Source organism: Stegostoma tigrinum, chromosome 11, assembly GCF_030684315.1.
Source record: "Stegostoma tigrinum isolate sSteTig4 chromosome 11, sSteTig4.hap1, whole genome shotgun sequence".
Taxonomy (NCBI): domain Eukaryota; kingdom Metazoa; phylum Chordata; class Chondrichthyes; order Orectolobiformes; family Stegostomatidae; genus Stegostoma; species Stegostoma tigrinum.
Window position 1 is genome coordinate 35,579,940 of NC_081364.1, and position 72,089 is coordinate 35,652,028.

The 72,089-nt window shown below is 40.7% G+C and overlaps 1 protein-coding gene across 2 annotated transcripts; it reads left to right on the top strand.

Moving 5' to 3' along the window:
• The first annotated feature begins 9,405 nt into the window (after positions 1 to 9,405).
• Positions 9,406 to 58,496, top strand: crbn (cereblon). Of its 2 annotated transcripts, XM_048547562.2 has the most exons (11): positions 9,406 to 9,494; positions 26,574 to 26,680; positions 28,868 to 29,070; positions 33,426 to 33,575; positions 37,575 to 37,737; positions 42,676 to 42,738; positions 45,107 to 45,191; positions 45,554 to 45,669; positions 48,228 to 48,292; positions 53,995 to 54,126; positions 55,763 to 58,496. In XM_048547562.2, the coding sequence occupies exons 1-11, from the start codon at positions 9,437 to 9,439 to the stop codon at positions 55,944 to 55,946; spliced, it is 1,326 nt and encodes a 441-aa protein (XP_048403519.2). In that variant the 5' UTR covers positions 9,406 to 9,436; the 3' UTR covers positions 55,947 to 58,496. The 2 variants fall into 2 exon arrangements, with proteins under 2 accessions (XP_048403519.2, XP_059505885.1); XM_059649902.1 differs by lacking the exon at positions 53,995 to 54,126.
• Positions 58,497 to 72,089: the final 13,593 nt, after the last annotated feature.

Here is a 72,089-nt window from a genome sequence, read left to right on the forward strand (position 1 = left end):
CAATAACAAACTGAAAAATCCCTTTCAATGTCTAACTATTCCCGAGTAAAGCAAGAGTTTAAAGTTATGCTGTTCCAATAAATAGAAGTCCCACATATAATTTTTTAAAAAATAGAATTTCGTCTCTTGAAATTATAGCTAGGTTATATCTTCCAGAATGTTCTGTGCCTTCTCTGTTGATTTTTCTATCGAGATTGTCTTCTTTGTTGATTATTCTATCAGAAATATTAACTGATTGTTCTGTTGGTACCATTGGTATTTAGATGGTGCTTTCTCTGAGACATAGAGAAGACTGTGACAGCCAGCATTTCTCTCTTGAGAGCTGAGGGCCATTAGCTCTAGCAGATGGCAGCTAACTCTGGGGCTTTGCCCAACTGTCCGCTTATTTTATGCACTTGATGATATATCAGTATTTCTTACAATTGGATTGTTCCTATATTGCCAAAACCCTCAGATTTAAATTTAATTGGTTGTTGGTATCTAACTGCCTAGTTCAAATTGATTGGCTGAAGTCAAAAGCCTGTTGTCTTGGTAAAAACTGCTGCTTGGCTTGCTAACTGATACAAATGTTTCAATTTTGGGTGCTTTCTGTGTACTTGTAAACTTTCAAGCTGCTGCTCACTGACATCCATTTTAAATCTCTACACCCAGAAGAAGAACATGATCTTTAAAAGGACCATGCAATGCTTTCCCCCTAGCATTTCCCAAACACTACATTCTAACTTCCTGCCTCCCAATCGGCAAGTACTGTAACCAACTTTGCAATAGTAATAGACATAAAAGAGCTGTTTGTGTGCTGAAATTGTTAAAGCGTTGAGACCAGAAGACTGTAAGCTAAGTAAACATAAGATGAGGCATTGCACGTTCCTGGAGCACTGCAACAGGCCCAAGATAGGAAGATTGATCAGGGAACACAGTGGTGTGTTGAAGTAGCAGGCAACTGGAAGCTTGGGGCCAAAATTTTTGGACAGGGTGTTGGCATTCTGCAAAGTTGTTCACAGTCTATATTTTGTCTCATCGATGCAGAGGGCCAATATAGTTGACCAAATTGGATGAAGGACAGATAAATCACTGCTTCATCTGGAAAGTGCGTCTGTGGCCTTGGTTCGTCAGGAGGGTGGAGACAAATGGGCAAGTATTGCATTTTCAGCAATTGAATAAGAAAGTGCTTTGAGGCTGTGGGAAGATGTTGGAGTTGATTAAGGTGTCCCAGAGGGAACGGTTCCCGCAGAAGGTTGATAAGGGAGGGAGGGGAATATGTGTCTGACGGTGGCATTCCAATGGAGGTGGCAGAAATATTGAGTTACAATCCTTTGGATGCAGAGGCTGGTGGATTGGGAAACGAGGACTGGGGGACCCCTTCGGTGTTGTGGGAGGGAAGCCAAGGGTGAAGGCAATAGTGTTAGAAATGGGTCAGACACGAATGACACAGAAATGTACTACAGAAATAATTGTGGGGAGGAACTTGAGCAAGATTGGAACAAGGAATGCTCCATTCACCCATGAAGAGACAGGCATAACTGAAGCTCATACAGGAGCCCATTGCCATTTTTGATCCAAAGAAATTTACAGTAATCAATGTTAGTGTCCAAAACAGGAATCTATGTTCAGGTGCATGCTGAACTGGCTCTGTATTGGTATAACGTGATGTACAGAGACTTACATTTGAAGACATTATGATATGCTTGCTTTATGGGTCAGTGTCTTGAGTCTAGGAGTTGGGAGGTCATGTTATGGCTGTACAGGACATTGGTTAGGCCACTATTAGAATATTGTATGCAATTCTGGTCTACCTGCAACAAGAAGGATGTTTTATAACTTGAAAGAGGTCAGAAAAAAAAACAAGGATGTTTCCAGGGTTGGAGCATTGGACCTATATGGAAAGGCTGAATATACTGGGATTATCTTCCATTGAGTGTGTCAGCCTGACTGGTGAACATATAGAGGTTTATACAATCATGACTGACATGGACAGGGTAAATTGACAAAGTCTTTTCCCCGGGGTGGAGAAGTCCAAAATTAGAGGGCACAGTTTCAGGCAAAAGGAGAGATTTTTTCACGCAGAGAGTGGTGCTTGTATGGAATGAGCTGCCAGAGGAAGTGGTGGAGGCTGGTACAATTACAACATTTAAAAGGCATCTGGATGGGTATATGAATAGGAAGGGTTTAGATGGATATGGGCCAAATGCTGGCAAGTGGGGCTAGATTTATTTAGGATATCTTGTCAGCATGGATGAGTTGGACCAGAGGGTCTGTTTCTGTGTTGTATATCTGTATGACTTCAAGACCTTGCCCTCATGTATTTGTCATAGATTTTCTCTGAACTGAAAGGCTCAGTTATATGTGCAGCATTTGAATTCATTGATGGACAAGTGGAGCTACACTATGCAACTAATTATTTACAGGATCTGAAAGTGGTGGTACAGTCCCCAGAGTTCAAAATGCACAAAATGTACAGTCATGCAAGCAGGAAAATGATCACAACCTGTAACAAAGTAACTAAGAGCAGATGAATTTGTAGCAAATTCCAAATCAGGTCACTGCCCACTAAGAACGGGTGACTGTATTCACACTTAACCATTTCATCTTGCTTCAGCAAGATACAAATGTACAGACAAATTATCTTCTCAAAAATCTTGCCTTTTTTCCCTAATGTTAGGTACAGTCTATACTTATGCTAGCTTCTCTTTTTCTCAATATTTACACAGAATTATTTCTATTTTTACGTGCAAAGTTATCTCAATTTGCAACCTATTGGATGCTTTCTTTTGAATGGGTGATTTTTCTTTTTAAAAACGCTCTGTTTCACCAACAAATGATCTCGGAATGATGTTGGAGTTTGTCCATTTAGATCTAACTGAAGAAACCAGAGTTTGAAGAAAAAATGGAAGCCTCTTTTAGTCTTGTGCCAAACTGTTGAATAAAATTGCTGACAGGTAATGTGTTTCTCCCAATTTTTGAGAACTGAGAGTCAAATTGTTGGCTGAACTGGTGATCTCCAGAAGACCTGATGATCCCAAGCACATTATCTGTTCTGTGCAGAAAAATAAGTATTGTTTCACAACATCTGACAAAGATCAAACAGAAATTCCTGCTCTTGTTTTTAAAATGTTGTTCACTGAAGAACAATCTTGAACTATGAAATTAAGGAAAACCGAAATATAAGTGACCAAGAGTAGAAAATCTATTCTAATAGGATTGGCATTGTGGATCAACCTACAGCACATGGACTACAGTAGTTCAAGAGGGCACTCACCACTATCTTCTGAAGGAGAACTAGAGACAGGCAATAAATTCTGTCCAGTCAGCCATGCCCATATCCCATACGGAATAGGAAAAAGAGATTTACAGCATTTTACAGGCCACTAGCTGTTGAACAAACCCAAGAGGAATGCATAGTTGTTCTTACAGATTTTGAATGTCTTTCAAGTGAATATGATCTCAAAGTAGATGAAAGCTTGAGACAAATTCAGCAAATAGTGAAGAGACAGCTAGAAAGACAAAATACAGATCCAGACAACTCCATCAACCCAGGAGGTCCTACCAAGTGGAGAAAGTGGATGAAACCCAATAAATCATTCATGAAGAATTCGCAATTAGTGGTATGCAATTGAAAACAGAAGAGACAGCATCCTCGACCAGCAGGATGAATAACGTGACAAGAAAAACAAATGGAACAAAAGAAAAAAGGTGATATTGAAGATGCCTGAAATGAAGTACATAGGTCATGTTTTGACAGCAAAAGGCCTTGACCCAAATCCCAACAAGGTGCGAGCTACAAGAGAAATGCAGCAACCAATAGATACAAAAGCAATACAATGATCTGCTGGGTTAGTGAAATTTTTATGAAGTTCCTCCTTCATGTTTCATCAGAATGTGAACTGTTTAAAAAAAAAGCTCACTTCTAGAAATGTGCAATGGTATTAGTACACAGGACAAGAAGCAGTTTTCCCAGGTGTTTTGATCTGATCAAGCACTCACCTCGGAAATGATATTTGCTAGAGAAGGAACATTATTCCAGGAAAGGGCACGCACCAAACAAACCGACAAAATTAACTTGTGCATCTCTAAAATACTCAAACTCTTGATAAAATGCATGCAAATGAGATGAAAGTGGGACAGAAGACTATAATCACGGTTTCGTTCATGTATGATAATTTATTCTTATTAACTATGTGTACTGTAACTTGGGTAAATTTTCACTGCAGGTTATAGTGCAAGGAATTTAATTTTTCATGAAAAGGGGATGTTTAGAGAAATGCATTGGCACAAAGTGTGCTGACTAGCTTGCTTTTGTCATGTGGCCCATTCCTCTGCTGTAAATGCTTTCACTTTACTCGGTGATAGCCATGAAACAAATTGCTTAAAACACAGAAAAAAAAGACAAAATGTTTTTGACAAGTTGCAAACTGAACTACTTGGACTGAGCGAACATAGTGTGAAAGCTGAATTTTGGACAACAAAATGCTGTCACGGAGTGATTTATTTTATATCAAATGGATTTTTTTCATCAATTCAGTAAATTACCTTGTTTCACACAATTTTTAAAAAAGAATTAATCACACAAATATGAAACAAAAAAAACAAAAAACTCACAAAAGATTAGACTCAAAACATTATTTGAGGAAATTTTTCTCAATCAAAATAATTAATTTACAGTATTTAATTTGCTGAGCTCTAATTTAATTTGATTCACAATATTTGTATACCTCTGAGCTACCACCAATATCTGATTCTGGGTTTCACGTGTAATTATGATGAGGAGAGGTGAAATCTTCTTTCTCGAGTCTTTCTTACTTGTATCATTGTTTCTTCTTGCATTCTGCCACAACCTGTCAACGACTTGCCTCTGGCTTTAGACTGTTCATCCTATTTTACTCTTACTGCTGCCTGTCACTTCCTGTTAACATTTTGCATTTACTCTCTATCCCATTCACTTTCTCTGGCTCTCCATGTAACTTATCACTTTCTCTTACTACTTAATAAATGTGCACATTGATGAAAATTATTTTAATTAAACAAATATAAGAGAAAGAAGCAAGTAAAATATGACAGCAAGTCAGAGATTTACTACACAACTTCATCATATTCTTTCTTGGAATGCTTGGTTTAGGTTGATTCAAGTACGTCTGAGTTACCATGACAGGAGAGTACGGTATACAGGGTTGTAGGCTCCATTGGTAGGAAAACAAATGCCTCCTGATCCTTCATGGGAGTAGTTAGATGTCAACACCACTACACCATCTACAGTATCATCCCACCAGGTTTGGTTGAGATTCGCCCAAGGATGTCTTGTCTGAAAAGGAACTCAAGGGACCTGGCCAACATCAAACGAACTGATAAACAGTAAAACCTTGCACTTTCATTATATTATTTGGTGATAGGCACTGTGGTTATTGGTCCATTTGTGACAGATCCTTCAACCAAGAGGCCCAGTACAAGCAATCTTTTTATTCCATTAGGTTTAACAAGAGATACATCTTATTTGCTGTATGCTGCTTTGAAAACTATGACTGCTACTTTTTATCCTTAATCAGAGTAACATTTCAAAAGTAGTTTATTGCTGCTGAAGCACTTTGAGATGTTCAGAAGATTCTGCTGGTGTTATTTGATAAAGCATTTGATACGGTGCCATATTAAAGATTATTCCAGAAAATAAAAGCTCATGGTGTAGAATTAACGTAGTGACATGGATCAAAGATTGGCTGTCTAACAGGAAGCAGAGGGTAGGATTATGTGCATTTTTTCAGGCTGAGAGAGTGTCATGTGTAGTGAGTCGTAGGCATTGGTACTGGACCCCCATTTTCTTTACTATTTAGATAAATGATTTAGATGAAATAATCAAAGGTATGGCAGCTAAATTTGCTGATGACACAAAAAGAAGTAGGAAAGTGAGTGTGAAGAATACATAAGGAAGCCTATGAAGTGAAACAGATAAATTTAATGAATGGGCAAAGATCAGCAAATGTAGTAATATGTGGAAAAGTGTGAAATGGTCCATTTTGGCAGAAAGAATAAAAGAAAAACATATTATCTAAATGGTGAGAGGTTGCAGAGCTCTGAGATGCAGAGAGATCTGAGTGTCCTAGTGTGTGAATCACAGAAGGTTAGTACGAAGGTACAGAAAGTAATCAGGAAAACTAATATTATGTTTTGAGGGCAATTGAATGTAAGAGTAGAGGGGGTCATGTTCCACAGGAAATTGATTAAACTACATTTGGAGTACTGGATACAGTACTGGTTATCATGCTTGCAGGAGTATGTTGAAACATTAGTAGCAGTTCAGAGAAGGTTCACTACACTGATGCCTGGAGTGAGCAGATTGCTTTTTGAGAAAGGCTAGGTTTGTGTCTTCTGGATTTTAGAAGAGTCAGGGGTGATTTAGAAGTAAAATATAAGATCCTGAGGGACCCGACTGAGTGGATGTTGAAAGCATGTTTCCAGTTGTGGAAGAATCTAGGGAATTTGAGACCATTGTTTAACAATAAAGGGGCTCCCATTTAAAACAGAGATAAGGGAAACATGTTGCATCTCTCAAAGGGTTGTGGTCTTTGGACTTTTCTTCCTTAAAAGACCATGGATGCGGAATATTTAAATGTTTTTAAAGGAAAGGTAGATAGATTCTTCAGTATCAAGAGGATGAAAGACTATTGGCGACATGCAAGAATGTAGAGGTGAGGTTAAAATCAGATCAGCCATGATTTTATTGAATGGCAGAGCAGCCTCAAAGGTCCAAGTGGCCTATTCTTGTTCCTACATAAATGCAAATTTCTTTTTACTGACAAAAATAAAACCAAATACCACATACATCATAAAACTTTCCAGCTTTTAAAAGTTAGACCTGAGGGTTGTGAATTCATGACTTATTCCAGCTTTAAATAAGGTCTATGTGTATGCCGTCTCTTCATTATTGTAATAAATCAAATGTTTGTTAATTTAAATTACACTATCTTCAATCAATTACTTTATTGTGACTGTTTTTATTTACCTGCAGCTCTTTTTTTTTAAATTAGAATCCAAACAAGATAAACCTGACATAACTTAAAGAAATGGTGATATTCTAAATATTGTTGCAGAGTGGTGGTGGATTAAATTCAACATAGTGACCACAAATTCAGATAATGAAGTTATGATCTTAACAAATGCATTAAAATGAACAACAAGCACAAACGAGTTATTTTCTCTTGTGAGTAAAAACTAGAAGGAGGAGAATTGTAAATATTATTTCCAAGCCTCTGTCTCTAGAACAGGACAAACAATGTGTACTCTTGGTTGTACTGCACAGGATGAAAAACCTTGAAAAGTCACAAAAGTAGGTAAGAAAATGGGGTAAAGAAGAAATATTTTCTTAAAGAACAAAATAATAATAATAATGAAGACTACATATAACGCAATTTTTCATTAATGCTAGATTACAACAATTGGTCATCCAAAAGAAATAATATCTTTTCGTACCAAGTGCAGGGATAATAGACCCATGCATGAGTATAAACCTGTTGGTGAGTTCTTTTAGATGACAGCAAATTCATCTGCTGGATATTTGAGTTCTACTGATCACAAGGTATTCTCACTTTATGACTGAGTGTCTTTTACTGTGATTAAAATACATTGACATAGAATCACCGAAAGATACATCACAGAAGGAGGTCATTTGGCCAGCAAGCCTGCTCTGCCTCTATCGTAGAACTAAGTAATTAATCCCACTCCTCTGCTCTTTTCCCTAACACCCTGTAATTCTGTCCCATTAAATAGCCATAAAATCTTTTTTTGAATATGACCACTGAATCTACTGCCATTACCCTTTCAGGCAGAGCTTTCCAGAACACAGCAATTCACTGACTAAAAGACATTTCTTCATGTTGCATCCAGTTCTTTTGACAATCACCTTAACTATATACCTACTGGTTACCGAATGTTCTGCTATTGGTAACAGTTTCTCCTCATTTGGCCTACCAAAATCATCTATAATTTTGAGTATGTCTATCAAATTTCCTCTTAGACTTCAATGCTCTCGGGTGAACTACGCCAGCTTCTGCAATGTCTAAATGTAACCAAAGTTCCTCATCCTTGGAACCATCCTAATATTGCTTTTCTTGAAGGTTTTGATATCCTTTATTAAGTGCAGTGCCTAAAATTGAATACAATGATCCATTTGATAGATAGCCATGTTTTAGAAAGTTTTAGCAAAAGTTCTATGATTTTATTCTCTATTTCTCAGATCATATAGCCAAAGATCCCACATTCGTTTTTTTAGGTAACTTTATCAACATATTGCCATAGTTCAATTATTTACCTATATCTACTCCTATATCCCTTCAGTCTTGTATCCCCTTAAAATTATGCCATTTAGTTTATGTTGCCCCTCTTCATTCATTCCATAGAAATGTTTGAATGCAATTTGTCTTCACTATTATTGTGACTGTGAACTAATGAACAGTGTCCATGACTGCCACCTACACAATTACTATGTTGTATCATACAGCAACCAGAATGAAAGTAGATGAACTAAATGAACTTGACGAATCTGCTTTATACATTTTTTTTTAACCTTGATGTTAGCCCAACAATATTTTTCTGCCAACATTGTGAGAGTGAAGACAAGTGTCTAAAATCTAATGTTTCAGTTTTCCACCACATACTGCAACTTTATCAAAGCTGAATGACCTGATTGTAGTGACTGTGTGATCACTTGGTTTGTTTAGTGGTTGCAATTTCATGACTAGAAATACCCAAAAATTTCAGTTACTAATTTAATCATTCTGTTAATGGGGGTTCAACTGTTCGTGAGAACTTGTCAAAAAAAATTGTTGCAGACATAAGCTCATTTTATTGGATGGAAAAAAATTGTTTCCAATAATATAATTGGACTGTTTCCCTGTAAGATTTCATATTCTACAAAAAATAATTTGGGGGTGCATACATAAAGATGATCAGCAAATAAACCAGAAGATGGTGATCAGAGATAATGGGAGCTGCAGATACTGGAGAATCCGAGATAACAAAGTGTGGAACTGGATGAACACAGCATGTCCTAAGATACTGCTTGGCCTGCTGTGTTCATCCAGCTCCACATTTACTATCAATGAACCAGAAGAAACTTATTGTTTTACACAGAAGAGTTGCTCTGCCCTGAAGGGAGCAAATCCAATATTAATTTTCATTATTTTTAATTCCAATATTAAAATCCAATTTTAATTGGAGAACTAGAATTCTTTCAAAGAGCATGCTGTATACTAATGGTGTCTGATATATCGAAAGAAAACCTAGATTCTGTAAACCACTGACTGCTGTAGCATTCCATCAGACTGCAGAGTTGCCCTTCTGGTCATTCCTGGAACAGACTTCAGGGGGCGCCGCCAACATCAGCCCCGCTGCGCACGCGCGCCATGCTTGGGGTGCGTATGTGCCCCAGAATGCACTGAGATAAACAACCAAGATGGCGGAGGAAGAAGACGGTGGAGGTGATGAGAACCGGCTGTTGGTGCCTGTGTCGGGTAGGTACCTCTGTCTCCGGAGGACGAGAGCACTGGGGGGAAGGGGGGAGGGCCGAGAAGGTTTGGATTAGAGTAAGGTTGTAGCTACTTATGGAAAAACCACAAGATCTAAGTGCGTGAGGGAACTGGGTGGAGGGGAATCTGAGGAGGAACGGGGATGAGGAAGAGGGGAGGGGACTGAGGGAAAGGAGGATAGAGGGGGATCTGGGCGGGGGGAGAGGGAAGGAGAAAGGGGGGCACTGGGGGGAGGGGTGGCAGACGGGGATCTGGGTGGGGGGAGAGGGAAGGAGAAAGGGGGGCACTGGGGGGGAGGGTTGGCAGACGGGGATCTGGGTGGGGGGAGAGGGAAGGAGAAAGGGGGGCACTGGGGGGGAGGGGTGGCAGACGGGGATCTGGGTGGGGGGAGAGGGAAGGAGAAAGGGGGGCACTGGGGGGGAGGGGTGGCAGACGGGGATCTGGGTGGGGGGAGAGGGAAGGAGAAAGGGGGGCACTGGGGGGGAGGGGTGGCAGACAGGGATCTGGGTGGGGGGAGAGGGAAGGAGAAAGGGGGGCACTGGGGGGGAGGGGTGGCAGACGGGGATCTGGGTGGGGGGAGAGGGAAGGAGAAAGGGGGGCACTGGGGGGGGAGGGGTGGCAGACGGGGATCTGGGTGGGGGGAGAGGGAAGGAGAAAGGGGGGCACTGGGGGGGAGGGGTGGCAGACGGGGATCTGGGTGGGGGGAGAGGGAAGGAGAAAGGGGGCACTGGGGGGGGAGGGGTGGCAGACGGGGATCTGGGTGGGGGGAGAGGGAAGGAGAAAGGGGGGCACTGGGGGGGGAGGGGGGGCACTGGGGGGGGAGGGGTGGCAGACGGGGATCTGGGTGGGGGGAGAGGGAAGGAGAAAGGGGGGCACTGGGGGGGGAGGGGGGGCACTGGGGGGGGAGGGGTGGCAGACGGGGATCTGGGTGGGGGGAGAGGGAAGGAGAAAGGGGGGCACTGGGGGGGGAGGGGTGGCAGACGGGGATCTGGGTGGGGGAGAGGGAAGGAGAAAGGGGGGCACTGGGGGGGGAGGGGTGGCAGACGGGGATCTGGGTGGGGGGAGAGGGAAGGAGAAAGGGGGGCACTGGGGGGGAGGGTTGGCAGACGGGGATCTGGGTGGGGGGAGAGGGAAGGAGAAAGGGGGGCACTGGGGGGGAGGGGTGGCAGACGGGGATCTGGGTGGGGGGAGAGGGAAGGAGAAAGGGGGGCACTGGGGGGGAGGGTTGGCAGACGGGGATCTGGGTGGGGGGAGAGGGAAGGAGAAAGGGGGGCACTGGGGGGGAGGGGTGGCAGACGGGGATCTGGGTGGGGGGAGAGGGAAGGAGAAAGGGGGGCACTGGGGGGGAGGGGTGGCAGACGGGGATCTGGGTGGGGGGAGAGGGAAGGAGAAAGGGGGGCACTGGGGGGGAGGGTTGGCAGACGGGGATCTGGGTGGGGGGAGAGGGAAGGAGAAAGGGGGGCACTGGGGGGGAGGGTTGGCAGACGGGGATCTGGGTGGGGGGAGAGGGAAGGAGAAAGGGGGGCACTGGGGGGGAGGGTTGGCAGACGGGGATCTGGGTGGGGGGAGAGGGAAGGAGAAAGGGGGGCACTGGGGGGGAGGGGTGGCAGACGGGGATCTGGGTGGGGGGAGAGGGAAGGAGAAAGGGGGGCACTGGGGGGGAGGGGTGGCAGACGGGGATCTGGGTGGGGGGAGAGGGAAGGAGAAAGGGGGGCACTGGGGGGGAGGGGTGGCAGACGGGGATCTGGGTGGGGGGAGAGGGAAGGAGAAAGGGGGGCACTGGGGGGGAGGGGTGGCAGACGGGGATCTGGGTGGGGGGAGAGGGAAGGAGAAAGGGGGGCACTGGGGGGGAGGGGTGGCAGACGGGGATCTGGGTGGGGGGAGAGGGAAGGAGAAAGGGGGGCACTGGGGGGGAGGGGTGGCAGACGGGGATCTGGGTGGGGGGAGAGGGAAGGAGAAAGGGGGGCACTGGGGGGGAGGGGTGGCAGACGGGGATCTGGGTGGGGGGAGAGGGAAGGAGAAAGGGGGGCACTGGGGGGGAGGGGTGGCAGACGGGGATCTGGGTGGGGGGAGAGGGAAGGAGAAAGGGGGGCACTGGGGGGGAGGGGTGGCAGACGGGGATCTGGGTGGGGGGAGAGGGAAGGAGAAAGGGGGGCACTGGGGGGGAGGGGTGGCAGACGGGGATCTGGGTGGGGGGAGAGGGAAGGAGAAAGGGGGGCACTGGGGGGGAGGGGTGGCAGACGGGGATCTGGGTGGGGGGAGAGGGAAGGAGAAAGGGGGGCACTGGGGGGGAGGGGTGGCAGACGGGGATCTGGGTGGGGGGAGAGGGAAGGAGAAAGGGGGGGAGGGGTGGCAGACGGGGATCTGGGTGGGGGGAGAGGGAAGGAGAAAGGGGGGAGGGGTGGCAGACGGGGATCTGGGTGGGGGGAGAGGGAAGGAGAAAGGGGGGGAGGGGTGGCAGACGGGGATCTGGGTGGGGGGAGAGGGAAGGAGAAAGGGGGGGAGGGGTGGCAGACGGGGATCTGGGTGGGGGGAGAGGGAAGGAGAAAGGGGGGGAGGGGTGGCAGACGGGGATCTGGGTGGGGGGAGAGGGAAGGAGAAAGGGGGGGAGGGGTGGCAGACGGGGATCTGGGTGGGGGGAGAGGGAAGGAGAAAGGGGGGGAGGGGTGGCAGACGGGGATCTGGGTGGGGGGAGAGGGAAGGAGAAAGGGGGGGAGGGGTGGCAGACGGGGATCTGGGTGGGGGGAGAGGGAAGGAGAAAGGGGGGGAGGGGTGGCAGACGGGGATCTGGGTGGGGGGAGAGGGAAGGAGAAAGGGGGGGAGCGGTGGCAGACGGGGATCTGGGTGGGGGGAGAGGGAAGGAGAAAGGGGGGGAGGGGTGGCAGACGGGGATCTGGGTGGGGGGAGAGGGAAGGAGAAAGGGGGGGAGGGGTGGCAGACGGGGATCTGGGTGGGGGGAGAGGGAAGGAGAAAGGGGGGGAGGGGTGGCAGACGGGGATCTGGGTGGGGGGAGAGGGAAGGAGAAAGGGGGGGAGGGGTGGCAGACGGGGATCTGGGTGGGGGGAGAGGGAAGGAGAAAGGGGGGGAGGGGTGGCAGACGGGGATCTGGGTGGGGGGAGAGGGAAGGAGAAAGGGGGGGAGGGGTGGCAGACGGGGATCTGGGTGGGGGGAGAGGGAAGGAGAAAGGGGGGGAGGGGTGGCAGACGGGGATCTGGGTGGGGGGAGAGGGAAGGAGAAAGGGGGGGAGGGGTGGCAGACGGGGATCTGGGTGGGGGGAGAGGGAAGGAGAAAGGGGGGGAGGGGTGGCAGACGGGGATCTGGGTGGGGGGAGAGGGAAGGAGAAAGGGGGGGAGGGGTGGCAGACGGGGATCTGGGTGGGGGGAGAGGGAAGGAGAAAGGGGGGGAGGGGTGGCAGACGGGGATCTGGGTGGGGGGAGAGGGAAGGAGAAAGGGGGGGAGGGGTGGCAGACGGGGATCTGGGTGGGGGGAGAGGGAAGGAGAAAGGGGGGGAGGGGTGGCAGACGGGGATCTGGGTGGGGGGAGAGGGAAGGAGAAAGGGGGGCACTGGGGAGGGGCAGGGAGCTGTGGGCTGAAACAGGTGGATGTTGGGGGAGTCATATGGAAGCTGGGGTGGAGTGGGAGGATGAGGAGGGGTGATGGAGGGAGGTGGGGAAGGAGAGCTGAAAGAGTTGTATAGGGGATGAAGGAGTTTGGGGAGGGAGCAGTGATCAGAAGGAAGCTAAGGATGGGAGTGAGGTAGAGGTGGGAATGTTGCTCAGGAGAGAGCATGGGGCGAAGTTGAAGAATGAATCAAGGGAACGATGTGAGTGACATTCTTTCCTGAATATGATTCCAGCTCAAGGCACCTTTGCAATCTACGGTTGTTAGTTAGTAGCCTTTGAAATATTTCAATATTGATGTATATGCCTCATTATTCCCTAATATTTGTTAATGAATATTTCTCAAATCCTCAGTTGATTTAAGATTTTCAGTTTTTTTTTATACCTGGTAACAGTGAATAATTTTGTATTCTAGTTCATTTTGATTTGGAAAAAACCTCCTTTAATATTTCTGAATGTAGGAATATATTGTGCTAATAATGCAATGTGTTGATAACAGTTTATATAATGTTAGTTAAGGTCAGCAATAGCAGTGAGAAACCAGAGTTAACGATTAACTCTTCTTTCTGAGGAAGGGTCATTGGGCTTGAATTGTTAACTTTGATTTTGCTTCGCAGCCAGCCTGCTGAGCTTTTCCAGCAATTTCTGTCTTTGTGTATAACTCGTGGTAGTGCCTTTTGCTGTGGCTAGGAAGTATAGAAACACCAGGAGATGTGGGAATCCAGATTAACATTATTTAAAAGTCACAAACAAGGGCAGAAAATAATCAAAAGGCGAGATGAATCAGAGTGCAAGAGGTCCAACATGATGTTTCAGCTATTGAGAGCTCTTGTTAGACGACCTTGGAAGCCTTAAGAATACATTTGGACACCAGCTTCTGAAGCAAACTTTGATCTTGAGTGCAGTTTGCATTTTACGAGACTTTGCTATAGTTTCTAAATGCCACCTTTCACGGAGCATGTTAAAATTGAAGTATCTCCAGTGCTCTCAGTTTAACAGAGAATGCCATATGATCCACAGGCTTTGTTTCCCTCAGTTGTTTGGAGGGTTGGCTTACAATCCAAAGTAATGCCAACAGCGTTGGTTCAATTTCTAAATGCCGTCTTTCAGAGGTAAAGGTAAAGTTGAGATACCTCCAGCTCTCTGTTTAACAAAGAAAGCCATATAATCCTGTGTTAGTTTTGTTCAGTTGACTGGAACATTACTTGATGCAAAGTAATATCAGTTGCATGGTAATAAAATGTGAGGCTGGATGAACACAGCAGGCCAAGCAGCATCTCAGGAGCACAAAAGCAGACGTTTCGGGCCTAGACCCTTCATCAGAGAGGGGGATGGGAGAGGGAACTGGAATAAATAGGGAGAGAGGGGGAGGTGGACCGAAGATGGAGAGTAAAGAAGATAGGTGGAGAGAGTGTAGGTGGGGAGGTAGGGAGGGGATAGGTCAGTCCAGGGAAGACAGACAGGTCAAGGAGGTGGGATGAGGTTAGTAGGTAGCTGGGGGTGCGGCTTGGGGTGGGAGGAAGGGATGGGTGAGAGGAAGAACCGGTTAGGGAGGCAGAGACAGGTTGGACTGGTTTTGGGATGCAGTGGGTGGGGGGGAAGAGCTGGGCTGGTTGTGTGGTGCAGTGGGGGGAGGGGACGAACTGGGCTGGTTTAGGGATGCAGTAGGGGAAGGGGAGATTTTGAAACTGGTGAAGTCCACATTGATACCATATGGCTGCAGGGTTCCCAGGCGGAATATGAGTTGCTGTTCCTGCAACCTTCGGGTGGCATCATTGTGGCAGTGCAGGAGGCCCAGATGGACATGCGTGGTTTCAGTTTCTGAACTAGCTGTGCTGACCATGAAGGACAGTCCCTTTCAACCTCTCCCCTTGCTTGAAGCCTTGGATTAAATAACCACCAGTCATCTCTCTGAGAAGACAGAGCAGCCCTGTGGTGCGTTAGGACTATGGTAACTTTATCTTTAAGATCCACATTTTCTCTTTTTTTTTCTGTTCGTTTAAGTGTGCAGGTCTGTTTCTGTCTTATCAGGTGACTGACTTGTACTCAACCTGCATGAGAATGCTTGGATTTCTGTGTGGTTTAGAGGCACTTTTATCCACAATGCTGAAGTTATCTTCTGTCTTGGCCACTTGTTTCCCAACGAACTTTGCTAAGAAATGGTTTGTTATTACGTTGCAGTAGGTGTTTGTGTGGCAATTATATCTGCACTTCAAAAATAGTTTATTATTGTGCTGTGCAGCAAATCAATAGCTTCAACTGTGCTTCATTTCTAAATTACATGAAATTTGGATCTTTCTACTCTCCATTTTCATCTCCACTTTCCTGACTCATTTTGCCATGTTTTGTTTTACGGTCTGAATTTATCTCCTCTTACAAAGTGGCTGTATAGCTCTTTTATAACTGTAAAGATTTGTCAGTTTTTATCAGGAACTCTGTGTCATTCCCAGAACTAATCTTGGCTGCTCAGATTTCAGGTTAGGGTAAAATTTTATAACTGGTCACAGTTTTCAGTCCTTTGCATGATAAGATTTAATTAAAGATGTAAAAAAAGAAATTCAGTTTTTATTTTCTGTTGCTTGAAGAAGTACCACATCAGACAGATATGATAACAGAACATTCAAAAGTGTTAATAGGATTGGACAAAATCACCATTCCTTTATTGAATGAAATCATGCTTAATATAAACTGAAAACTTTTGACATTGTACCTAGTAGAATAGATGAGGGAAAACTGGTGTATTTGGATTTTCAGAAAGCTTTTGATAAGGTCCTTCACAAAAGGTTAGTGGGTAAAGTTAAAGCACATGGGAATAATAGATAATATGTTGGCATTGAGAATTGGTTGACAGGAAGAGACATTGGAGTAAGTAGCTCTTTTTATCCAAGTGGCAGGCAGTGACAAGTGGGGTATCACACGTATCAGTGCTTGGGCCTCAACTAATCATGATATATAAATGATCTGGAATCAAATGTGACATTTCCAAGTTCGCTGACAACACAACCTGAGCTTTTGTGCTCCTGAGATGCTGCTTGGCCTGCTGTGTTCATCCAGCCTCACATTTTATTATCTTGGAATTCTCCAGCATCTGCAGTTCCCATTATCTCCAACATTGAGTGAGGTTGTGCAGAGGACAGAATGAGACTTCAAGGTGATTTAAATAATTTGAGTGCACAAACATGGCAGATGTTTTACAAGTATAACAAAATGTAAAGTTAACCTTTCATTTTGGAAAAAGAAGGTATTATTTAAATGATATATTGGAAATTGTGAATGTGCAAAGGGATTTTGGTTTTCTTGTACACCAGTCAGTGAAAGCAGACAGGCAAGTACAATAAGCGATTTAAGAAGGCAAATTTATATTGACCTTCATTACAGGAGGATTTGAGTTCAGGAATTGGGATGTACTATTGCATTTATAAAGGGTTTTGGTGAGACCCCACCTGGAGTCTTGAATGAAGTTTTGGGTCTCTTTACCGGAGAAAAGACAGATATTTCAGTTTGGGCACTATGGCATCCTCCTGATGCTAGGGGGACTTGAATTGTCTTCTGGTCCAGATGTAGGGACACTACTGCTCCTCCTACAAAATGACATACTTGCCATTTGGGAACTTCCATGGAGTTTAAGTACAGTTCCGTAGGAAAGCAAGAGAAAAATAGAAATTATAGTCTGGACATAGAGTAAAATAATATTTTGAGGGGAAGGAATCTGATATGTAAGCTAGCACTTAGGAGAACATTAAGGAGTTTGATCATGACATATAAAGCCAAACTTAATGTCAAGCATTGAATATTAAACTTCCCTTATTGTGCTTGCTGTGTTGAAGTTGAGGGGCATGGCTGTGGGATCTTTTGTATTAAATCCTTCCAAGAATTCATTAGGTATAGTTTGTTTCAATCTATTAAGTAGTACTGTGTGCTTATGACTATGCCCATGTCCCATTCTGAGCATGGCCTTCAAAGTGTCATGGATTGTTTTTGAAAAGTGACTGATAGCCATTGGCTAAGTGTTGACCTGAGGAAGACAAAACCACCAAACCAGAAACAAATTCTGACTATAACCCACCTCCTATAAATAAATGACACAACCCAGAAGACCACAGATAACTTTCCTCTGAAGTAGAATTTTCAGAGATGTCTGACTTGACAGCAAGGTGGCAAATCAAATTATTAGGATCAGATCAGTATTTTCCTGTTTGTACAGAAATCTGTGGAGGAAATGAGTATCAAACAGAAACCAAGACCTGCCGTGTACAAAACTTAACTGCCTATTTTGTCCATATGAGCTGCTTGCTTCAGACATGTTAAGCCTTTGATAGAATCTCCAAGAGATGTCTTTGCTTTCTCATTTGATGCTCACAATAATCTTAAGTGCCCAACACATAGGTACTGCAGAGAGCAGCAATATCCGGAATTGAAGCTCTGAGCAGACCCCAGTTTTTGTGAAGTGAATGTGTGGTACGTATTACAAAAAACAAAAATCCCTAAGGTGGTCATGTATTCAGTTTACTTTCAACCTACCTCATAATTGTCCAAGCTTAGGTTCAAGGACTCTTGAGTTCTCTGAAAATGTAGCATGTCCACAACTGGGAGAAACATGCACAAGAAGGAATCATCTGGGGACCAATTTCAAATAGTGATGTTAAAAGGAAACAACAGCAAGAACAAAGACAAGCTAGAAAAACTGGATAGTCCCAGCAGAATCAGCGTATTCATCTTGCTTATGCTGTTGAGAGCTCACCAGGTCTTCAGGCAGGTTTCATGGACATTGGTGAATGTATTAGAGATGATTTTATGCATGCAAGATACATCCTCCAGTCATTTTCCACTTGAATGCTGCTGCTTGTGCCCTCTCTTAAAGTTCCAAAAAGCTGAGCATTTGTTCAGCAGCAGAACGGAAAGGCTTGCCAAAATCATTTAACAGGTTATCAATTGATTTTATCGGCTTACTTACTGGCTGCTTTTCATTGCCTTCTGCTGCATTGGTAAAAATGTTTCAAGATTTGTTTTCCAGTTGAATTGCTTATGCCTGCATTGAGTGGTATGGTGCACAGTGGAGTTGTTGATAAATATTTCAAAGAGTTCAGTTTCTGTCAGACAAGAGTGCTGTAGTTTGTATTCCCCTTGGCTCACAGCATTTAAGGGTGAGTGAGCAAATGCAACCCTTCTGGATGAGCTGAAATCTATATCGACCAAAAGCCTTCAGGAAGAAATTCACTTACCTCACCATTCATGGGTTGGATACCTGGCAAATGTATCCTCTTGGAGGAGGCTATGACTAGGGGATACAGTTTAACACTATCTGAATTTTAAGAAAGATATGAGGAGAATTTACTCTGAGGATCATTAGCCTGTTGAATTTTCTTCCCCAGAAATCACAAGAAATTGGACAATTGAATTCATTCAAGGCTTATCTCATTTTGATAGACACAGGTGTTGAAGATCCAGGGAGGTGAGGCAGGGAAGTGGAATTAAGATCACAGATCAACCATGAAAAATTGAAAGGTAAAACAGGCTCAAAGGGTCAGTGACTGCCACCTCTTGCTCCCAAATTCTATGTTTCCGTAAGCTATGATAGGATCAGTATATATCAATATTTCTGCTTCATTAGGGAGATGTCTTATAAAAACTGCCATCTGTTGTTCAGACCAGCTTCAGAGCAGTGTGAAGGATTCAGCGTTGGTGGTTATGAAGGTGACCTTGGCTTTGAATTTATGTACATTTCATCCTTCCTAGCTGAAGCTAGTGATTCTTCGAACACTTATTCAGTGTGTGATACAACTTTAGATTTCTGGAAATCTGTACAGAGGTTCTGCTATAATGCGATAGTTGTGTCATTGTGAGAAGAGGCAATATGAAAAATCTCAACATAGAAATAATGGAGCCTATGAGAAAAGGGGGGTTAGGGGCAGACCAGCAAAAACAAACTCAATCATTCAAATTATTTCTGAAGCATAACACAAAGGATAGCACAGTTTGAATGTTTAATTCACATATAATAATGAAATAACAGTAAACTCATCACCTTGTCTTGAGAAATTATCAAGGTAACTTGATGGGGAGGAGGTTCTGAGGTAGCTGTGTTGTTGATGCAGTGACAGAGGGTTGTCATTATCAACACCTTCAGGTGCAGTTTTGTTTGCAGAGTTAGGGCAAAAAATAGTTAATCCACATGTTGATGGCTGTGGTTCATTGACTTTTGACTGTTTCTTGGGAGTTGGCTTAAAAAAGACATCCAGGTTTTGCTGCTTTTCCCTCTTTCTTCGTTCATGAAGAAGCAGTTCATAGCATGCCAAAGAAGATCTTTCTTCAGAAACTTCTACCCTGCTGTATCCTGCATTGTAATCATTGTCCTCTAATCGTTGCAAATGCGTCTCAATTTCCCCCAGGATAGAAAATAAAGCAGAAGTAGAAAGCTCTCGTGGTGCTGCATCCTGGACTACTACTGCTACTACTACTACATCTCCAGCTTCCACTTTCTCCTCAGCAACAAGTTATTGCAGATCAGCCGTGGAGAGGTCTTCACAGTGAGATTGAATCAGCTCTTTAACTTCTCGCTCTCGGCTTCTTCAAATCCAACTTGCTTTGCACAATCAGCACCATGTTCTTTGATCCGTCAGAAGAGCTCCCAAGAATCAAAGCTTTTTGAATCTTGGAAAAAATCTGGGAGAAGTTTCCACCAAACTGCATGCAAGCAGTCCTCACTGACATCACCCCAGACCTCCGATAATATCAATTGCATTCTTGGTATTAAAGCTCTTCCAAAATTGAGGAGCAGTGTCCTTATGCCCCTCAGTGGCTGCAGTCAGCTTCTTAAATGTGCATCTTAAATAATAAGCTTTGAAAGCTGCTGTGGCACCTTGGCCCATGGGTTGAAGGAGAGAGATTGTATTTGGGGTTAGAAATTGCTCTTTGATATTTTCAGAAAACTCACCAATCGTCTGAGGATGGTTTGGCATATTATCCAGGATGTGGAGAATCTTGAATTCTACATATTTTTTCTTGCATTGCTTAATAGTAACACTTTCAAAAACAACAAGATCAGAAACATTTTCTCCAGTCATCAGACTTCTTTTGCCTGACCTAAAGTAGATGCCTAGAATAAACTTAATCTAACCTTTCAAGGCTCGCGGGTTGGCAGTGGTACACCACCACAGGCTTAAGCTTTAATTCTCCACTGGCATTGGTACCCACTTAAATCTGGAACATGTGTTTCATTCATAGAAATGTAGGTTCTTGATGACATTCACTTCCAGTATAAACCTGTCTCATCCAAATTGAAAATTTGGTCTTAAGTTTTAACCTTCTTTAATAAGTAATTGTTTTACTATGTGAGGAAATGCAATTGCATGCGCCTAGTCTGTGCTGGCAGCTTCGCCACATAACCTTAGGTTATGAAAAGCATAGCCATTCTTAAAACCAGCAAACCAGCCTTTGCTAAAGGCAGGCACATCTGCAGGATTTTCAGCTTTTGTTGTTAAATCTTCATAAATTGCTAAGGCTTTCTCTTTTATGGTGGGAAGTGTGGTCCCAGAGCACTTCTTCATTTGATCTTCTTTCCACACATTTAGAAGCTGCTCCATCTCTTCCAGTTCCTTCATCTGTGGCCTCCCAAATTTGCTAGCACTCAGACTTGTTTCAGCAATACAGCTGGCTTTAATCTTTTCTGCATTGTCTCAAATGGCGCTTAAGGTAGACACCTTCATTGCAGTTGCACAAGCAATGTCACTTGTTCTCTCATTACGCTCAAAACGCTTTATCCATCTAGCTGCTTCTAAAGTTGTAGCCTTTCTTATAAGTACACTACCTGCAAATTTATCACCAGGACACTACTTGTTATCACTCTTGCCGTTTTGTCCTTGTATTTTTTGGGTGACATGGCAGGATCGCACAGTACTCTCATAGCACGAGGATCCTTGATGCCAGCGTGGGGACTGTATCGGCGCATGCTCAGGGCAAACCAATCATGTGATGTCGACAATAGAATCATGGTATAGCCAACACAAACTTCACATTTGACAAATACTGTTCCCCTATTTGTTAATCACCTTATAGCCAGTTTGTGTTGCCAGAACACGTGACAGGAGAACCCCTTGTGTAATGTCCACAAAATATTAGTCTTGCTTTACTAATACTTTGGATAACGTCTTAGAGATCTAATGTAGTTTGTAACAGTCTTGGGAAGCAGTTGCACCAAGGTCCTTCCATTCCAGATTTAGTTGGATGAAATATGTTTTTAAAAGTAAAGCAACTTTTGTGATTATTTCTAATAGGAATTATTACTTGTTATGAAAATTCAGAGAATCTGGAGTTTTTAACCAGGAATTTAAAGTAGTTTTGAATGTTTTATGGTCAGTAGAGGTGTAATTTTTAAATGCAAATCATTCATTTCCTTTTTTTTGCTAATTCATCGTGTCTGCATAGATGTAGCCCCAGAATGATGATTTTCCTGATCTGTCATCTGAATTACATCTGCGTTGAATGCTGTTTTCAAAGACGGATGGTTAGGCTGTTGAGAGAAGATATTTATTGTACGATTGGACAACAATTAAATAATATGAAGAGCTGGAAGTAAAATGTAGGTGGATGGAAAGACTTAGGGCATAATGTTGCAATTTAATCTAATAAGAGTTAGCTGTTTGTAACTCTGTTTGCATTATGGTTCTTCTTACATAAAATTAACCTGTCAGCTAGAATTAACATGCATTTTTGATTAGATGCAGTGATAACATCACTGGTCATAAATGTTTACCAAGTTTATGCGAGACATGGAGGATGTACAAATTTAAATATCACTGATAGTCTGAGACTATATCCATAGCCATTTGATGACATCAGTCATTTAAATGAAGATTTTATCATAATTAAACCATTTTGTACATATATGTAATTGAACAGTTTATAATGTGAAACAAGATGCCCTTTGCAAAGTTTTCATACATTTGTCATTTTTATATCATACCTGCTTTCTTCACTTGGATTAGTGTGGGTATCTTTCTTTCAAAAATAAGGCTATGTGTGATGCTCAGACTGGCACAATTGGAAAATATTTTTTCATTTAAAAAAAACTACAGTGCAGCTAGTTTATGCTGAAACTTGCTAGCTTCCTTCATACTTAATGCTTGGAGATAGTGAAAATCTTGTTGTTCCAAGACATGTAAAGAAAAATGGAAAATCAGCCTTTATTTCCCTTCGATGTAGTTACAACTTCTGGAAAGTATGTTTTGTTGGAAGGCAAAATTTAGGTTTTATTGCCATGACTGAATTCAACAGAGTAACCATTTGAGATTCTAACGCGTAAGACTGGTCTGTAACTCTTCTATGAATTATTGTAAAATTTATGTTCTGAGACTATATATAATGTTAAAATTTGAGATTTTACTTAGAGTCATACACAGTGGAAGCAGACCCTTTGGTCCAAGTAGTTCACGCTGATCAGGTTGCCCAAAATAAATTAGCCCCACTTGCCTGTGTTTGGCCCATATCCCTGTAACCCTTGCCTCATCGTGCACCTGTCCAAATGAATTCTAAATTTCGTAACTGTTCCTGCATCTGCCACTTCCATTGGCAGATCATTTCACATATGAACCAGTGTCTGTGAAAAACTGCCCCTCAGATCCCTTTTAAATCTTTATCCTCTCACCTTAAGAAATATGTTCTCTATGTTTGAAATCCTCCACCCTAGGGAAAAGACCTTCGCTATTCGCCTTATCCGTGTCCCTCATGATTTATAAACCTCTGTAAGATCACCCATCAACCTCTCATGCACCCTGTCCTTATAACTCAAACTCCCTCGTCCCAGTAAGTCCTGGTCAATCTTTCCTCCGCCTTCTCCAATTTAATAATATCCTTCCTAGAGAAGAGCTACCAGAGCTGTAGACTCTCCAAAAACTTAGAGAGATTTTAATTCATGACTGACAACTTTGTATACTAGCTATCCTATTGAGGTGATCCATTAATATATCAGAGTTAAGAAATATTGGATAACTGGGCCCATTAACAGGAAAAATTGTGTGTGTGCTGTAGTTTAAATAGCTGTGGAAAATTATCGTTGCAAATAAAAGTACTGATTGGATTTCTATTCAATTGAATGTGAATGGCCATCTTGTCTAAGGAAGGATTTTCTTGTCATTTAGCAACAAAGATTCATCAGACTGTGATGGTGGGATTGACTTATGAGTAGGAGTTGAGCGACTCATCGGAGAACAAATGTGACATAATCAAAATGTACAAAAGGAACGTTGCTGAATCTGGAACCAGGGGACAGTCTCAGGATAAGGGGTGGATTATCCAGTACTGAGGCAAGCAGAAATTTCTTTACCCAGGAATTGGTGAATCTTTGCGGTTCTCACTTCGAGGTCTGTGGCAGATCAGTCATTGACTATGTTCAGGACTCAAATTGATATTTTTCAAAGTAGTAAATATATCAAAGAAAATGGGATGATTTTGGGAAATGTTTTGGAATGGACAAATCAGCTGTTACCTAATTAAATGACTGAATCATGAGGGGCCAAATGGCCTACTCCTATTTTCTGTATTTTCTTGCTGCCTGGGAAATGGGCATTTATGAGGAGGGTTTCTCTTTCTTTTATTGGGCTACAGAATTTTTTAATCATCCTTCTAAATAACTGAAGGGCTCCTGATCCTGTTCAAAAGATGGCATTCATGACAATGTAGCATTCTTTGATTTCTGCATTGAAATGTCAGCCTAGATTGTGTTCAAGTTGTGGAGCTGGAATTCATCCTTCTGAAACAGAAGCCTATTTGTTCAGTTAATACTGGAATGTGACAATGTTTCTACTTAAGAAAATATTAAAAAGATTACACATTGCTTCACAACTATTATTGTGCTTTCACTTAAGAAGTATTAATTCCACTTGGAGTCCTCTGTAACAAGATATCCTTCTTTTGCACCAGTTGTCAGTCAAAGACAATTGCAGTGAAATACAAATAATTTGTATTTGGAATATTTCAATGCGGATTTGAGAATTCAGTTTTGAATAGGTGTGAATACATTTGAACGTGTGAAATATTTTTAATTGTGTTTTTGTTTGCTATGAGATATTTTGTACTTTCTATAAGATATTCCAAAATTCAAATTGTTGCTCGTTTTCCTATTTCTTAGGATCATAACAGATTTTCATTTTCTTGCTGTTGCAGAATAAGTAGAGAAAGGAGTCATCTGCCTTAATGTCTCGGAGGGTGATAATTTAGCTGAGGAAATCTGAAATCAGACTAGACTGTACATACTGTAGTGGGTATCATTTTTGCAAGCCACATGCAAATTGCCACATTAAACATTCACAAGGTCAATTGATTAAAACCAGAAAAGTTATTTGAAAATTTGCTGGAAAAGCTCAGCAGGCCTGGCAGCATGTGTGGAGAAGAGAGTTAACGTTTCGGGTCCAGTTAGGTTCTGAGGAAGGATCACTGGACCCGAAACGTTAACTCTGTTTTCTACTCCACACATGCTGCCAGACCTGCTGAGCTTTTCCAGCAACTTTCTTTTTGTTCCTGATTTACAGCAACCGCAGTTCTTTTGGTTTTTATTTTAAAATTTGCCTTAAATTCTTCAAACAGTGGGACTATTTTTGAGAATTGTATTTCTGTAGTGAATCAGTGCAATTGTATCTGTTTGATCATACTATCAGTACATAGAACATTACAGCACAGTACAGGCCCTTCGGCCCTCGATGTTGTGCCGACCTGCCATACCAATCTGAAGCCCATCTAACCTACACTATTCCATGTACTTCCATATGCTTGTCCAGTGATGACTTAAATGTACTTAAAGTTGGTACTTAACCTGCAGTTCGTCAAACATTTCCTTTCCTCCTTTGGTTTTACTTATATTACCGTGCACCATCGGAAGCTGCAAGAAGACATGTTTTACCTGAGAAGTTCTGCATTAAAATTGACCAATGTGTATTTATTATACATGCTTCACCTACCAGAAAAATTTAAGGTGAGTTCATTCCAGTGAGATACGTTCTAAATGCATGACCACTACAGCTTAGAAGGTCAAGAACAGCAAATGGTTGAAAAAGAATCATCACTTGGATGTTACTCCCTGAGCCACAATCAATCCTGATTTGGAATTGTCATTGTTCCTTTACTGTTCTGAATCAAAAGATTGAGTCTCCATCCTCAGCATTTGGGTCTACTTACACCAAATGAATTGCAGTGGTTTAAGAAGGCAGCTCACCATGACCTCACAGACAACTAGAGATGGACGATAAATTCTGTTGCATTCTATGAATAAAAATACATTTTTTGTCTCTTATCTCTATCTTTTCATCCCTCTTTCTTTCTATTTACTTTCCTTGTGTAAGTTGACATTAAATTGTGACATTTGCTGGTTCAGACTGTGCATGTTGCCCTAAAGTTTCTGATTGATTGAAGAGATACTTGAGGTTCTTGGCCTGTTTAGAGAGGTCCTATTTCTGATCTAAAGGGTGTCGAGCCTAAATGGTTTGCTGAGCAATATAATTTTGATTACACTTGTCCAGACTGTGCAATATTGCATTCCCTGGCAGCAAAACTCAAACTGTGGGGAAACTCAGTGTAATGCTGACTATGCTATCGGTGTATAATCTTTGATTTATTCAGCAATTTGTCAACACACCATGATAATGAAAACAAAAACTAATTTGAGGCTTTCTTTTCTTTTTAAGAGGACTGTGCGATATTAAGTTTCTTAAATGTTCTTGCATTTACTATCAATTTTCTGCTCCTGATATCTTTGCTGATACTGTTTCTGAATATCTACAATTAGTTTAGATATTGCTTGTTTTTGTTTGCATATTATTTCTATGTGACAAAATTAATCTATTTTAACCTTGTCCAAAGGTTGTCTATTAGACTGTGTTGAAATCCATCTCAATGCACTTCAGTTCTTGAAAGCTATCCCAGCATAGTGGGAACAAAGAACGAATCTGGTCAGTCAAGTTCCTGCAAAATCCAGTTCTGCTCTTCTGTCCTTTCTTTCTTACCCCACCGATTTATTATCACTTGGTGTTTATTCAATTTGTATTAAAAAAGCAACATTTGAATTTACCTTCACCCCTCTCTCCGAGGCTGTGATCCTAATCAGTCACATAAAATATCAAATTGCCTTTAGTTTGATGCTTGATCCTTTCCTAAAGGCATCAGTTTCTCCCTCTCTATTTGGTCTGGGCTCTTCATGATTTTGAACTTGTCTGACAATTTTCTCGTTCTCTTTATCCAAGCATAAAAGCTCTGGCTTTTCCAACCAACCCTTATAATGAAGAACCCCCTCTTCTTGGAATCATTTTCTAAAATATTTTCTGCGCCCTCTCTAAAACTTTCACATCCTTCATCAAGGACACTGTTCAGTTCTTCAGTTGAGGCTGCATTAATGTTCTATAAGGTTATGATATGACATTTTAAAGCGATACAAAGATGTTTTCTCTTCTGTTAATAGATGATGAAGATGACTTTGCTGAGATGGAAGTCGAAGACCATGACAGTGAAGACACTGAAAAACCTAATGCCATCAATTTTGACCCAAGTTTACCAACTGCGCATTCTGTATGTACAAATTTCAGAATATTAGAACTATAAGAATGGCAGGATTTGTTTCTAGAAACTTCTGCTTTTAAGCTTGCTTCTTGTGTTGAAACATTTGAAGAACAAAGTGATCTGAAGAATCAGACGAGGCATTAATGTGCACATAAATTTCTTGTACTAAGTAGGAAAAGAAAAAATATGCGGTTATATAATATCTGAACATATCTCAGCATGACTTCAAATTAGTTGTTACTGGCTATGGGGCGGTGATGGCCTCGTGATATTATTGCTAGACTGTTAACGCAGAGACCCAGATAACATTCTGGGGATTCGGGTTTGAATGGCAGATGGTGGAATTTCAATTCAATAAAAAAAATCTGGAGTTAAGAATCTAATGGTGACCATGAATCCATTGTCAATTGTCAGAAAAGCCCAACTGGTTCACTAATTTTCTTCAGGGAAGGAAACTGTCATCCTTATCTGATCTGGCCTACATGTGACTCCAGACCCATGGCAATGTGGTTGACACTCAGCTGCCCTCTGGGCAAAAAATTCTGCATAGCAAGTACATCTTCATCCCATTAACGAATTTTTTTAAAGTTAACTTTCGTGAAATGCAGATAAAATAAGGTATTATCTAAATAAATTTATTATCTAAAGTTATTATCTAAATAAATTTTTAAGCTATAAGCTTGATGCCTGAAATCTGTTTTTAATGAAGTCTGGTGAGGAACTATTGGGGAGTTTGGAAGGTCATTGGGTGTTTTAATTTACAGTGATAGTGAGGCTGATTTGGTTTGGTTTGCTCATCCCTCTGTTATAATACCACTGCATTGATGATTGACTACAGTACAGAGCTCTGATTTGATCTGTTCATTGTAGGATTCCATAGTCCACTATATTGCAAGCTGCTTCTATGTATAAAGTGTGGAACACAGCAGGCCAAGCAGCATCTTAGGAGCACAAAAGCTGATGTTTCGGGCCTTGACCCTTCGTCACAAAAGGGGGATGCTGCTTGACCTGCTGTGTTCATCCAGCTCCACACTTTGCTATCTCGGATTCTCCAGCATCTGCAGTTCCCATTATCTCTACTTCTATTGTATAACCTGTAAGTGGTGGTGTTTTACAGCTTCACCAGCTTGATACCTCTTTTAGGTTTGCATGCTGCTCCTGGCTATTCCCACCTTCATTCTCCTTAAAGCAAAGTTGATTCCTTAGTTTGGTCATGGTAGATTAGGGAATTTGCTGGGTTATGAGGTTACATATTGTGGTTGATTTTGCTATTGATGGGTGTACTGATTAATGAGTTAAGGGAGCTCAAGAGGCAGTACTCAGCTGGAGGTTTCCTTGCCCATGTGACCTGATGCCATGTGGTAGTCACTAGGACATTGATTATAAGGTGTGATTCAGTGAATAAAGCTTTGTTAGTCTGTTAGTTAGCTTGTCAATAAGACAGATGTTGTAATTTTGGTGCATTGTCCCCAGTGGTTAAAGAGGATTTTGCAAGGTTGACAGGGCTGGGTATGCTGTTAGCATTTCAGTGCCCAGTAGGTGCCAGGTCTTCTGTCTGGCTGTATTCTTTTTTATTATCTGTTTAAGGCAAGTGAGTGGCTAGCTAGGCCGTTTGAGACGAAATGTAACAGTCACCCGTGTTGTTGTGTGCATGCAAGTCGGAGCCAAAGTAGATGGTAGATTTCTTTCTCTAAAGTGCAGAAGTGAACTGTATGGATATTTACAAATCTGAATTTCATTTCACAGACTTGCTTTCAATTTTAAATAGGCTTTTTGTATTAATCAACGGAATTAACTTAATTCCACCAGCTGCTGTGGTGCTATTTAAAGACATGTCCCCAAATATTAGTCTTAGCGTCTGGGTTACTGGTCCTGAGACATTGCCACTATCACCATCTGCCCATTGACAATAATCTCAGCAGGAAATAAGCCTTATTTCCTGTGACTAATTTCTGATTAAAGAGCTATGTAAGTGGGAAAATACAGTGTTGATTCTGTCTAAATGCAACAGACATAAGACAATCAGAGTTCTATTGCAAAATATTTACTTCCTCATGTGTAAGTGTTTGCCAGCATGTTCGTGAGCAAGTACATCTTCACTCTTAAGTATTGTGAAGTGTATGTTGTGAAATACTGTGTTCTTCCAATAAAAATGTAATTTTAATGTAAAATATGCTTTTGTTTCTGCTCCTTTAGTACCTGGGGACTGAAATGGAAGAGTTTCACGGCCGGACCGTGCATGATGAAGACAGTTGTCCGACTTTCCCAGTTCTTCCTCAAATTGCGGTTATTCTGATTCCTGGGCAAACCTTACCATTGCAGCTGTTTCGTCCTCAGGAAGTATCCATGATGCGAAACCTGATTCAAAAAGACAGGACATTTGGTGTTCTTGCCTACAGGTTAATCTCTTCCATATTTAGAAAGATTTAATAACTAATCATTTCTTAATTATTTAAAAGCACTGCACAAATTACAGAATGTACGCTTTAATATTAGGGAAAATTCTGATATATATAATAACTAGCAGCAAATCACACAGTTTACTGACACCTAAAATTGTTTCATAAGTTATTGGAAAGCAGGTTATGTGATTCTTCAAAAAAAAAGCAAAAAAATATAGCGCTGATGAGCAAGTTTTGGTTACTGTGCTTCATGTTTCCAGACTGAACCGATGTGTTTTTGCAAGAAATAGTCTTCTAAAACAGATAGGTCAGGACAACCTCTTAGTACAGAATAATTCTCTGCTGCATCCTGTTCGCTTTGACAGTTGGCTGGTTTTTCATTTTCCTTAAGGTCAAAAGGCAGAAAATTATAAAACTAGAACAACTGCTGTTCACGAAAGAATAAAAGTATGCACAATGCTCAACCTGATTTACCTAACCCATTTACAAATCAGTAATGTTTCAAAGTGCTTTGGTTACAATTAATTACTTTGAAAAGCAATAGTTATGTAGGTATGCAGAAAGTTATTAAAGCAGCAGCAGTATAAAGAATGAACAGAGTTATGAGGCTTTTTTTCCTGTGGGTATTGATTGAAACCAGGACACCAAGAGAATTCTGGATGTGAGTTTGCTCACTGAGCTGGAAGGTTCGTTTTCAGACGTTTGGTCACCATCATCAGCGAGCCTCCGACGAAGCGCTGGTGTTATGTCCCGCTTTCTATTTATCTGGTTAGGTTTCCTTGGGTTGGTGATGTCATCCCCTCTTCTTTTTCTCAGGGCATGGTAGATTGATTTGGAGCCAATGTGTTTGTTGGAGTTCCGGTTGGAATGCCATGCTTCTAGGAATTCTCGTGCGTGTCTCTGTTTGGCTTGTCCTAGGATGGATGTGTTGTCCCAAAAAATGAAACCAGATGGATCCAACACACCACGCTTCTACGGACTACCAAAAATTCACAAACCAGGAGCCCCCCTCAGACCTATAGTGTCGCTACCTGGAACACCAACCTACAGATTAGCCAAGGAACTACACCAAAGACTAAAACACCGAGTAGAAGACTCTCACCACTCCATTCGCTCCACCCAAGAATTCCTGAACACCATCAAAGACACCAAGGTAGAAGAGGATGAAATAATGGTCTCCTTTAACGTAACAGCCCTGTTCACATCCAGCAACATCAACCTGGCCAAAGAAACACTGATGACACTATTAGAAGAACAGAAGACACATACACCAGACACCACCAACCTCATCAGCAAGGACAACATCATCAAGCTAGTGGACCTATGCCTCACCACCCACTTCACTTTCAATAACAAAACCTACAGACAAACCAACGGTACACCCATGGGATCTCCGATATCAGGGTTCTTGGCAGCGGCAGTAATGCAGAGACTCGAACAAACAGCTCTGCCAATCATCCAACCCAAACTTTGGGTCCACTATGTGGATGACACCTTTGTCATCCCTAAACAAAACAAATTAGAGGAAACCTTCAAGACCATCAATAATACCCTTACTGGCATGACATTCACAAAAGAGGAGGAAAACAACATCCTAGATGTCACAGTAGAGCGAACAGCCAATGGGGAACTTCAAACCAGCGTCGACAGGAAAACAACACATACGGACCAAATACTGAACTACAGGAGAACCATCCCAACACCCACAAATGAAGCTGCATTAGAACATTATTCCAATGAGCTACCACACACTGCAGCACAGAGGAACTACGCAGAGCAGAAGAAAATCACCTATACAGCGTATTCAAAAAGAATGGGTACCCTATGAACACAGTCCGCCAATTCCTCAGCAATAAACCCAAACAAACAGACAAAACGGGCTCAGAAACCATAACCACTCTCCCCTACATCAAAGACATTTCCGAAATGACTGCCAGACTACTCGGACCTCTTGGCATCAGGGTAGCCCATAAACCCACCAACACACTAAAACAGCAGCTAATGAACTTAAAAGACCCGATACAGACAACAAATAAAACGAACGTCATCTACAAAATACTTTGCAAGAACTGTGACAAACACTACATTGGACAAACTGGCAGAAAGCTAGCCACCGGACTACATGAACATCAATTAGCCACAAAACGACATGACCCACTATCACTCGTATCCTTGCATACAGATAAGGAAAGACACCACTTTGATTGGGACAACACATCCATCCTAGGACAAGCCAAACAGAGACACGCATGAGAATTCCGAGAAGCATGGCATTCCAACCGGAACTCCATCAACAAACACATTGATTTGGAGCCAATCTGCCATGCCCTGAGAAAAAGAACAGGAAATGACATCACCAACCCAAGGAAACCTAACCAGATAAATAGAAAGCGGGACATAACACCAGCGCTTTGTCGGAGGCTCACTGATGTTACCTAGCATGGTGATGAAACGTCTGAAAACGAACCTTCCAGCTCAGCGAGCAAACTCACATCCAGAACCTCAACGTGAGCTACAAATCTTCTCAAAACTCGCTACCAAGAGAATTCCTTTCTCGTCTTCACATTGTGTCAGTGATTCTACACGAGTAGTTCTTAGATCTGCACTAGCTTGGACCCAAGCGCCCATTGCCTGCCTCAACTTTAACTGCTTGTTGATTCTGCTATTGCTGTGCCAGAATCTACTTTCCTACCTCAGGATCCTGCTCTTGTTGCAGGTGAGTGTTATGACAAGAATAAGTAGAAGTTGTTTGTTTCTTGTCATATTCAAAGAATAGTAAGACTCTGCCAGGACTCCTTTTATGAGTTGGCCTAATTAATACTCCTAAATGCTAAAATAGGTTTTGAATTGACACCTTTTACATGACAGAAAAGTGTGGCCAACAAGGCCAAGCTGATTGCAAAACCAATTCACTTGATAATAGAAGCTAACATGTTACAGGCAAGGTCACTAATTTTGTATTACCAGTGAAATAAAACAAATTGTGAAATCTGTTTGCCACTATACAGGTAAATTTCTAGAAGCCCTTGTAATTAGAAGAGCATTTGACTTCTTTCTTCACCTCTGTTCTACTTGGGCTTTTCAAGTTATAAGCTGGCAGCTGTGAATTCTCGTGTTAAATTTCACACACACACACACAAGTGTGCTGTAAATTTTGTATCAAAGTTTCTATAAATTGGTGTGGAATTATCATTTCTCATTTTCAGCCTTCTCTAAATTGATGTAATTGATTTACCTGACTATATTTGGCCAGAAATGTTTACATTTAGGGGTAATCATGCAATGTTTTGTATGAAATTTGCAGTAGACAAACCATTTTAGTGTGTTCCCAGCATGATATCATTACTTTTATGTCATGCCAGTTGCATCATGCATTAAGTGAATGGATATTATAAACAGATGCGACTCAAAGTACAATATTTTTAGCACCATTTGCAGGTGATTGGGGTAGAGTTTGAAATAAAAAATTAAGAAATTTCAGAGTTGCCCACATCTAGATTAAACAGGCCGGAGATGGGAATGGGAACCAAATGATACCCATGAGTGAATCAACAAATGGAACTAAATTTGAAAACTTAAAAGTCCACAGCATGTGGGCAATTGCAAGCTTTTAAATTTCTCCTTTGAAGCTCTGCCCCCTTCACCTGTACTTCTGTAATTCTTCCATGTTAATATTCACCCTCAAACATAACGCACATGCACAAATGCCTGTTTACTAATTCATTTGCTTCCCCACTCCAACAGTTGACCCTGACACACTTAATCTTCCTCAAGAACTGCCACAGTACTTTTAGGACCTGTAAATTATTCAACTCCTAATATTTGGCATTCTTAGCATGCAACAATGCTCCTGCACCAAGTGGATTACTCCCCTGTTTCTCCAGTGGTTGCACTAAATAAGGCCAGTGTTAAAATGTAGCTGGAAAAATCTTGAAGTGGAAGACCACTAGTTGTACCTGTTCCAAAACTAATCTGAAAATCTGGCCCAATATTTTATCTGCTCCACCCGGTAGGTTCAGGCAGCCTTGGCTTATTTTTTTTGGGACCTCAAATAGATCTACATTCCATTGAAACAGGCAGGCTTTGAATAAAGATCTCAATGTGGAAAAACCACTGTGATGGCGGTTTCTGCTTCATTATTTTCCATGACTGGTCAAACAACATTGAAATGCACTATACATAAAATTCTTGTAATGGAATATTAATATATGAACATTTTAATGTTCTGAGGAATTGATGCATCTATCCTATTGCCCAACCTAGGACTAATTTGGAATTTCTGCTGTGTCTAACTGAGTGGAAACAAGTTATCCATTCTGCTGTCTTGGTGTGTATTATTTTTGTCTTCTTAGTGATCCTTCTGACAGAGCTCCAGAGTTTGGGACAACAGCAGAGATTTATGAATATAGGGAAGAACAAGAATATGGCATTGAAACTGTAAAAGTGAAAGCTGTTGGGCGTCAGAGATTTAAAGTTCTTGAAACGAGAACTCAAACTGATGGGTAAGGCAATAATTGTCCCTTGCCACTGTTTGGATCTTTGTTTTCAATGTGATGTTTGTTCAAAGTTAGAATCTTTAAACACGAACAATAATTGCACGCCATGAGCTAGCATTGATGTTGTAAAATTTTCTGATTTGACTGCTACTGCTTTTCTAAAATTTGGGATATACATTTAAAATGCATTAACTACCTTCAGCATAATAAAATAAAAGGTGTCCATGCAAAATTTACCATTTTACCATGTTTAATTTTAAGATAGCTTAAGAGCTTTTCTGATGACTCACTTGATTTGGGTAATCCGGTTAGGGTTGTGCGAATTTAGCTGGTCATGAGTGGGGTAGATGTGATTTTGTTATTGTGAACAACTAAGGTTATGAAATGTAACGCAACTCCATGGACCGTATGACTTACCAAGGCCCAATTGCTGCTAGCAGAAGTGAATCTTGAGAGAAGAATGATTTTTCTTGATTTTGTAATCCTCACTGGTGATTTGGTCAATTGTCTCATCAGCTGCCTCTGGTTGACATGGAAATTGACTATTTGAATGTATTGTCAGGTTGCAATCTATATCCCACTAACTGGTTAATTTCCTTTGTTGGAAGAGTCGGGTAATGTGCTAAGGAGGAAATGGGCAATGCAGAAGGAAGAGAAAAACAATATTTTGTGGCCCATTGTAAATATATGGCATGTAATAACATCCTGCTCAAGCTTCAGTGCAAGTCACTTGTGATACAGCACTTGCTTATTGGGACTGGTTTTGCACTTAAAATGACATGTGGTTTCCTAGCATTGAAACGCAAGATATAGACATGCAAGTCTATGAAACCTACCTTTCCCTCTAATTCTCATGGGTGACTGTACGTTTCTTAAATTACTATGTTCTCGCACTGGTTTAAAATTCACTTTGGAAGTACAGCATGTTAAAGCACAACATACTACTCCGGTAACAGCTGACTGGACTGAGGTTGAGGCTGTTCTTCTCACTCACCAGGTTCCTGCTTCTTGTGCTGATATTGTCTCCAGAGCATTAGCCTCTCTGATGCGGGTGGCCCCTGTTAGATACATTTTCTCCTGGTCATTCCAACCATATTGGCTTACTTTTCTTCATTATGTCGGCTTGGTAATCATACAGATTCCTCCTATGTAGTGACAGCAGTTGAATACAAATTACGATTAACGTAATTTTGTTACTCCATGTGAAGAAGTTTCTGTCCCAGAAAGGGATTGTAGTAAAGGCAGTATTGATTATTGTAATTGCCTGATTCATTGAGCCAACCCTAGGAGTCAAGCTCTCTTAGAAACTCCAATCTATTGTTCCATCAGAAAGCTTGCAGAATTGTCTCATCAACACCTATGCAATATAGTCAACCATTGTAATGGCTTGCATATCTGTCTGGCCTGATCTAATTTGACAATGAATTCTGCAAGTTTCCTAGCTTACTACCTCAGTTTCCCTTTCAACATGTTGTTAATTTGATAACACAGTGTGAAGTTGGATGAACACATCAGGCCAAGCAGCATCAGAGGAGCAGGAAAGTTTGATGTTTCGGGTCGGGACCCTTCTTCAAAAATGGGGGAGGGGAAGGGGATTCTGAAATAGGGAGGCGGGGGAGGCGGATAGAAGATGGATAAAGGAGAAGGTAGGGTGAGAGGAGACAGACAGATCAAAGAGGTGGGGTTAGAACCAGTGAAGGTGAATGTAGGTGGACAGTTAGGGAGGGGATAGGTCAGTCCAGGGAGGACGGATAGGTCTGGGGGGAGGGATGAGTTTAGTGGGTAGGGGATGGGGGTGGAGCTTAAGGTGGGAGGAATGGATAGGGAGGCGGGGACTGTCTCGGCTGGTTTTGGCATGTGGTCAGGGGCGGGGAGATTTTGGAGCTTGTGAAGCCCACATTGATACCCTTGGGCTGCAGGCTTCCAGCTAATCCCTGCCTCCCTAACCGTTCCTCCCACATCAAGCCCGACCCCCATCTCCTACCTACTAACCTCATTCCCCCCGGCCCCGGGTGAAAACCCCTCGACCTGTCCATCCTCCCTGGATTGACCTATCCCCTCCCTAACTCTCCACCTACATTCACCTTCACTGGCTCTAACCCTGCCTCTTAGACCTGTCTCTGTCCTTTCACCCTATCTTCTCCTTTATCCATCTTCTATCCGCCTCCCCCTCTCCCCCGATTTATTTCCAAATCCCCTTCCCCTCCCCCATTTTAGAAGAAGGGTCCCGACCCAAAACATCAAGCTTTCCTGCTCCTCTGATGCTGCTTGGCCTGCTGTGTTCATCCACCTTCACACCATGTTACCTCAGACACTCCAGCATCGGCAATTCCTACTGTCTGTTGATTTGGTGAATTTTGATTCCAAAACTTCCCAAAAGTTTAGTGTCTAGTTCAGTGTTTAGATTTTAGTGCCCGAAAAGTGCTCTTATTTATTCAAAGGGGACATTCCACTCCCTACCTGGGCAGCAAAGAGCAGAAGTTGCATGTTAGTTTTATTCTTTAGTGGTGCTATATAGATGTTAAATGTCCCAAGTCAATTCAAAGGCATCAAACAAACTTTACTGAGTTCCAACATGATGTGTTAGGCTCGTGATCAGAGTTTGATCAAAGATGTAGAATTTACGGAGTGTTTTAAAGGAAGAAAGAAAAATGATGTTTGGGGATGGATTGTCAAAGCTTAGAGCCTTGGCATTTAAAGTCATGACCACTAAGTATGAAGGAATTAAATTCCGGGTTACTGAAGAATCACAGTTGCGAGTCCATACATATATTGAAAGGCTCCAGAGTTAAAGGTGATATCTTGAAAACAACAATGAGAATTTTGAGCATGAAATGTTGTTCATTTGGAACGAACAGAGCTCAACGTGGATATGACTAATGGATGAATGGGGCTTGCCTCACTTTAAGGCATAGCAGTCGAGTTTGAAATGAGATTCATTTTATGCAGGATGGAAAATGGGGAACAAGCTGAGAGCACTTTAGATAAGTCTACAGGAAACAAAGGCTTGGACGAACGTATCAGCAACAGATGAGCTTGGTCAAAGTTGCAGAATATTCTCGGAATGAAACTAGATTGCTGCAAACATTCTGCAGCTACATAATCAGAGGTACATCTTGGGATCAAATATATGACCAAAAGTGTGATCAGACTGGTGCAGCTTGGGCCGGTTACCAGGAAAAGGTTAGAGTTGGTGACTGTGGAATGATCTCTCAGTGGATTTGGTTTTCCAAATGTTTAGAGAACATTTTTTTTTCCAGTATTAGCTGCCTTACAAGCAGCATCAGGAAAGGTTGCACTGAGGTCATGTTAGATGTCATCAGTCTATATAATTAACCAAATTTTTTGCTTAATATATCCCAGAGGTAATCGACAGGAAAAAAAAGAACAGTGAAGTTCTGGACTAAATACCCCAAAGATAACTGCAAGAACAGAAATAAAAGCCATTGCAAGTGTTTTTTTGTCTTCACGTAGATGGATAAAATTCAAACATAGTGAATCTAGTCCCATTCTCCTAGTCAGTGGCAAAGAGATGTATGGAAAGCTATGTCAAAGCCCGCATATATGTTTTAGAAGACCTAAGCAAAAACAGGTTGTTAATGTTTTCGTCATCTTTAAGCTACTTTTTAAAATGTAGTAACAAGAATGAACTTCTATTGCATTTGAGAATTCTGGTACACAGTAAAAATTGTGTAAAACTTGTCACTATTTAGCATCTTGTATGCCAAGAAAAGACATAGCGTCTAACTTGGAACTGCTTCATTTTATTTCACAACAAATATTTAAATTTGTAGCAATTAAAATTTTGCTGCTACATTCTGATATCTCCAGCATTTAAAACATGATACTATTGTACTTGTTTGTCTTCTTAAAATCCTTTAGATGTGATATTACATGCATTTAGTTCTTCCTCTTTAATTTCCGTGCATTGTCTCTTCAATATTTGAATTATCATCACAATGACAATTTATTTTATGCTAACAAATGCTGCTTTATTTGTTCTAGAATTCGTATGGCCAAAGTTCAGATTCTGCCAGAATGGGTTCTTCCTTCAAGTATATCAGGAGTGCAGCTTAATTCACTTAACAAACTTCACATGTTTGTTTCAAATAAGCCTCCTGCATGCCGGTTAAAACAAAATCAGGGATGGTGGCAGAAATATATGAAGGTTGGTTCTGTATCCTAAAATTGTCAATATAAAGTTATCTCCACTAACAACAAAGTATGTGTTATGCTGTTCACAAATGATTTCAATTCTATTAATGAATGTATCTCCAAGACATTGGACTACTTTTGAAATTGGAGGAATTTCTGTTTCTGAGCAGGCAAGCTGACAGAAAATTTAACTTGTGGCATACTTTGCATAGTTCTTTGCAATATATGTCACGTACAGGTCAATTGTACAAACAAGTGTCTAATAAAAGCAAAATGCAGGAAGTACACAGTACTTATGTGGCTAGTCCAGTTCAGTTTCTGGTTAAGGGATACCCCCAACAATGTTGAAAGTGAGGGATTCAGTAATGGCCATGCCATTGAATATCACGTAGCGATAGTTAGCTTGTCTCTTGCTGATGCTCATTGCTTTGTACCTGTGTGGCACAAATGTTAATTCCCACTTGTCAGCCCAATGTCTGGGTCTTGCTATATTAGGACATGTACTGTTTCAACATGTGAGGACTCATAAAACATGTGCAATCATTAGTAACCACTGCCATGTCCGATCTTATCCTGGAGGGAAAGTCATTGATAAAGTAGCTGAAGGTTTTTGGCACTAGGGTGCCACCTTGGGGAACTCCTGCTGACATGACTGACTTTCAGCGACCACAAAATTTCCTTTGTGCCAGGTATGACTCAAACCAATAGTGAATTTTCCCATGATTCCTATTGACTCCAGTTTTGCTGTGGCTCCCTGATACAACACTGTCAAGTTCGGCCTTGACGTCGAAGACAGGCACTCTTTCCTCATCTCTGGAATTCAGTTTATTTTCTTTGTTTGAACCAAGGCTGTAATGACGTCAGGAACTGAATGGCGTTGGCAGAATTCAAACTGAGCCTCAGTGAACAAGTCATTGCTAAGCAAGTGTTGCCTGACAGCACTGTTGATGAAACCTTCTATCATTTTACTAGTGATCAAGAGTAGACTGATGGTAAAATAATTGGAGATAATGGGAACTGCAGATGCTGGAGATTCCAAGATAATGAAATGTGAGGCTGGATGAACACAGCAGGCCAAGCAGCATCTCAGGAGCACAAAAGCTGACGTTTCGGGCCTAGACCCTTCATCAGAGAGGGGGATGGGGGGAGGGAACTGGAATAAATAGGGAGAGAGGGGGAGGTGGACCGAAGATGGAGAGTAAAGAAGATAGGTGGAGAGAGTGTAGGTGGGGAGGTAGGGAGGGGATAGGTCAGTCCAGGGAAGATGGACAGGTCAAGGAGGTGGGATGAGGTTAGTAGGTAGCTGGGGGTGCGGCTTGGGGTGGGAGGAAGGGATGGGTGAGAGGAAGAACCGGTTAGGGAGGCAGAGACAGGTTGGACTGGTTTTGGGATGCAGTGGGTTGGGGGGGAAGAGCTGGGCTGGTTGTGTGGTGCAGTGGGGGGAGGGGATGAACTGGGCTGGTTTAGGGATGCAGTAGGGGAAGGGGAGATTTTGAAACGGGTGAAGTTCACATTGATACCATATGGCTTGAAACTGGTGAAGTTCACATCCACTGTACCTGGTGCGGCTACCTCTACATTGGGGAAACCAAGCGGAGGCTTGGGGACCGCTTTGCAGAACACCTCCGCTCAGTTCGCAACAAACAACTGCACCTCCCAGTCGCAAACCATTTCCACTCCCCCTCCCATTCTCTTGATGACATGTCCATCATGGGCCTCCTGCACTGCCACAATGATGCCACCCGAAGGTTGCAGGAACAGCAACTCATATTCTGCCTGGGAACCCTGCAGCCATATGGTATCAATATGAACTTCACCTGTTTCAAAATCTCCCCTTCCCCTCCTGCATCCCTAAACCAGCCCAGTTCATCCCCTCCCCCCACTGCACCACACAACCAGCCCAGCTCTTCCCTCCCCCACCCACTGCATCCCAAAACCAGTCCAACCTGTCTCTGCCTCCCTAACCGGTTCTTCCTCTCACCCATCCCTTCCTCCCACCCCAAGCCGCACCCCCAGCTACCTACTAACCTCATCCCACCTCCTTGACTTGTCCGTCTTCCCTGGACTGACCTATCCCCTCCCTACCTCCCCACCTACACTCTCTCCACCTATCTTCTTTACTCTCCATCTTCGGTCCGCCTCCCCCTCTCTCCCTATTTATTCCAGTTCCCTCTCCCCATCCCCCTCTCTGATGAAGGGTCTAGGCCCGAAACGTCAGCTTTTGTGCTCCTGAGATGCTGCTTGGCCTGCTGTGTTCATCCAGCCTCACATTTCATTATGGTGTAATAATTGGTTGTGTTGGATTTGTCCTGCATTTTGTGTACAGGACATACCTGGGCAATTTTCCACATTGTAGGGTAGTTGCAATTATTGTAGCTGTACAGGAACAGCTTGGCTAGGGATGCGCCATTTCAGGGGAACAAGTACAAAGCTGCTTGAAAAGCTTAGGAGGTCTGGCAACATCTGTGAAGGAAGAAAGAGTTAATGTTTTGGCCCAGTGAACTTACCTCAGAATTGAATTCTGAGGAAGGGTCACCAGACCCAAAACATTAACTCTTTTGTTTTTCCCCTTCACAGATGCTGCCAGACCCGCTGAACTTTTCTACAAACTTTGTTTTTGTTCCTGGTTTACAGCTTCTGCACTTGTTTCGGTTTCTATTCAGGAGTACAAATCTTCAATATCATTCCTGAAATGTTGTCAGGTCCATAGCCTTTGCAATATCCAATGCCTCCAACTATTTATAGATCTCACATGGAGTGGATCAAATTGACTTCAAAGCTCATTTGTGATACTGAGGAGATCTGAATGATGCCAAAGTGGATCATCCACTCGACAATTTCCATTGTTGTTTTGGCTGTCCCCATTACTGAGAGTGGGGACTGTCTAAAGCATTGCATACATCTCTGGTTTACCAAGTCAGTGACAATACCACTAGGCCGTCACTACACTAAAACTAAAAAAAGCCGCCTGTCTCTGTTATAGACAGCCAGTCCCGCTCGTAACATCCCAAGAGTTAGGGTGTCTTAATATTGGAGACCCAATGATTTCAAATTGCTATCTGGAAATTAATAGTTCCAGTTCCTGAGTCCGTGTTGGTTATATAAGTAATGAATCAGAGTGGTCGGAGTACTGTTTTTCTTTGAACTCCATTTCTAACTTTTGGACAGCGTTGAAACCTTATTGTCTTCTCTTTGCCCCCTTGCTTTATCATTCTGCTGCTCGTTCTCTGATTCCATATGTTCTCAAATTTTATAAATCGGGATTAAAAAGCATATGAATTAAGAGTATTAATTTAAATTTACAGTAGTTGCTTTACAGAGTACTTTTGGTTAATTCAAATGTAATGTTTACAAATGAACTTGTTTCATTCTTATTCTTTACGCGGAATATCCAGCACAGTAACATGCAGTTAGAGGTTGATCCTAGAATGATGAACTAAGCCAAGATTTGAAAGGAAAATTCATTTTAAGTAGAAGTGGCAATTTAAAATATATGATATCCAAGTGTTGCTTTTTCTGAATTGAGCGATCAATGCAGTATGCTCATTATTATCCTATGGGATGGAAGTGATCAGAAGTTGTTGGTTTACGTGAAGATGTCCAGCAGGACTTGTTGCTTTTTTGATTGAGGATTCATCTTAAGCTCCCCTTTAGATATGTACCAAGATACATTGAAAGTTTTGTTTTTGCATGCTCTATGGGTGGATCATACCATGCAACGTACGCCAGGGTAGCAAAACACAGTGTAGAATAGTGTTACAACCACAGAGAAGGTGCAAGAGAGAGAGATCAGAATTAACATTTGAGAGGTCTGTTCAAAAGCCTGATAACGCAGAGAACAAGCTGCTCTTGAATCTGTTCATACATGTTTTCAAGCTCTAATATTTTCTGCCTGAAGGAAGAGGGCAGAATAGACTATAACGAGGGTGGGAGGAGCCTCTGATTATGTTAGTTGGTTTCCTTTGGCAGTGGAAAGCAAAGATGGAGTCATTGGATGTAAGGCTGGTTTTCGTGACATGTTCCTGTTAGCAATTTTGCCCACCTTTCTAAACTGGAAAACTGAATTATTTTAAAAAGTACCTCAGTCTTAAGATTGCTGTTAAAGAATCATATTGTAAGTTGCACAAATACAATTTGGTGCTGTTTCACCCGAATATACTTAATGCATTTTGGCTAATTTGCAAAGGACGTTAATTTGAAATTTAAGTTTCTGGAGGCTTAAAGTAATAAATACCAGTGGACTAGTAATCCAAAGACCTAATCAAATATTTTGGAATACTTTCAAATCCCATCATGGCAACTGAGGAATTAATTCATTGAATTTATTATTTAATTTTAATCAGTCAAAGTCTGATGAAGCTGGTCTGTGTAATAGTAATTATCGTTAAAAACCCATTTGGTTCACCAATGACTTCGAAAATCTGCCATCCTTGCCTGGTGTGGCTGCAATTGACTTGAGACCCATAGCAGTGTGTTTGATTTTTAACTGCCCTTGAATGGCAATTAGGGATGTGCAGCAAATGCTGACATCCTTAGCAAGATTTTTCAAAAATGGTGAAACCAATTAGGATTGACAAAGCCTTTGGTTTTCATGCTTCTCACTTTGCAAAAATTGGCTTAATGTAAAATCGATGTACTCTTTTAGACGTGGTTGTTTATGATTTTTCAAATTTCCCCAACAAATTACTGACTGAAATATTAACTGGCTTCCCCAACTTCTTTTAAACCAGATTGGGCCAGTTTCCGGTTTCAATATCGCTTTATCTTGAGCGTCTTCAGACACGAAGTCTGCCTCAAGCATGTCTCCGTAGAAAGGTGGCTGAAGTCAACAACTTAGTAGCATGATCTGCAGAGCACCAAAGCTTGATGTTGCCTTTTCTAATTTTATGAAATGTGTATGTACATTTTGTGTACTTGGTCTTCACACATTTTAATTTTCCTCTCTTTTTAGAGAAAGTTCCATTGTGCAAATCTAACTTGGTGGCCTCCATGGGTGTATTCTTTGTATGATGCAGTGAGTACAAATCTGTTTCTTTCGTGGACTTCTGTAATAATCAATATGGTAAATGTCAGTGTTGCAAAATGGAGTGTATTTTCAGCTTAGTTACAGATGAGTTGCGTGAAAAATCCCAAGATCAAGTCAGGTTTCTGTATTGTTGGCCTCTGCATGTTCGTATAGTTCTATACCTTAATGCCCTTTGGCAGTTTTGTGTTTCTTCTCATGCTGAATATCTGTGTGTGGCTGCTGTGAGGTTATCCTTGCTCCAGATTAAATGGAGATATGTTAAACTAATTTCACATGCTAAAACCATCTAAGTGAGGAATGTCTAACCATTCTTGACAGGGCACAGGCATTTCCTGAAGTTGAAGAAACTGTTCCTAAGACATTGACATCCAATCTCATGTCTCCTAACCAATCTGATATCTCTTAGCAAGCTGACTAAATGGAACAGGCTGAATGGATCAAATTATCTTTTTTCCTGTTGTTTGTTTTCATCTGTTCATGTTGAAACCCTAGAAGAAATTGAACTAAGTTGCTAGAAAATTTCAAAAAAGAAACTATCCTAGTACTGGGTTTAGAGCAGAAAAAAACTCATCTTTGAGTACCTGATTAGTCTTCAATGCGAAGTCTGAGTTTATCAGCATCTGGATCTTCAGATCTCTTGCGAAGATCATTTTGCACTCTATCCTCTATACATGGTTGAATCAATAATAGCGCTTCCCACCCTGCCCCCAGAACACATCCAACCTGTCTGGAATCAATCTAGTGAGCTTCCTGAACTGCATCCAACGCAACTACATCCCTCCTTAAATAAGGCGACCAGAATTGCATGTAATACTCAGCTGCAGTCTTGTACAGGTACAGCAACACTTCCTTACTTTTATACACTCTTCCTTTAGCAAGAGATGCCGAAACTCCATTTGCCTTTCTTATTACATGCTACACCTGAATAATAGATTTGCACAAGGACACCTCGGCACCAAAGCAGTCTGAAGTTTCTCTCTATTTTGATAATGACTGATGTAAAGTCAGAGGCAGGCAAAAAAAAAGTTTGTGAATGCCATCTTAATTCTTGCCGTGTAAGCAAATCATGCTAAAGTCAGATAAGGTACACCCTTAATTGGCTATTCCTGAGTATTTGACTCATCACACTAAAAGTTTAATTTCCTTTATGCAAACCACAGAATTCGGCTTTTTATAGTTTTGCTGTGATATTTTACTTGTATTTTATCTTTGTTGTCCAGACTTCACATTTAGGTGAAAAGTATTCAAGAACAAAGAAAATTACAGCACAGGAGCAGACCCTTCGGCTCTCCAAGCTTGCGCCAATTGAGATCCTCTGTCTAAACCTGTCACCTATTTTCTAAGGGTCTGTATCCCTTTGCTCCCTGCCCACCCATGACCTGTCCAGATACATCTTAAAAGACACTATTGTGTCTGTGTCCACCACTTCTGCTGGCAACGCGTTCCACGCACCCACCACCCTCTGCGTAAAGAACTTTCCACGCGTATCTCCCATAAACTTTCCTCCTCCCACTTTCAACTCATCACCCCTAGTAATTGAATCCCCCGCTCCGGGGGAAAAAGCTTCTTGCTATCCACCTTGTCCATATCCCTCATGATTTTGTAGACTATTGATCAGGATAAACAGAAATTATTTAGCTTAATAGTTTGATAAACATGTAGACATTTTCCATTTATCAATGCACCACAGATATGTTTACTCATTATTAAGTTCTTTAAAGTGGTGTTCATTGGGCTGTCAAGTGAATTTTCTTTAATCATTCCATCCTGTTGTGCTCCTTTCCAAATCCATATTTGTAGATGTCAGGTCGCCATGGATTAAGAGATAACGAAGTGTGGAGCTGAATGAACACAGCAGGCCAAACAGCATCTTAAGATGCTGCTCTTCCTGCTGTGTTCATTCAGCTCCACACTTTGTTATCTCAGGTTCTCCAGCATCTGCAGTTCCCATGATCTCTGCCATGGATTAAGACTTGGATCTGATCCTCTGTGATTGAATGGTCTGTCCAAGCTTCTACAAGTAATGGCATTTTAGTAAGGTTGCCTGTAAACGTGAGGAAACATCTTAACATGGGCTCGACTGCTTCAAGATGAGATGGAGAAGAGGAAAATAGTGTGTTTGTTTTATCAGAAAGCTTGCTTCTATCAAGTTTAGCTCTTTAACAGCAAGAGGGACATTTGGCAACTGATGGAAAGTGCCTGTATACAGTAAGTGACTAGGACTAATTAAGAACGAATAATTCAGACACTCTTGTAATTGTGTTCTTTAAAATACCTCCAGTGTAATGCATTTTTCAAAATATAACTGGAGATCACTTGGTTCGTGTAGTATTTTTATACTTTTGTCAATATATAGGAAATATTAATGGAAAGAATGAAAGTCCAGCTTCGCGAGTGGGATGAAAATCTCAAGGATGATTCACTTCCTTCAAATCCTGTAGGTAAGAATTAATTAAGAATTTTGCTTTTCTGACATTTAAGAAGTCCAGAGTTCTGTCTGTCATCCTCAAAAAACTTTTTGTCAGTCTGTAAAACAAAATCGTGTAATTTCCAGAACTGTAACTTAATATATTTAACTGCGTGTTTAGTAAATTAATTAGTTGTGGCTACCCATATCAGTTTAAATGGTAGAATAAACAAATGAACTTACTGCTTTTGTCACTTGCAGAAAAATGTTAATTTTTTTGGAAAAATAGCTAGTGGGGATTATTTAAATTTATGTGCACTAAGCTGATGGAAAGGTTTTGAGGGAAGTGAATTTGCTATTATTCCTTTAACAGAAATGATTAATTACTGTGTTTAGATTTTTCTTACAGAGTTGCTGCTTGCTTACCTATTGATGATGGTTTGAGAATTGAGCTTTTAAAAATAGGCAGTGCTATTCAGCGGTTGCGTTGTGAATTGGATCTGATGGACAAAGTAAGTGCTGTAAGAGAATGACACTTCCTACAATATACTATAAATGCCTGTTTAAGTCGGTCTAATAACTTTTAAAACCCAACAAGCAGTGTAATAAAATGTTTTAGCAATGCTGCAGTATTTGAAATGTATCATTGTTGAAACTGATGTCTATTCGGTAAGCATTGAGCTTGGTAACACTGCAACCACAGAGTGCACTCCCTGGATATGTGCCTGTAGCATTACTGCCATTATTATTTTAATATTTGCACGTGTAAACACATTGCTTGTAAGGAACATCTCCTTGTTGCTCCCCAGCAAACCCCTCCGAAAAAAAAATCAGTGAAAACTTTTTCTCATGCTCAAAGTATGGTTCCTATCCCCCTCTACTTTCAGTTACCTATCCACAATTATTTTCTCACCTATATGATGCATTCTTGCCAACTGGCTAAGTCTGGATACCGAATATAGATATTCTTTTCCTCTATCCTACATCATTAAATCAAGCTAAGGGCTCACTAACTTCAGGCAATAATGGTGTACTTCAGTATTTATTACACATGTCACTTCTTTTTTATAAGCTTATACTGTTGAATCATTTAGTCCTGAATTCCTCACTAACATTTTTTCTACCTTCAGGAGGATAGTTGGAAAATTTGTCTTTGTAATTTTAACACAATTGCCATTTATTTTCTATCTTTCTGCTACCTGATGTGAGCAGCACTTTAATTTCTTTAGTGGCGAGGTTCCATTCCAATTGTGTCAGTTGAAAATTCAGATTTTTCATATACAGCAGCTTTGTCATTTTCTAGCTCCAGTTTCATCTGTATTTTTGTTTCTGTAATGACCTACTGAATACAAGCTAATAAAAGTAAGTGTTGCTATTTTACAAAGAACCAAACTCTCTCTCATGAAATCAGTGCACTATCGTCCCTATGTGAAATTCGTGAAACTTTAATTCTCATCTTTAATATTCAGACTAAGATGCATTTTAGCCATTCTACGGCACAACTGAAAGATTCTGCTACCGCGTATTAATCAGTAGGCCAAAACCTTTTGTCATTAATGCATTGTTCATGCTTTGATGCTTGCTTGCATTATCATTTTCTGAATCTTTTTTAAGTTTTGAATACTCTTTGATAGTTAGGGACAGTTTGTGGCAGAGTGATATTTTGAACTGGACCTGAAACATCAGTTGACTATACCCTGAACGTTACTTGGCTTTATTCTTTATTTTAAGTCTTCTATTCTTCTCATCAAAATTGTCAGACGTATCCTCTCTTTATTTCTGTGTATTATTATTTTTCATACTGCTTTGAGTATTGTATCTAGATGATAAGCTATTGAGACCATTGTGCAGCAATTTGCCCCATTTGTACCATAAAACCTACTGGAAAGCATAATTTTGAGTTTCTTTCAGTCCTTCAGACATTTGTTCTAGCATTGTGTTTATCAGCAAATTCAGTCCTCATCAAAATTGAAGGCTGTATAAATTCACTACTTTGGTGCAGTCGAGTAACTTAACTACCAGCACGGATTGAGTAATTTCCAAATAGAATTTCCATGATGATGCAAACTTTCTACATAATCCCACCAAGTACTCTGCTATTAAACTATCTTCACGCATTGAGTTTGTGAAAATCTGACGATGTTTTGTAAGCAATTAGTAAACTATCTTTGTATAAATTTTATCCATAGAAGTTAGAAATTTGTCCAAACCGTCCTTCATGCCCAAAGAATATCTCACATTCTGTAAACCTTGCTATTGCTTCTGCTTTTATGTGAAACACGAGAGCCAAGCCATGCTGCTTCTTCAGTGAAGTAGTAACACTGGTCCACATTTCATTCTTCCACTACTCATAAGGGTCTCATTCAAAAAACAGAGATGGGTCTTTTTTCTTTAGATTTTTGACTGCTATCAGTTTGAAGTTTTCGCTTTGAAAACTAAGCATTATTCTAGCTTGGAAACAGCCAGTCATCCTCCGCTACCACTGATGCCAACCAGGGGTTAAAGGTTCCTTCGGCAGAATTCAGGTATATACTTTCCTATTAGTTTCATTCCAACATACCTGTCACAGAATGCCAACACATTGATTACCTGTTGCCAGCAGATGCTTCTGGTGAATCCTTTGGTTAGCAATACATCAAACAGCACAGCATGCACTATTGTTGGTGTCAGCTAACAGGCACAACCCAGTGACCTCAGTAGTAATGTGCTGACACAGTGTGGATCAGTGGCACGTGTACAGTAGTTGTTCGCACCTGGCTTTTGGGCATCAGTTAGCATTCAACAAATCCAGTGACCAAAATAGTGTAATCTAGGATCGTCATGAATGGCATGGAAATGCCATTGGATGAGGTATGTGAAAGCTCCTGGAGCTTCATTCCAAAAGCAGTTTTTGGGATAAAATGTTTTATGCACATTCCAGCACTTTGACGTTGTGGTTTGCAAATAGCAGAAATTGCCATTTACTGTAGTAAGTATATATCAAGGCCACTGAGCCCCTTTGTAATGCTTGTGGCAAATATGCATAGAAATTGTAAAGATCCACTAATTATAACTCATTTTTGGTTTACAGTGTACGTCTCTTTGTTGTAAAAGATGTTATCACACAGAAATAACCACCAAAAATGATATTTTCAGGCAAGTTTCCATTTTGACGTATTTGCAATAGGACTTAATTTGTAATAAAGCACGTGCAATCTGTGGTTTCTTAACAATGCCAAAAACAACCATGACTGGTCTCTATTAAAAACAAGTTTGTTTTGGTTGACTTTTTAATAAGGCCATAAGACATAGGCTGAATGGCCTACTTCTTCTATCGAGCCTGCTCTGCCATTAAAAGAGATCGTGGCTGATCTGCTAATTCTCAGCTCCACATTTCTACCTTTTCCCCAAATTCCTTGATTCACTTTTTGAATTAAAAGGCTCTCTATCCCAGCCTTGAACATACTTAATTCTGTGATAAAGAATCCGTAGATTGACTACCCTCCAAGAGAAGAAACTCCTCATCTTAATCTGATCTGGGTGATCCCATCCACTGAGAATATGCCCTCTGGTCCTAAACTCTCCCACAGGGGAAAAACAACCTCTCTACATTTACCCGATGTGGTCCCCTAAGAACCTTAAATAGAACACAAAAGAACTGTGGATGCTATAAATCAGGAACAAAAACAGAAATTTCTGGCAAAGCTCAGCAGGTTTGGCAGCATCTGTGAAGAAAAGTTCAGAGTTAAAGTTGCAATTCCTCCGTCCCTTCCTCAGAACTGTTCAGAGGGTCACCAGACCCAAAATGTTAACTAATCTCTTCTTCTCAGATACTAAGACCTGCTGACCTTTTCCAGCAAATTCTGTTTTTGCCCGAAGAACCTTGCCTATTTTGATAAGGGCACCCCTCATTCTTCTAAACTCCAATGAGTCTAGGTCCAACTTACTCAACTTCCTATCATAACACACAATCTGTATGGCTGGTATCGGACTTGGGAATCTTCTCTGGACTGTCTCTAATGCCGGTGTATATTTCCTTCGATATGGGGACTACAGCTGTTAACCGTATTATAGGAGTGGTCTAACTAATGCCTTGATAATTTGTGAAGCTGATTTATTTTTCTACTCCATTTCCTTTGAAATACAAACCAGTATTACATTTGTCTTCCCTGTTAACAACTGACCTTGTGTACTAACTTCGAGGTTCATGTATAGGGTCTCCCAAATCCCTAACTACTGCAACTTTCTCCACTTAGATGTTATTCAGCTCCTGTATTCTTCCTACCAAAGTGGATAACCTCATATTGTCTCACATTATATTCCATCAACCAAGTTTTTGCCCACTTGCTTAACTTGTCTGTGTCCTCCTGCAGACTGTTATCCTCAGTACTTGTCTTCGCACCTATTTTTATCATCTGCAAACTTAGCTTTGATACAGTGACTTCCATCATTCATGTTCTTAATATGTATGGTTAATAATTGTGGCTGATCCCTATGGCGTGCCATTAGTTACAGGTGGTTGTTCTGAAAATGCCCCCTATTAGTTAGCAAATCTTCAATCCAACAGTTAGCGAGTTTTGAGAAGATTTGTAGCTCAAGTTTGCTCGGTGAGCTGGAAGGATCATTTTCAGACGTTTCGTCACCATTCTAGGTAACATCATCAGTGAGTCTCCGGTGTTATGTCCTGCTTTCCCTTTGTGTTTAGGTTTCCTTGAGCTGGTGATGTCCTTTCCTACATTGGTGATGTCATTTCCTGTTCTTTTTCTCAGAGGGTGGTAGATGGGCTCCAAATCAATGTGTTTGTTGGAGTTCCGGTTGGAATGCCATGCTTCTAGGAATTCTCGTGCGTGTCTCTGTTTGGCTTGTCCTTGGATGGATGTGTTGTCCCAATCAAAGTGGTGTCCTTCCTCATCTGTGTGTAAGGATACTAGTGATAGTGGGTCATGTCTTTTTGTGGCTAGTCGATGTTCATGTATCCTGGTGGCTAGCTTTCTGTCTGTTTGTCCAATGTATTATTGTCCAGTCATTAAGTAATGAACTTAAAAGACCCTATACAGGCAACAAACAAAACGAATGTCATTTACAAAATACCTTGCAAGAACTGTGACAGACACAACAGTAGGGATATCTCCAACAGAGTTACTGATAGGCAGAAGACTCCGCAGTGGGTTAAACCTGATACTTCCAGACCTTGGAGGGGTGAGGGTATAACAGCGGCAGGAGTGCCAGTGCTGGCTGTATGCTGCCTCTAAGCAAGAGGCACAGCTTCATTCAGGGGGCAAAGTTTGATGTGTGTGTGTGTGTGTGTGTGTGTGTATGTAAGACACGGTTGACATGCGGTCAGGTCCTGTGACTTACAAAGTTCAAGGCGGTGATACAGTCCTGAAAAAATGTGTGAATCACCTAAAAGCTGTTACCTCACAAACAGGCCAGGAATACCTGTTCCCTCAGTACAGCCAAAAAGACCTGTCAGAAACTGCCTACTGTCAAGCAAATTTGAGTCCAAGATGGGTGCAGCCTTGATACCGCTACTGTGGAAGAAGAGGAAGAAAATCCACCAAAATGCTCCACATGCAAGAGACAGGCTATGATCTGGTTACACACCAGCCGTGTCAGAGGAACTGGAGCTGGGGTGAAAATGTCGCAAGGAAAGCTACGAGAGAGAGACTAGGCCGATATCCCAGATTTATAGGTGTGAGGATAGGAATGTTGTAATTAGAACCAGCTGGATCTTGTTGACTACAAAATCCTTGATTTGGGCGCTTAACCTGGACCAATTAGGAACGACCAGGCTGACCAGTATATCCAGGAGATTAGAATCTCCTCCGTTCAGGCAACTGATTCTGAACTGGCTGATCACAGTTTGGGTTCTGTGCACAAGTAACTAAAGGGTGACTTGGTGATAGGATACTGGCCTCTGTGCAGTTATTTTGCTTCCTCAAAAAATTCCAATATATTTGTCAGGCATGATTTTCCCTTCGTAAAGCCATGCTGACTCTGCCTGTTTAGACAGTGTTTTTAAATTGTCTGTGATTACATCCCATATAATAAATGTGACTGTTTTCTCAAATAACGGATGTTAAGCTAACAGGTCTGTAGTTTCCTGTGGTGTTTTTTCCCCTCCCCTTTTTGAATAAAGCTGCTAGTGGCAATTTTCCAATTCCACGGATCTAAGGATTTCGGGATGATTACTGCCAGCGTATGTGCCATCTCTGTAGTGTCTACTTTTAATATCTAAGCATGCCCTTCATCAGGTCCACAGGTCTTACCAGTCTTTAGCTCAATTTGTTTTCCTAGTATGCTTTTCTCATGAACGTTATTGTATTTCTCCCCTTTTATACCTTGATTATGTAGAAGTTTTTTTAATGTTAGTGTCTTCTATCGGGAAGCATGATCTAAAACATATATTCAGTTCCTCTGATTTCCTCATTATTACCATGGCCTTTAGCCCCTTCGAGAACAGGTATCACGTTCAGCTCTCTCTCCTACTTTGTGCTTACATGTATTTTTTGTGGGTGTGTGTGTAGACCCGCACAATTTTTTGATCATATTTTTTGTTTTTAAAACTTTCTCTACTCTGTGGTTTTACCACTATTCTTTGCACCATTGTATGTTTCCTGTTTGATGCTATCATTATCTTCCCTGGTTAATCATGGTTGGCATATCCCCTTCTTAGAATCATCCTTTCTCACTAAGATGCATCTTCATGAATTATTAAATGTCTGCCCTTGTTCCTCACCAGCCTTTGCTCCAAATCTCCTTTCCCAGCCACCTTCATCTAGCTCCACCCACATTCCTTTGTAATTACACTTACTGAAGTTTAGTAAACCTATTTCTGATCCAGGCTTCTCCCCCTCAAACTAAATGTTACCATGTTATGGTCACTGTTTTCTAGGGGATCTTTTACTCATTATTTATCAAATCTGCATCATTACACATCACCAGATTCAAAATAAGCCTCATCTCTAGTTGGGCCCACAACACATTTTTCAAAATAACTGTCCTAAATGCAATGCAAATTCTTCCTCTTGGCTACCTCAGTCAATTTGTCTTTCTTAATCTACAGGAAAATTAAAGTCACTTATATGTAATCCACTGCATTTCTATGTCTTCCATTCCTGATTTATTCTTTGTCTTACCATATAGCTATAGATTGGGTTGCCTGTAGACTAGATTATAGATAAATTATAAACTGTAGTGCCTTCTTCCCCTTGTTATTTCTTAGCTGCACCCATATGTGTTTTACACTTTTGATCCAGGTTCATTTCTTGCCTTTGTACCTTTTCCATCCTGTCCAAATGACTACCCCATCACCCTTTCTTTCATGCCTATCATGAAAAGTCACATTCCCCTGAATATTTAGTTATCAGCTTTGATCTCCTTGCATTCATGTCTCTGTGGTGGCCATGAGCTGAAACCCATTAATCTTATTTGTCATTTAATTAATTTATATTATTACAATTACTACATGCATTCAAGTAAAGTGCCATTAGTTTAGCCTTTTCACCTTTCTGTCCCTCTGACTCTGTCCTGAATCTCATTGCCACGGATCTGCAATTCATCCCCCAGTCCTCCCCTATAGCATAATCAAATCACAGTTACCCAGTGTTCTAAACTCTGCACGCTTCAATTAAATTCTGTTAAATTCCAGTAATAACCCTGAAACCAAGAGTCAAAGCCAACTTTTGCACAATAATGAGAAAGCTTTCGAATTAAATTCCAAAGCATCAAGACATATAAGTGAAATTTGTTAACTTTTTAAATAAAATCTATTCTTCTTCTCTAAATCAATGTTGCTGAAGCTATTTTCTCCCAGGCATAAATATGCTGTTAGGTAATTCTCATAGCCATGGTGTACACATAGTCAAATTATATGGTTATTACTGCAAAAATCTGATAAAATGACCATTTTATCCTGGAAGAAAAAGCAGGAATAGAGCATTCAGTCCCAACATATGTCGATCACAGCTGACCTGCACTCGATCTATGTGCCTTTGTTCCCTGTCCTATTGGTAGTTCATGAACAAAAATTATTGATCTTAGTCTTAAATGACAGTTGACTAACTCCGTATCCTTTCAGGCAGAGGGGTCAAGACTTCCATGACTGTTTTATTAGAAATATTGCTTTCTTCTTTTCACACCTAAAATACTTTATTATATTCCCTAGTTCTGAATTTCTCCTCCAAGGCAAACAGACCTTTTTAACTACTCTATTGACATAACCTTGTTGGGATCACACCTCAACCTTAGTTCAAACTACTTTTATGCCACCTGACTAGTAATTTAATTCAAATCTTCTAATCTGGGCTGTAGACCCTTCAAGGCTGATACGTTCCTCCTGAGGTGCAAAATGCAGAATTCTTAATACAGTACTCCAGATAGGATCGAACCAAGTCTGTATACAATTGACATCACTTCCTTGTTTTTCATTTCAACGTCCTGAAAGTGAAGGATAAATTCCATTATACATTCTCATTACTTTCTGTGCCTGTCAATTAACTTTTAGTGATTCATATCTCACCAGTAATATTCCAGGTTTTGTCTCGGGTCCAAATTGGATGATCTCTTCCCCCCCCACCCACCACCCCATTGAGCCATATCTCTAGTTTTAACCATCCGCTATATGGCCTTTCGTAACGTCCTACTCTAATTCGTGCATTTACTCTGCCTCCTAAGTTAGTGACATCTGAAAACTTATAAACTTGTATGCTTGAAATAAGTTATTTATATATATATGTTAGTGAAAGGCTAAACTCCACTATTATTATAGAAACTGAACTTCTTCAGAGATTGTACATTTTTAATTGTTTGCATAATTATCCACTACTTGACTATTCCTATCCACTTTTTTTTTAAAGTTTGTCATTGTATGGACCCATGGCTGCCTATGTGAATCCTCATGGTTATGTACATGAAACCCTCACCGTATATAAAGCTAACAACCTGAACTTAATTGGTCGACCATCAACTCAGCATAGCTGGTTCCCTGGGTAATCATAGTTAACCACATTATTTATAATGTCAAATTTGTCACTTGTCTGCTATATTGAAGTCACTGTTCTGGTTCTACTGTCTACTTCATTTCAATCATTTTGCTTTATTATTTAGCAGTGTTGAATGTTGTTGTCATGATATTAGCATGTTCATTAGCAGAGTATTGACTATATTCTGTTACATAGCTTTGAAAATGCATTTGACTCCAGTTTCTGCAGAGCTCCAATCAGGACAGTTGCATTTGTTTAAATGCTTGTCATAGAGCTGTACAGCACAGAAGCAGACCCTTTGGTCAAATTAATCTAGTCCCGTTTGCCAGCATTTGGCCTAAATCTCTCAACTCTTCTTATTCATAGACCTATCCAGATGCCTTTTAAATGTTGTAATTGGACCAGCCTTTACTGCTGCCTTTGGCAGTGCTTGGAAAAAGTTGCCCCTTAGGTCCGTTTCAGATCTTTTCCCTCTCACCTTAAACTCTAGTTCTGGACTCCCCAGTCCTGGACTCCCCAGTCCTGAGGAAAAGATCCTGACACTCCATCTTATCCATGCCCCTCATGATTTTATAAACCTCTCTAATGTCACCCCTCACCCTCTGACACTCCAGGGAAAATAACCCGAGCTATTCAGCATTTCCCAATAACTCAAACCCTCTAACCCTGGCAACATCTTTGTAGGTCTTTTCTGCACCCTTTCAAGTTTCACAACATCCTCCTGATAGCAGGGAGATCAGAATTGTACAGACTATTCCAAAAGTGAGAAACCAATGTTCTGTATAGCCACATGTCCTCCCCACTCCTATACTCAATGCAGTGACGAATAAAGGCAAGCGTACTAAATACCACCTTCACATCCTATCTATCTGCGATTCCACTTTCAAAGAACAATGAAACTGCTGTCCAAGTTCTCTTTGCTCATCAACACTCCTGCAAGCCTTGCCATTAAGTGTATAAGTCCTGCTCTGATTTGCCTTTCCAAAATGCAGCACTAAATTATCTCAAATTCCACCTGCCAGTGTTTATTTATACAGTGCAAGTAATATTTTCTAGGCTTCTGTAGAGTTTAAAAGACAAAGAACAAACTGTGCAATGAAAAAAAGTGAAATTTCAGGTTATTGAAGCAAAATTAAGTTCTAAATGACTTACTGTATTTACTGTGCCGCAAAAGTATAGCTTTCCTATTGAAATAAGAATTCAATATCTCTTAAGATATAGTACATTGATAATGACCGGTAAGCAAAAGTAAAATATCATGAGAATATCAGCAATGCTGTGCAAAAAGCTAAGTAAACGCTTCCACTGAAAAATGATGTATAGAACAAAGGTAGTTTTGTTCGGGGAAAATTGTTAATTCCAAGTGTGGAATGCTGTTATGGATGCAATGGGGAAAAAAAAACACAATTTGGCACCAAGTAGCTCATTTAAAAGTTCTGTAAATAAAATTGTTGAATTTTGCATGTGATTTTGCTAAACTAAATGTGCAATCCATCAGTTTCATCTCCAAAAATCTAAAAATAAATGAGTGTTCCAAAACAACTGAAAGTAAAATCATAACTTAAAAGGGATATGAACTATCTGCAACTGACTTACTTGTATGTTCCATCTATCTCTTATTTTGGTGCAAATTATTTTGCAGATTTGCATGGACTATAGCCCAGTGCCGTACCTGTGGTAGTCATATGGGCTGGAAATTTACAGCAACTAAAAAAGATATGTTGCCACAGAAGTTTTGGGGATTAACACGGTCAGCTTTGCAACCCAGGATTCCAGAACTGGACGATGAAAATCAGCAGGAAGGCTGCTGGCGACCATGTCTTTAATACATATATACACATTCATATGGATGTGTGTATGTGTTTACTATAAATATGTGAATGAAAGTGAATAGCACTGTAGTAACTTGTGCCAAGAGATGAAATCTCTTTCTGCTAAATAAGTTATTCATTCAAATAACCAACTGTAAGCAGCAGACACAACTTTGATTTGTTGGATTTGATGATTTCAAAATTAATCATTCAAGTTTTAAATTCAAGGAACTAACAAAGCAGTATTTGAAATATGCTTGCACATTGTTCTCATGAAGTAAAAAAATTACAATACTGTTGTAGGCCAACTTCCAGATCAAGTGCAATGATTTAATAAATGTAAACTTTTGGTGGGGGTTGAAGTCCTTTTTGATTTAACATGATGGGCCTTGCAGTCTGGATAAATTGTATTTTTATTTAGGATGATGAAATTCTCAAAAATGGACTATGGAAGATTAGCTGTACCATTTGGGGCAATTCTTAGGCAATGTTTTCTTTCTCCTTCAGATTTAGACCATTATCTGTACTTTTTTTTAAAAAATAGATTATATTTTCAAATTCTAGTGACAGCATTTGGTCTTGATTGAACGTTTTGAGTTATTCATTGAAAGACTATTTAAAGGAGTACCTCAGATGACTGTGACTTGCCCTTGTGTGAATAACCATCTGGTAGTCTCTTTGGATCAATTGACTTCTTGACAAGCTCAAGAATTCAGTTGTGTTCCCAAGAGTGGATGACAAATATAGTTGTTGCATTGCCTTTCACCACCCACTTGCCTTCTGAGAACAAATGTAGGAAAAGGACATTGAATCTTAAATCCCAATAATCACTTCTACAAATTTATATTCCTAGTAAGGAGTCCCTGTTGTGAATATCGCAAATTTGAATGAAAGATCCCTTTCATGTTCCTTCCTTTTGACATTAGTGGGTTGTGGTGAGTGCTCACCCACATTCCAGATATGTACATCCAATGGGTGTGTTTCTGTCGGAAGTAATTACAGAAAACTAACCCCATTAATTCAGTGACGAAGTTTGAAAACAAGATAATGTTAGCAGTCCGATATGGTGGGCATTGTATTTCACTTTTACATAAATGTTATGAATAGCAGTTTTCTGCATGATCTTCCAGTGTTTAAGATGCTCATGACTTCCATAATTTTATATTTGAAGTATTTATAACATTAAAATATTAAGCAGTCCAATTATGCTTTGTTAATGGTATTGATTTAATCTGGGAGCTGACTTGTAACCAGCTTATTGTAGCAACTTCATGCTTCATTTCTGATTTTGTTCAATAGATCTGCAGTTATTTGTCTGCTGAGGCCATTGCAAAAACTGTCACCTGCTGTAAGCATGTCAGAGTGCCAAGTGTAATAGCAAATATTCGAGCAGAACTTGATCAAATGCAATGGTGATGTGATCAACTTGTTAATAAGGCACTACAGTGCTGTTCTGTGCTGTCTTTTGTTCTGGTAAATTACTTAGTTCTAAGTATGTGATGTTCCAGTGGATAAGATTTATTTTTCTTGAAGACAGTCTGTAAATAATAGAATATACTGCTTGTTTAGTAATTCAGAATCATTGAGTTGAAAGCATTGTTTTAATTGCAAGTGTTCTGAGAAGCAAAGTACTTTTCAGTAATGCTGGCTTGTTCTTGCCTTTTTTCCCTTGAAACGAAAAGTTATTATTTACAGTGATTAAAAATGAATGGCAATACAACAAAGCCCATTGAAGAGATTTTGAAGACCTTAGCTGTAACTGTACCTTGCCGTACTTTTTATGCTAGAAAACAACTTCCATAATTTTGTTTAATGAAAATATTAAAGTCATGTTTTATAAGATGAAAAGTTTGTAGTATGATTTTGCTATGTTGAATTGAATTGGCCAAAACATAAGCAATATTAAAAAGGGTCCAGCAGGGTGGTACGGTGCTTCAGTGGTCAGCGCTGCTGCCTCACAGCGCCAGGGACCCGGGTTCAGTTCCAGCCTGGGATGACTGTCTGTGTGGAGTTTGCACATTCTCCCCGTGTCTGCTTGGGTTTCCTCTGGGTGCTCCAGTTTCTTACCACAGTCCAAAGATGTGCAGGGTAAGTGGATTGGCCATGCTAAATTGCTCATAGTGGTTAGGGTTGTTTAGGTTAGGTGAGTTAAACATGAGGTAAATGCAAGGCTAGGGGAATGGGCCTGGGTGGGATGCTCTTCGGAGGGGCAGTGTGGACTTGTAGGGCCAAATGGCCTATGGGGATTCTATGGTTCAGTAGTTCAAATATTGCACTCGGGAGACTAGTTGAATTTAAAATTGCCTTTAAATCCATCTTGGTGATTGATTAGGAAACTGCTATAATAGAACTGTTCCATAATAACATCCAAAGTACCTAAAAGCAGGTGAGAGAACAGGGGGCAAGTCTCACTTCTGGCGCATTGTGTGGAAAGTAAAAGTGCTGTATTTTAGTTGAAAAATACTTAATATCCAGAATCTGAGCTGTTTCAAAACTTGTTTGAAGAGGAAGACTGAAGCCATGCTCTTTAATATTAAATGCAAGAAATAAAAGATGAAAATTCAATTATGTTTGAAGTTTATTTAATACAGAAAACAAAAAGTACCAAATACTCAACTTGTGCAATACCAACAGAAACAAGTTATATTTTGGATGCTGATTCCTCAAAACTGAATGCTACAGAGTTTGGACAGTTCATGATGTTAACTTGTTTCTTTGTGCTCAGCGTGGGATTTTCCCATTATGATTGACAGTCAGGGTGGTGGTATCAGTGAGAGGCCTTCCCACACCTGAAACGTGGTCTCCAGATGTATAAAGCAGCCATTGCTCATCCCTTGCAAAGCAAACATTTACCTCCTTGTGTCTAGAGAATCATCATGAACTAGATTAGCACTCACAACATGGATAGATGCTGTTGCCCATTCATTGGGTATGAAAGGCACTGGCAATTCCACCAGATGGCCTTGCAACATCTGCACTGACAGTGTATGTTGAGGGGTATGTTCCTTCTTTCTCAAAGTTGTTGAATGCTGGATTGTTCATTTTTGCCTGACCCAGATCATAGATGAAATAGCAAAAGTACCATAATGTTATTACAGCTATCCCAACTGTGGAGCCCTGTGTCTGCACCTTGTATTCTTTCAGTAATAGTGAATTCCCAATTAATCAGAGACTTAGTCTTACAGCATAGAAAAGGCCCTTCTGGCTATGATTCCTTGTTGACCCAGCTACATTAATCCTACTTTACAGCCATTGGTCCATAGCCTTGAATGTTGTGACATCAAGTGCTTGTCTACATACTTTTTTAAAGGCTGAGTTTTCCTGTCTTTTCTACCCTCCCGCACAGTGCATTCCAAGTTCCTACCACCTCTAAACCTCATGCCCTTTACCTTACAATTATGGCCTCTTGTTATTGTCCTTTTCAGCTAAGGGGAACAGCTGCTACTTATCCACTCTGTCCATGTGCCTTCCCCCCAGCCTCCTTTGCCTCAAATTTTTAGAAAAAATCTATTCAACCTCCCTTTGAAGCTAACATGCTCCAACACAGACAACACCCTGTTAATCTGCATTCCCTGAGTGTAATTGCATCCTTTTTATAGTGAGGCGACCAGAACTGTGCCCACTGTAATATGACCTAATCAAAATCCTGTACAAATCCAACATTACCTCCCTGCTCTTATAAGTATATGCCTCAACTGATAATGTCAAGTGTTGTTGTAACCACGCTATTAATCTGTCCTGCCATTCATGGAATCCTCCCTTTTTACTTTTTCCAAAGTATATCACCTCATACTTTTTCAGGATTAAACTCCATCTTGCTGCTGTCTCTGAGCGTCAAGATGGACTGAAAACCTAAACATTCCAAGTCTTAGATGTTTCCATTTTGTGTGCTGACTTTCAAGTACAAGAATCGACAATGCGCTCATCCCTGTGGGGAAAACTAACAATATCTTTGTGGGTTGGGACCCATTTATCAAGTCATATTGTCTCCTTGGTATCATTGCTAACTCACGACCTAGTGGAATTGGAGGAATGATAGTTAAGTGCCTGCATGATATGCTACTGCCCCATCATCCTGTTTTTGAAGTTATAATGCCCTTTCTACCAAGCCACAGGCTAGTCTCGGAATGAAAAACCATACATGATTCCATCGGCAGTTTGCAGCATTAGACCCAGGTTCATAGGAGTGACTTCAAGGCTGCTGACAGCCTTTAAATATATAGCACCAGGACTTGCTGATTGCCTCCCTTTGCACCTCTGTATTGTGAGTGAATGGACTTTGAACCTCCCCAGTATTAATTGACGAAAACTAAGATAGTGTGCAATGGGCTGCTTTCTTCCCTGTGGAAGTGCCACCCATTTCCGGTCATGACTGATTTGTAAAATTCAACCCAATCATCTCCAGGAGTAAACAAAAATTAATGCAATTGTCATATTTTTGCTAACTTGCATCATTAGAGGGTTAATAGTCATGTTTATTCCATGCCTAATTTCTCTCTCCTACCTTGAAACCTTTGGAAGAATATGTCAAATGGTAGCTTGGTAATACAAAAATTGATTATTACTGAAAAAGCCGCATGCTGTATGAAGCTAACAAAGTGTGAAACTGAATGAACAGCAGGCCAAGCAGCATCTCAGGAGCACAAAAGATGACGTTTCGGGCCTAGACCCTTCATCAGAGAGGGGGATGGGGAGAGGGAACTGGAATAGAGAGGGGGAGGCGGACCAAAGATGGAGAGAAAAGATAGGTGGAGAGGAGAGTATCGGTGGGGAGGTGGGGGGGTAGGTCAGTCCAGGGAAGACGGACAGGTCAAGGAGGCGGGATGAGGTTAGTAGGTAAGAAACAGAGGTGCGGCTTGAGGTGGGAGAAAGGGCTGGGTGGGAGGAAGAACAGGTTAGGGAGGCAGAGACAGGTTGGACTGGTATTGTGATGCAGTGGGGGAGGGGATGAACTATGCTGGTTTTGGGATGCAGTGGGGGAAGGGGAGATTTCGAAGCTTGTGAAGACCACATTGATACCATTGGGCTGCAGGGTTCCCAAGCAGAATACGAGTTGCTGTTACTGCAACCTTCGGGTGGCATCATTGTGGCACCTCTGCTCGGTACGCAATAAACAACTGCACCTCCCAGTCGCGAACCATTTTAGGTCCCCCTCCCATTCTTTAGATGACATGTCCATCATGGGCCTCCTGCAGTGCCACAATGATGCCACCTGAACGTTGCAAGAACAGCAACTCCTATTCCGCTTGGGAACCCTGTAGCCCAATGGTATCAATGTGGACTTCACAAGCTTCAAAATCTCCCCTTCCCCCACTGCATTCCAAAACCAGCGCAGTTCATCCCCTCCCTCCACTGTATCCCAAAACCAGCCCAGCCTGTCTCCGCCTCCCTAACCTGTTCTTCCTCTCATCCATCCCTTCATCCCACCTCAAGCCGCACCTCCACTTCTTACCTACTAACCTCATCCCGCCTCCTTGACCTGTCCGTCTTCCCTGGACTGACCTATCCCCTCCCTATCTCCCCACCTATACTCTCCTCTCCACCTATCTTCTTTTCTCTCCATCTTCGGTCTGCCTCCCCCTCTCTCTCTATTTATTCCAGAACCCTCTCCCCATCCCCCTCTCTGATGATGGGTCTAGGCCCGAAACGTCAGCTTTTGTGCTCCTGAGATGCTGCTTGGCCTGCTGTGTTCATCCAGCTTCACACTTTGTTATCTTGGATTCTCCAGCATCTGCAGTTCCCATTATCACTCATGCTGTATGAAGCTTTCCCTTTTGCATTTGACTGAAACCTGACATCTTTCAGTCTGTTCTAAGAGAACAATAAATTCTACCTTTCATTGAATTCATATCTTCAGATAATTTATGTGTTCCTTATGTTAATCACTCTTCAATGAGTCTTGATTCATTTTGGACAGTGGACTGTCAACAGATAATTCATTGTTTTAAGCCACAGTACAAATTCACAAAAGCATAGACCTTAATCATATAATTCATCCAGATCTTACTATATATGTGTGTATACAAAACATATATCTTGCAGATGTCAATTTTAAGGCTACAAGTGATATCTTGAATGTGATGATTACATTTGTAGGGAAAATATTGTGGCATGTAAGGACTGTCTTCTTGTGATTAATCATGTCAGCAAGGACCAGGAAATTCTCCTGACATCAGGGTTCAAACTGATACCCTTAAGATTTAGCTGTCATTAGCACTTGCAAGTTGTCAGACTTTACTACAAAACTCCTTTGATGAAACCATCACATTCACTCAGTAAAGCTTTTAGCCTTTTGAGGATGTGTTTCAGATCATTGCATTTATCCATCTGTCACATTTTTTCCACATATTTCTACTTCTGTCAACATTGCTGGAAGGTGTAGTGTTGAAATAAATGTTAATTTGTTAGAAGAAAGAGAAAAACAAATAGTGCAGCAGACTCCATGCACCTAATTCCTATTCAGGCCAAAAGGGGAAAAAAATACAATAATCACAGTTGAGACAGTGAATTAAAAGGGAATCCAGTTATTAGAAAATAATTGAAATTGTTGAAATGAATTTTAACTGATTAAAGGGAGTGGCAAATGTTTCGCATGTCTGAAACATGTTCCAATAAAAACAACCATTGTAAAATATTTTCATTAATCCTACTGGTATTCCACAGGAAGGACTCCACATTTAATTGGAGGTTGTGAAGTCCATCAAAAAGCTTGTGGGTATCAGTTGTGGCATTGATTATAACAACGTTGGAACTGAGCAAAACTTTGGTTAGGGCACAGCTGGAGTAGTGTGTGCCATTCTGGTCATATAGAACATAGAAAAGTACAGCACAGTACAAGCCCTTCGGCCCATGATGTTGTGCCGTGGAATAATCCTAATCCAAAAATAAAATAACCTAACCTACATTCCCCTCAATTCACTGCTGTCCATGTGCATGTCCAGCAGTCGCTTAAATGTCACTAATGACTCTGCTTCCACGACTACCACTGGCAAACTATTTCATGCGCTCACAACTCTCTGGGTGAAGAACCTCCCTCTGACGTCTCCTCAATACCTTCCTCCTAACATTTATCACTGTGATTTTGCAGGTACAGAGTTGATTCGTCAGGATATAGCATGCGCATTTTAGCTGTGAAGAGAGGCTGGATAAGGTCAGGTTTTCCGTCGAGTAGAGAAGGTTGAGGAGGACTTAATAGAGCTGTACAAGATTGTGAGGGGCATGGACAGGGTGGATAGAAAGCAGGTGTTCCCCTTAGTTGAAAGATCAAGAAGAAGTAGGCACACTTACAAAATGAAAGGCAGAGCTTCAAAGGATGTTTAAGGGAAACTCTTTTCATCCAGAGGGTAGGTGTGGGTCTGGTAGCACTGGGTGGATACTTGAGGTGGCTAAACTCACAACTTTTAACATTTACTTGATTGAAAGTTTGAAGTGTCATAACATTCAAGACTATGGGTCTAGTAAGCACAGTGGAACTATTGTAGACAGTAGCCTTATTTGGCAGTACAGACTTGAAAGGCCAGAGCATTTTTGTATGATTCTAACAATTAAAAAAACATCAATTGACAACAAAGTTAGTTAAAATAGCACTTTAAAAAAACACTGCCTTTCACAGAAATACATACTGGTAATGTCTTTCTACACAGACAAAATGAAGGGCCTGTCTTTGCTACATGGTAAAATTAAATAACTAAGCTTGTCTCAAAATGCAGCAGAACAAATTCACTCAATCGTTCCACTGACCGTGAGAAAATCTCTATGGCTGAATTTTAGAATAACTGAGATTAACAACACTCAACATTATTTATGTGGAAATTGCAACATTTAAATATAAAAATATGAAAATTGCTCTTTGACATATTATCATTCACTGGAATCTTCCCAAACACAGCAAATGACCATTTTCAATCACCACTCATGTTTTGAACACTAAAGAATAGATAAGAAATAAGCAACATTGTCTTAGTGTTAAAACAAACAACTGTAGATTTCTCTTGTTTTGGGACCGGTTTTATATATTTGCTGCTTTTCATTAAAAATTGACATCCATGAGGGCATTAGGTTTCACAAAATAACTTAAAATACCTCTAAGCTTTTAACTTCAATTTAAAGAACAGAAGTTTTAAAATAATTGCTCCTCAAATGAGATGGAAGAAGCCCAGCTAATTTTGTTTCAGATGACACATGTTGAATTCAGGAGATGCTTCAAAAAGTGATGAACAAACCAAGTACAGGGACATCCGATATGGTTGGGGATGGTGACTTAATAATTAATGTGATTTTAATTAGATATTAATCAACCTGTTTGACCTCCACATATGGTGACTCTTAAACTTCTGGGCCAAGACGATGGGATGCTACCACTGTGCCACAAAATGCTAGTGATCTGCTTTAAACCAAAACAATATGATATAAATGAGAGTAGAAATTAAATTATTCCTCGCTGCAAGGACAGCACACCGCAGAGATATCTGGGGTATTTGATGGATACCTGAATCCACATGCACACTCTAAAGTTAATCACACGTGGTGATGTGTGACAAGAATCATACGTGGTAATGAATTTGTGCAGGACACCCTCTGCAAACCCATATCTGGACCATTGTGTTCAAATTCCATTATCATACTGTAGCTAGGACACACAAAAGTTTACACAAAAGACCAAACAAGTTTATACCAATTCTAAGCAATCTGGTGAATGGTAGGATGTATAAAGGTTTGTATTTTTTTTTATTCTTGGAAAGGTTGAAATGATGCTCAAGATTCTTAAGGATTATTTAATATCCAATAACGAGTTCATTTTTTATTTGAGACAGACTAGTCAGACTAGTCTTCTTCAGTAACCCTGTAATAAACTGTCTTCTCTATTCGTTAGACCAATATTTCTGAAACATATTTTGGGCTGCTTTTTTTTTACGTTTTCAAATGGCAAATGTTGTGATGGGTTAAAAACAAAAGACAGATGAAAATAAAGAAACCAAGGACAAAATTGAAGAAGTGGAAGGAGAAGGAAGAGCATACTCGTGTAAGAATGGAATCAGAGATAATAGGAACTGCAGATGCTCGAGAATCCGAGATAACAAGGAGTAAAGCTGGGTGAACAGAGCAGGCCAAGCAGCATCAGAGGAGCAGGAAAATGCTGCTTGGCCTGCTGTGTTCATCCAGCTCTACACCGTGTTATCGCATGTAAGAATGGTGTTAGAATTAGAATTAGCTTTATTATCACGTGTCCTGAAATACGAAGTGTTTCACAGTGAAATGTGTACAATGTTGCATGATGCCATCTTAGGCACAAAGCATCTAGATAACAATTTTAGAAATTAAAATAGATTAGTTACAAAAATAAAGAGAAATGCCAGAAGTTCTACATTACAATTCTTCATAGTATAAATTGGGAAGATAAAGAATTAAAGTTAAAAGATAAATTTATAGCCCTTTTATAGCCTGAAGTGTCTGTATGCTGTGGGCTTTGCAGATGTGGTCTCACTCTCCCGCACTGCTGGGCTCAAAATCGGTGACAAGCTGATTGCACCAGGCACCAGTCTGCCAGTCAATCCCTTTGGGCTCTGCTCCAGCCCTGCAACCACGGGCCACCCTCTTAGTTCGGGTCTATTGGCCACTGGTGGCACTGCAATGAAGTGTTCTGATGCACAGTTGGATTAAAATAATTGAACAGATGGTCAGTCATTATGCAAATACAGTTGGGTGTTGCACATAGGGACTTCATAGCCCGCTCCAAAGGAATTAACCAGCAAATTTAATTTCCCCTGGGCAATTCCTCTACACCAGGATATATCAAAAGTCTTTATTTAAATAAGAGACTTCACATGGTTCTGATGAATTCAAGTGTAACAGTTCCAAAGGAAAAGATAAGGCAAGTAAATATACAGTCTAACTTTTGAGGACCTATTAAACAGTACCCCTACATCACATACTGCCAATGACATCTTCCTCTGACCATCTACACCGGCTGCAAGACCTGACACCACTCCCTCTGCCTATTCCCTACACCCCTTACCTCCTGCAAAACCTGACCTGACTCGGACACCTCTAAGACCTGATCTCCTTCCAACACTGTAAGACAATCCTTCCGATTTTCTGCTGCCTACCCTAACAAAAGGCAAATCTTAACCACCATCTTGCACCCTGTCCACATGGAACCCTGTTTCCTTCACACTCCATCTTACTGACCTGGCACGCTAATATCAGATATTTTCAAATCAAGCTATTCAGATATGTTCTTACACACCTCTGGAGCAGATGGAACTGAATCCAGGTCTCCTGGCTCAGAGGCAGGGATGCTATTATTACAGTACAACAAGAGTCAGGACCTTCAAATGTGAAAACATGAAGCTGACTGATGTTGTGAGGAGTACGTAGTGTGCCTTCTTCCAACAGTTTTACGCTGTGAAAGAATGAAGAACAACTCCATGCTTCTGAAAGAGACCTAAGTAAAATCTCACCTCAAATGTGAAACCATCTCATTTCATTTAAAAAGAGCCGATTGACAATCTGAGCCATATTTTCACTCCTCAGAAAATCTCCCCCATTATAATTCAACTGTCTCTCTTACATTCACAAAACTTATGTGACAGTTTGCTTATATAATATAATATAAAACATTGCAAATAATAGTGAATAGAAACTGTTATCAACTTTTATTAGCAAACCTTTTATATCAAGCTCAGGAGAAAAGAAATACAGTAATAAACAGACCTATCTCCAATATGTAAATGACACGTTCATCTTTATCATCTGAATTAGGGATTATTTTTGTTTTCCTCCATGTCCTGCCCATCACTCAAACTCAATAGATACATATTGTTACAAAGAATATGACTGTGTAGCAGAAAGTATAAAGGATATAATTATAAATGCAACAATATAGAAGTATTCAAAATTTAGCATCCTATCTAAATGTTTTTTATTATTATTGAAGATGATATTGTATGCCAAAAAATTCTCATGAAATTCTCATGGGAAAAAAGAATCCCATTCTAAATCAAAACAGTGAAATGAAAGTACATCAAAAGTACAAGCCCATTACACGATTCACCTCGACACAAGTCATAAGCAACAGTGACAACATTATGTTCTCCTTTTAAACAAATAATCAGCTGCCTGTTCAAGCTAGAATATCAGAGTTGCACTTCTACATCTGGTGGTGATCTAATTTTCTTTTGACATTTTGCTATTGGATCAAATATCCTTTTTGCTGTTATTTCACAACTTTAGCAGAAGCTCTAATGGCTTCTGAGAACATCTGCTCAGTTGCATCATTATTTTTTATTCCAGTTCAGTCTCACACCTGTACAAAAGATTTTAGAATTTTATGGGCAAGTAAATTTCAACAAAAATCAAGTTTCTGCAAATTTCTTTAGTTTTTGTTTGAACAACCAGACCTGAAGCTAGCTCTGCGTACGAAACTAACCATGCTCCAAATTGGTTGAATTAACCCAAATATATTTCCACCAATTTTCCTCAGCATAAAGGGCTTCTAAAATTGAACTGTTTGAGCCATGTATTGTCGTTGTAGTGTCCCGACTATCAAGCCAGAAAGGTTGGGTTCAAGTCCCAGCATGTGTCACAACATGACTGAACATGTTGATTAAGAATGACTAAAATTAAGTTGGTTCCTAGTTTTTCAAAGTTTTTGAACATCATTTTTCCAACTTCCTAACAAACTTGCTACTTAAATAGAAAATGCTTTGTTTAAAAGTTTAAAGCTTTGTTTTCATTGAAATAAAATTGGGTTACCTTGAGACGGTGGACCAGGCATCCTGGTTAAAATGTTTAGTTTTTGTAATGCAACGTATTTTACTTCCAGTTGTATTAATCAAACTGCATCAAATTACCACGTTTAACTGCATCACTTAACTTTGAAATTTTTTTTGAAGTTCCACAATGCTTCTAAACAATGTTGGCTCATGGCAGACTATGCATTTGATGATATACAAATGAGTGTGAACAGCTACTTTGGTGGAAATAAAGCTTCTCAAAACCAGTGCAAATTTTGCCCAGATTTCCTATTGCCCCCCAACATGGAACCCCCACACCTATTTATTTTAAATGAATGAACATTCTTCAATTAGAACTGTCCTGTATTTTAATATTTATACAATAAGGTTAAAGACAATAAGTAGCATGCATGAAAACAAGATGTTATGTTTCTATTATACCATTTATAATAATTTAAACCATTATCAAAGTGGATTTAGTATCAGAGTCAGGATATCTGAGGAAGTGTTGGTGGAAGGGTGAGTCAATATGCATGTGCTGGAAATTGAACTTCCAGTTTCAAAACATTGTATGGAAACAACTTACAAATCAATTGCCGAAAATTCTACCACAGGGTGGAGCTCAGGTGAATATTGAATGTAATGTCTTCATCTTTCACAATGTATTTTTACATTAAGAAGATCAGTATCAATTTTTCACACGTGACTTTAGAAAATAGCAATTCATTTTTGTGCACAGTGCTGGTTGCAATTCATGTCGTCAAAGTTTTATTGCCTGTTGTTTGGAATGGGATAGTGTGACTATCTCTGATATGCACCATCTCTTTGCTTCAATAATTTTGGCTAGATCTGCCACAGCTAATCTCACTTTTGAGGAAGAAGGATTTGCATGTGCTGCCCACATTATTTTTCATTCTCACACCCAAAAGAAAACTAGGTATCAGCAAGATATCATTATCTGTCTAATGCATGGTAGAAACTGCCATAAATCACATTTCTATAAAATGAGATTGTCTTTGCTTCCATCAGGCCTGCAGAAGCAGTGATAAGAGTGCTTCAAAAAGGCTCCTAAATAAACGGAGATACCACAAAATGATGATCTATATTGCTTTTACTTAAATAAGCATTTTTTAAAACTACTTTTGGTTAACACAGGACAGATACTGGATAAATCAAGTGAACAAAATTGTAGCACGAAGGAATAAAAGTTTCCAAGCCTCCAAAATTCTAAATATGTTGGATAACTTAAATCCAAAACTCAAATCTAGCTTGTGATAGAACTGTCAGCAGTGGACTTGGAAGTTAATGTTCGCTTACAGTGTTTTGAAACTGATAATTCAGCTTCCACCCTGATTGATTTTCTCCTCCTCTGCCACACTCCAGAGACATGAAAATACAAGGTCCAACTCTGACATTTCATTTTGTTTTGAGAATGGTTTTACTTCTCAACTATTCCAAATAGTAAAGCATAAACACAATTAACAATAAAACTGTGGCCTGTTCTTACAGATTTACTTTCTTTGATCTTGTGGCAGGAACAATAAATGCAACAACTATCTGTGAATGTAAAAATTGGCTGATAAAATGGCCACCAGCTCCCAAACATGTGCAGATGGGGCCAGAGATCTCAGCTGGCCATAAGATGTTTTACAATGTATCTGTGCATGTCTTGCCGATGTCAACATGCCATAAAAATAAGTTGGATACAGCGAGGATGATGCCAACAGTCTGCATAGGAATGTAGTGTGTTGTGAGTGGGTTAAAACCTAGCAGATGGAATGTTACATGAGAAGTGAATTTCTGCATTTTGGGAGGTATAATAGAAGTGCTGAATATTACTTCAATGGAGAGATACTGCAGAAAGCTTCACTGCAGAAATTTGCACATGTACTGTTAATATCACATTGCGCACAGAAGTGGTGACATTAGCAGCACAAGTGCAAGCACATCCTAAAACTTGTCACAGATAACTGATATTATCGGTCACATGACTGGGATCCAGCCTTTTTTGGGCCATTTTCGTGTCGTAAACAATTACTCTGCTATTTCAAAAATTTCACTCTGGGAAGAGCACAATGAGAGATGTGATCAAAACTTACATGAGTGTTTTGCAGTGTTTCTCTTTCCCTCATGTTTCCACGGCAACTTATTGTATATTATCAAGTATTATGAAAAATCTGAGACCACACATTTGATGATATATAAATGAGTGTGAACGGCAACTTTGGGAGAAATAAATTTCTCAAAACTAGTGTGATATTTGCTGAGAACTCCTATTGCACCCAACATGCATTGCCCACGCCTATCAAATTATTATCAAATACACAATCTGCAAGGAACCAGAATAACGGGGCAAAGTTATCTCATGTAAACAAAAAACAAACTTACAAATATCTAATTTATATCTTAAGGTAACTGTTTCAAGTGGATGAATTCTGAATATGAGCTTAATGCGCCACTTTGGGTAAACTTGTGAATTTGATCAAATTCAAAGCATACTTGGTGTACCGACTTGTTTAAAAACTTGTGTACTTTTCTATTACTTTGATAGGTGGCAGAAGAAGACAATACAGCTGCAGTAACCAAGCATGGTATCTTTTGAACTCCAGATCATCAGCTTAAAAATCCGATGCCCTACCAATTAAGCTTTTCAGGCTCCTTTCAGGTCTGAAGAAGAGTCATCTTGGATTCAAAAATGTTAGTCTTGTTTGACCCGCACACATATTGCCAGACCTGCTGAGTTTCTTTTGCACTTTCTGTGTTTGTTTCAGGCTCCTTAATTACTCTTTAACTCTTTACACGCACAAAAATGTTATACCTGAATAAAAAACAGAATTACATTTTTAACAATGTGGTACCGATGCCAATACATTCATACAGGCCCGTAACGAGACACCATCCTGAACTGGAATGATATCACCATTGGAGCTATCTTCTAGCAGCACTGTATGTGTATCAGCACTGCATGAACTGTAGAGGTACAAGAAGGCAACTAACTCATCACCACTTTCTGGAGCGCAGTTAGGAATGGGCAATAAATGTTGATTCTCAGAAATATCAGGTGAACTGTTTAATGTAAAATTCCCAACACCTGACCTCTTCTCGTAGCCATACAAGAAGTGCTGGTGCACTTCAGTTTCTAGTCAATTGAAACCCCAAAGTGTTGATTTAGCAGTTTTAAAGGGTCCAAGGCAAGTGAAACAGCAGTTTTAATTTACACACATATTAAGATCACACAGTGCAACGTTTTTGAAGACAGAATCATCAATGTTAGAAATCTCATTTTGAACTAGGCAGCATCCGATGATACTCTTAATAAACTATAGCATTGTATGGAATTCTATTTTATAGATCAAGTCATCCTGAGAAAAGATTTCTGAAAATCATGCCTACTGCAGGTAGTTCTGCTATAACACTTCTTTCATTAACCTAAATTGGCTGTAACGCGATTGATTAAGAGTAGACACTGTTTGGACAATGCAAACTTTCTGTTGTACAGATGGTTCTGGGGGAGGGCGGCGGGGGGTGGGGGGGGGGGGGGGGGGCTTGTCTGAAGTGAGCAAGATCACAAGGTGAAAAATCAGACCACCTCCCCTGGTGCCAGTGAGCTGGGCATCCTGCTGGCACTGTCCTGCACTGGGTTGAATCATTGAAGGTACTGATTCAAGGCCATCCTCTTTATGGAATATTTATCCAATTCAGCATACAGTTGAATACAATGATAACCTCTAATGGTGGGAGCAGGGGGAGAATTGTGACCTGTTGCTACTCTGACCCTCTCTATGGCCTGATTTTAGACTTGATACCTGTTTTCAGGAGAGAGGGGAAAAAAAAACAATGTTACTAGTCCCTCTGCTACCTTTATTCGAGCTTCAAATTCCAAATCTGCTGTTCACTTGTATGTGATCTCTCTGGGAGGACATTTAGCAGGTGCACTTTGGAATTGCTGGATTTATATAAATGGTGACGCTAACTAGAATGTAATGCAGTGCAAGGTCTGGTGATGTACCTAAATTCACTGATTTTTAATTCAGACTTCTGTACAAAAGCTGTATAAAATGGTTTTTATTGGCTAAAAAAAAACAAAAGAAAAAAAAGGGGGCCAAGAGCAGGTAGATGGGATTAGTTTAGTTTCGGATTGTGTTCGGCATGACTAGTTGGACCGAAGGGTCTGTTTCCATGCTGTGTGACTCCATGATTTTCTACAGTGCGAGGTCTCAGGTAGATAACGACCTGTATTAATAAGTAGGGACTTGACAGAATGAACAAGACCAGTCTTTCTATGGATAATTAGGAAGGCAAGTTCTGAAAAGTTCTGGGAGACCAGCTTAATATAAGAATTAACTTCAGGATTAACCGATTTCAACTCATATGACACAGGTAGCAATCCTAAGAGTCTATTGACTAGTTTGTCAGAAGATGT

Coding starts and splice junctions, on each gene's coding strand:
- crbn (XM_048547562.2), top strand. CDS start 9,437: ATGGCGGAGGAAGAAGACGGTGGAGGTGATGAGAACCGGCTGTTGGTG. Junction 33,576..37,574: donor ACGAGAACTCAAACTGATGG/GTAAGGCAATAA, acceptor TATTTGTTCTAG/AATTCGTATGGCCAAAGTTC. Junction 45,670..48,227: donor AATTGGATCTGATGGACAAA/GTAAGTGCTGTA, acceptor TTTGGTTTACAG/TGTACGTCTCTTTGTTGTAA.